At 42.6% G+C, this 72089-nt stretch overlaps 1 protein-coding gene across 2 annotated transcripts; it reads right to left on the bottom strand.

Moving 5' to 3' along the window:
* Positions 1 to 5556: 5556 nt before the first annotated feature.
* GDA (guanine deaminase) lies at positions 5557 to 52147 on the bottom strand. 2 transcript variants are annotated; one of them, XM_064176473.1, is made up of 16 exons: positions 51901 to 52147; positions 47935 to 48023; positions 45680 to 45851; positions 42239 to 42326; positions 41643 to 41748; positions 37583 to 37610; positions 36119 to 36226; positions 34984 to 35091; positions 32922 to 33019; positions 32127 to 32194; positions 31530 to 31676; positions 28054 to 28172; positions 27181 to 27208; positions 23611 to 26126; positions 13839 to 16648; positions 5557 to 6959 (listed from the first exon to the last, which is right to left on the bottom strand). In XM_064176473.1, the coding sequence occupies exons 1-14, from the start codon at positions 52021 to 52023 to the stop codon at positions 26056 to 26058; spliced, it is 1353 nt and encodes a 450-aa protein (XP_064032543.1). In that variant the 5' UTR covers positions 52024 to 52147; the 3' UTR covers positions 5557 to 6959; positions 13839 to 16648; positions 23611 to 26055. The 2 variants fall into 2 exon arrangements, with proteins under 2 accessions (XP_064032543.1, XP_064032544.1); XM_064176474.1 differs by lacking the exon at positions 36119 to 36226.
* Between the last annotated feature and the right edge of the window lie 19942 nt (positions 52148 to 72089).

Raw genomic sequence — 72089 nt, forward strand, 5'->3', positions numbered from 1 at the left:
TCCTGGGATGCCTGCCAACCCTGACGTGTTATCATTGTTGCTAGGAACATTCTGATTTTGGGTACCTGCCTGTGCTCCTGGGACTCCTGCCAAACTCTGTGGATTGTTATTGTTATCCTTCTTGTTTACATTCCCTCCAGGAATATTGGCAGAATTCCCAGAACCTACAGAGGAGAGTGGAGTGGCTGGCGGGGGGAAAGCAGATAACTGTGTTCCCTTGTTTTGCTGTGAAAGAGACTGTTTCTGAGACACAGATTTTTTCCTAGTTCTTACAGAAGCTGGTTTTGAATTTTTCACAAACAATGCCAAAATTCATATGAATATTAAAATCGTAAGAGCCAGATTAATGCACAGCAATCTCGCTACGATTTGTTTTCTGTAAAAATCCTTGCATGGACTTGGCATTTCAGTTTGGGGCTGGATGACCCTCATGAGAGCAGTAGATAAAGCAGAATTTTGATTGATTGTAACATTATTGATAAATGCTCCTGTAATATTACTTGTAATATTCTCAGTGACATTAAAACCAGCATAACCAAGGATAAAATCACCCCAGCTCCAGAACATGCTTGAAACTTTGGCTTTAGCCTTCTTATAAGCTAAATCAATGAAATAAGCAACAATTTGAGCCTTTATCCAGCTAAATGCCAAGAAAACAAAATCAGACCAGAGTAACGCCCCACACAAGTACAATAGCTGCCTTATTAGCTCCATTTTAATTCCCAGAGTTAATGAATAGTCACTCAAATAAATCTAGCCCCACGTTGGGTGCCAATTTAAAAATGGGACGGTTTGGGCATTAACCCACCCCCCCACACTTTTGAATTTGCCCCAGCTAACTCAGAAGGTCCCTGGGAATATAAATGAAGCTATTTATTTTACAACAGCAAATATACAAGCAGCTATTTACAGTATATACAGTTATATACAGAAATATACAAAGGATAAACAATACAGAAGCACAACTCCACTCCCAGAAACCTGAGTCTCCAGGAGGGGCTCTCAAACCACCCCAACACCTCCCCTTGCCCTCTCAACCTTACCCCAGTTCTCAGGAAGAAGAGAGGTGCAGCCAAGAGGTTAGGGAGCAAGGTTAGTGGGAGCAAGGTTAATGAGATGTGACTAGGTCTAAAGGCAAAGGCAGAATGAAAGACAAAATGGAGAATGTTTTGCTTCTTCCCAGAGTTCTCAGCGTGACCGTGAGAGAAGGAGACCAATTGTTTTTCATTTCACTGCCCATTATCTAGTTATTTTACCAAAACATTCTAGCTTGCTTCAAACTAGCACATACCCAAAGCTCCCAGCTTAACTAGGATGGTCTTCTGCCCTTCCAGCTCAGCTTCCAATGCATAGGGACTGTTTGTTCCTGTGCCTTGAAGATTTCTCCCTTGAGGAATGCTCAGCCTTCCTGGACACCTTGGAAACTTCAAGACTACATTCCAGGGGATGCCATCAACCAGTCTCCTAAACAAGTCAAAGTCTGCCCTCCAGAAGTCCAAGAATGTAGTTCTGTTGACTCCTCCTAACTTCACTAAGAATTGAAAATTCCACCACCTTGCGGTCACTTTGTCCAAGATGGCTACCAACCTTTATACCTCATACTAGTCTTTCTTCATTTACAAGCAGCAAGTCTAGTAGAGAGCCATTTGTCACTGGCTTGTTCACTTCATGTGTTAGCAAGTTATCTTCACAGTATCACAGTATCACAGTATCAACAAGGTCGGAAGAGACCTCACAGATCATCAAGTCCAACCCTTTACCACAATTCTCAAGGCTAGACCATGGCACCAAGTGCCACGTCCAATCTTGCCTTGAACAGCTCCAGGGACAGCGACTCCACCACCTGCCTGGGCAGCCCATTCCAGTAGCCAATCACTCTCTCAGTGAAGAACTTTCTCCTCACCTCCAGCCTAAATTTCCCCTGGCACAGCCTGAGGCTCTGTCCTCTTGTTCTGGAGCTGGCCACCTGAGAGAAGAGAGCAACCTCCTCCTGGCCACAACCACCCCTCAGGTAGTTGTAGACAGCAATAAGGTCACCCCTGAGCCTCCTCTTCTTCAGGCTAAACAATCCCAGCTCCCTCAGCCTCTCCTCGTAGGGCCTGTGCTCAAGGCCTCTCACTAGCCTTGTCGCCCTTCTCTGGACACGCTCAAGCATCTCAATGTCCTTCCTAAACTGGGGGGCCCAGAACTGAACACAGTACTCAAGGTGAAGTCTAACCAGAGCAGAGTACAGGGGCAGAATGACCTCCCTGCTCCTGATGACCACACCATTCCTGATGCAGGCCAGGATGCCACTGGCTCTCTTGGCCACCTGGGCACACTGCTGGCTCATGTTCAGGCGGGTATCAATCAGCACCCCCAGATCCCTCTCTGTTTGGCTGCTCTCCAGCCACTCCGACCCCAGCCTGTATCTCTGCATGGGGTTGTTGTGGCCAAAGTGCAGCACCCTGCACTTGGAGCTATTGAACCCCATCCCATTGGCCTCTGCCCATCTGTCCAGTTGGTCAAGGTCCCGCTGCAGAGCCCTTCTGCCCTCCAACTGGGTCACATCTGCCCCCAGCTTGGTGTCATCTGCAAACTTGCTGATGACTGACTCCATGCCCTTATCCAGATCATCTATGAAGATGTTAAAGAGGATGGGGCCCAGCACTGATCCCTGAGGGACACCACTAGTGACTGGCCGCCAGCTGGATGTGGCACCATTCACCACCACTCTCTGGGTCCAGCCCTCCAGCCAGTTCCTAACCCAGCACAGAGTGTTGCCATCCAAGCCATGGGCTGATAGCTTAGCCAGCAGTTTGCTGTGGGGGACAGTGTCAAAGGCCTTGCTGAAGTCCAGATAGACCACATCCACAGGCCTCCCCACATCCACCAAGCGGGCCACCTGATCATAGAAGGAGATCAAGTTGGAGAGGCAGGATCTGCCCTTCTTAAACCCATGCTGGCTGGACCTGAGCCTTTGGCCATCCCTCAGGTGTGCTCTTATCACTCCCAAGATAACCTGCTCCATCAGTTTCCCTGGCACTGAGGTCAGGCTGACAGGTCTGTAGTTCCCAGGTTCCTCCATCCGACCCTTCTTGTGGATGGGGACCACGTTGGCCATTTTCCAGTCTCCTGGTACCTCTCCAGTGAGCCAGGACTGCTGGAAAATGATGGAGAGTGGCTTGGCCAGCTCATCTGCCAGCTCTCTCAGCACCCTGGGATGGATCCCATCTGGTTCCATGGACTTGTGGATGTCCAGATGGCTCAGCAGGTCCTGAACTATTGCTCATGAATTTCCAGGGGAACACACTGCTCCCCGACCCCATCCCCCAGTTCAAGAGGCCACTTGCCTCCTCCTCCCTCCTTACTGTTGAAAACTGAGGCAAAGAAGGCATTCAGGACCTCAGCCTTTTCTTCGTCGTCAGTTGTAATGTTCCCCTCCTGGTCCAGTAAGGAGTGGAGGCTCTTCTTGCCCTTCTTTTTGAATTTATAAATTTATAAAAGTGCTTTTTATTATCCTTCACAGAGGTGGCAGCCTAAGTTCTAGCTGGGCCTTAGCCTCTCTAATTTTTCTCCTACATAATCTGGCTACATCCTTAAACACATCAGGAGAAGCCTTCCCCTCCTTCCAGAGGTGATACACCCTCTTTTTTTCCCTCAATTCCTTCAGGAGCTGTTTACTCATCCAGGCTGGTCGCCTTCCCTGCCGGCTCATCTTTCGGCACATGGGAACTGCCAGCTCCTGTGCCTTCAAGAGCTCCTGTTTAAAGTAGGTCCAACCGCCCTGGACCCCTTTGTTCTCAAGGACTGCTGCCCAGGGGACTTTGGAAATAAGTTTCTTAAGCAAACTGAAGTTTGCCCTCCGAAAGTCCAAGGTGTGGGTTCTGTTATAGTTCCTCCCTATCTCCCTGCATATTGAAAACTCCACTATCTCGTGATCACTATACCCCAGGCAGTCTCCCACTGTCACATCTTCCACACACTCCAGGCCTGCTTCCTGTCCATTATCTTGTATTTCCAGCAGATACCCAGTAAATTGAAGTCCTCCACAAGAACAAGGAACAGTGATTCTGAGACCTTCCCCACACATGTGTGAAACACTTCATCAACCTCCTCAGCCTGGCTGGGTATTCTATAGCAGACCCCCATCACAGCATCTGCATTGTTGTCCTTTCCCCTGATTCTTACCCATAAACATTCAAACCTATTATCGCAGTCATTGTCTTGCTCAAAATAGTGGAGACCTTCCCTAACACAGAGGGACACTCCACTGCCTTTCCCTCTGGGCCTGTCCTGTTTGAAGCACCTACAGCCATCCAGCATAGCACTCCAGGTATGGGATTCACCCGACCATGTTTCCATCAGGGTAAAAATAGCATGGTTTTCCTGCTGGATGATAGCTTAGAGTTCTTCTTGCTTGTTGCCCATGCTCTGTGCATTGGCAAAGACACAATTCAGCTGGAGTGCCTTTTTGTGGGTTAGGGATCTATTCCTTGCTTGATCACTCCCAGGCAATACCATGAGTTCAGGCTCATCAAGTGCCCTTTCATCTTCCTTATTGCATGGCCCACTGTCCCCTACCTCCTCTGAGATAGCAGTGACAGCACCACACTGTCCCACAAGTGGTCCAGGTTTATCTCTAGTGAGCCTTGTCCTTCCTCTTTCACTCACTATCTAGTTTAAAGCTCTATCAACGAGCCCAGCCAACTCCCATGGTAAAACCTTCTCCCCTTCTCAGAGAAGTGTACTCTATCTGCCACCACCAGATCTGGCATCATGTAAATCAACTCATGATCAAAATTCCTAGAGTCCTGCTGGTGGCACCAGGCTTACAGCCAGGAATTCATCTGGAGGGTTTTCCTCAGTTTATTTGGGCTGGTCCCAGCTACGGAGGGGATGAAGGAGAACACTACTCATGCTTCCACTACTTTGACCAGTTGTTCCAGGGCCCTGAAGTCTCTCTTGACAGCCCTGAGTTTTCTTTTTTCTAGTTCACCACTACTCATCTGGAAGGTCAATAATAGGTAATAATATGTGAGCCACACCAGGGTGGGGAGCTCTCTTGCCACATCCTTAACTTGAGCCTCAGGGAGGTAGCAGACTTCACTGTGGGATGGGTCAGGATGGCAAATCAGTCGCTCTCAGAAGGGAATGAACAACAATAACTCCTCCTCGTTTCTTGGTAGAGGCAGTCTTGATATGTGATGCATACTGACTTACTTTTGGTAGCTTCTTGGGAGCATTTCCATCTTCATCATAGTTTGACTGTCCCTCAAAGTACAGAGCCCTCTACCTATTATGTAGGGCCAACCAGAAATGTGTAGGAGGCCATGGTGGAAGTCACCTGCTATGCTGAGCAGGGACCTGTTTCCACTGACCCTCATTATGAGCTTTAACTGATGGTTTGAGTGTGTTTTGGGGAAATCAGGGCATGACTCTACCAGTCTATCTCTGGATCACACCAGCTGATGCTTCTCAGCCTGTTCACCTGCTCTTGGAGTTCTGTTACCAAGTGAAGGAGCTTGCTGTCTTTCTCTCTCTCCTTCAAAGTCAAACACAGAAACAGATGGGAACTAGTGGAAACACAAGGCCTTTTTATTTTGTTTTGACAGCACATGACTTCCCATTCAGCATTATCAAAACCAAGCAGAACTGCAGTAATTACAGATATAATTTTTCCTCATCCTTTGCCCTTCCTTGAAACTACACAACTCCATCAGGAAAAGATAAATTCAACAACAGTAACTCCAGTTAGATTTTTTTCAAACAAAAGAACCAAAGCCTATGCACAACAGGTGGTGAACAAACAAAACCAAAGATCAGAATCATTAAAGCTTATTCCAATGAGATATGCTCTCCTTTGGGAAAAAAAGGATCATCTTGAAGCAAAGGCTGCCTACTTACCCAGATATGGAGTACACACAGACACATTTAAAAAGCTTCATCAACAAAAGCTGTTGAAGGAACAATTCAGCTTCGAAGGCACAAGGCCAGACAGAATGCAGAGATCAAAGCCTTCAGTTGTCGCTAACATTGACCCCTTTTTCTGAATGCTTCTTTACAGTGAGTTTTGGTACCTAAATGTGCCTTGCCTAGGACCACTTTGCTAAGCAAGGCTTTGGTGACTTTAGTGATAACCAAAACATATTTATGTTTTTTGTCAGCTGCTCACAGCTGTACCAGTTTGAAGCTTCATTCATATTTCCAGAGCCAGCCGAGTCTAGTCTGGGTGATTTCTAAGGTGTGTGTTGGGGGAGGGGGGCGGGACAGGGAACACCCAAACCATCACAACAGCTTACATCCTGATCTTGGACTGGTTTATTTGTTACCAGCTGACTCAAGGTATTAAGCCAAATCACTGAGTCTAAGAGCTGTGCAAACATAACAACATCTAACTAATAGGGCAAGTATTTTGAGTTGAAGTACTAGGAGGGTGGGTGCATATAAGACTGCCTTATCCTTCCCCCAATTCCACTCATTCAGCACAGTAATTTTCAAATTAAACCCAATTCTGTGACAGACCACAACCTAAATCCACAATCAAAGCAAATAAACACTTCCACGACTTGGCTTGGGGAGGAAATGTGAGTCTACGCATGACTACTGCGTTCACTTCTACACAAATGACTGCCTCTGCAGAAGTCATATGGTACCTCACTGATCCAGGACATTTTCCAGGAAAGAATTTCCACTAGAGTTTCAGGAAACTGGCCTCCAAAAACATTGTTTTGCCTTTTCAGAAAAACTACTAGTTCTACTGACTTTACACAATACATCATTATTGATATTGTTGAAGTTTTCTGGCTTCCCAATAACTGTTTTTGTTGCTGTTGTGATTGTTTTGTTTGTTTGTTTGTTTTTTTTTCATTGAGCTTTGCAAATGTAATTTACTTGCTTCTCTGTCAAGAGGAGCACAAGTTGTGGCATGTGTAGTATAAGAGCTTAACATCCCAATTTTAAGCCAAAGTTCCCTGTACCTGTGTGCTAGTTTGAAGCAAGCTGGAGTGTTTTGGTAACAGAACTAGATAACAGGCAGTGAAATGAAAAACAATTGATGTCAACTTCTCTCACAGTCTCGCTGAGAACTCTGGGAAGAAGAAAAAAACATTCTCCATTTTTGTCTCTTACTCTTGCTTTTGCCTTAGACCTGGTCACATCTCATTAACCCTGCTCCTACTAACCTTGCTCCCTAACCTCTTGGCTGCACCTCTTTTCTTCCTGAGAACTGGGGTAAGGTTGAGAGGGGCCGGGGGGAGGTGTTGGGGTGGTTTGAGAGCCCCTCCTGGGGACTTAGGTTTCTGGGAGGGGAGTTGTGCTTTTGTATTGTTTATCCTTTGTATATTTCTGTATATAATTGTATATAACTGTATATATTGTAAATAGCTGCTTGTAAATTCTGCTAGCTGTAAATAAATTGCTTCATCTATATTCCCAGGGTCCATCTGAGTTAGCTGGGGCAAATTCAAAAGTGTGGGGGGGCGGGGTAACCCCCAAACCATCACATTTTTTATTGGCGCCCAACGTGGGGCTAGATATTTCAGTGAGTGGAAATTAGCTCGGGGAATTAAGATGAAGCTAATCAAGCAGCTATTGTACTTGGTGGGGATTGCTGTGTGGCCTGTTTTCTGGTTTTTTGTGTACAACTGGATCAAAGATCAAATTGGTTATTTCTTGCTTCATGTAGTTTTTAAGAAGGCTAAAGTTAAGCTTTCAAACATGTTCTGGAGCTGGGGTGATTTCATTCTTGGTTATGCTGGTTTTAGTGTCACTGAGAATATTACTAGTGATATTACAAGAGTTTTTGTCAATAATGTGACGATCAGTCAAAATGCTGCTTTATCTACTGCTCTCATGAGGGTCATCCAGCCCCAAACTGAAATGCCAAGTCCATGCAAGGATTTTTACAGAAAAGAGATTGTGACGGGTTTGGTCTGCAGTAATCTGGCTCTTATGATTTTAATATTCATATTAATTTTGGCATTATTGGTGAAAAATTCAAAACCAGTTTCTGTAAGAGCTAGGAAAAATTCTGTGTCTCAGAAGCAGTCTCTTTCACAGCAAAACAAGGGAACACAGTCATGGGCTTCCCCCTTGCCAGCCTCTGCCCCTCCTTCTCCAAGTGCTGGGAACACGGCCAATGTTCCCGCCACTAACGTAAACAAAGATAACAAAAACAAAAACAATAACGGGCAGAGCTCAGCAGGAGCCCTAGGAGGACAGGCAGGTACCCAAAATCAGAATGTTCCTAGCAACAATCAAAACACGTCAGGGTTGGCAGGCATCCCAGCAGGACAGGCAAATAATCCCACTAATGCTAATGCTAGTAATGCTAGCCCAGTCAGTCCAAATCCTAATGACACCAGCTCAGCCAATTCGAACCCCCAGCCAGCAGACCAGAACCAAAATCCTCCTGTTAAAAGCAAGGCAGATTTGAACTCACAAGCTCCAAGTCAGACCTCCAATAATTCAAATGCTCCAAGTCAGACTCCTAAAGATTCAAATCCTCCAGCAGACACATCCAAGTCTGTTGCTGCTCAGGCCCTTCTGGCACCTGCTAAGGCAAAAGCTAAGACAAAGAGTGGTTCGCAGGAGGATGTAAGAGAGGGGACCTCTGGTGATCAGCAGCAAGAGGAGGAAGAGGAGGCAGTTAGTCTGCGAGACCTTGTAGATGTGCTGAGACAACAATACTCAAGTGAGAGGAGTGCTGTGAGGTTAGCTGCCAAGAGAGAGGATGGTTCCCATGAGTTTAGGAATGCTATGAGGAAGGTTCTGTTAGGCCAGGCACCACCAGAAGAACAGGAAGAGGAGGAGGAAGATGACATCCAAGGCTCCAAGGATCCACTCAGAGAGGTCAGGGAAGTTAGGAAGGAATACACAAGAGAATCAGGTGAGCCAATCCTAAGCTGGCTAGTGAGATGCCGTGGCATTGGTGCTAATGCTCTGCAGGTAGGAGACAAGTCTGCCAAGCAGCTGGGACCACTCACTAAGGAGAGTGGAGTGGACAAACACCTGGCAAGTCCTCTTGGTAGGGTTAGCTTGTGGACATGCCTTCTGTTGGCTGTGGCTATGAGATATCCTTCCCGAGATGATTTGCCATGGGCTGCCAAGAAGTGGAACACTGTTGAGCAGGGAATTAAGCTTCTGAAGGAGTTTGCTGTGAAGGAAGTGCTTTATGGAGATCATGGTACTCATGAGCCTGATGATGTTCCTTTGGGAACAGGTCTCATGAAGAAGCTGATTAAGCTTGCTCCTTCATCCTATGCTAACATCTTGGCCAGTAAGTTCCTATCAAGGAGTGATAATGGAAGATCTTTCACTGTTGGTGAATTCACTGACCAGCTCAGGCAGATTGAGGATAGCTTGTCACATTCTGGTATAATCTGTGCCATAAAGACTATGACTACAGAGATGAAGGATAGCATTGAGAATGGCATTAGAAATGGCATGAAAGAACTGAAGGAGGACCTTACAACCTCAATTTCCAATCTGGTAAAGGATACCATTCCTGCATCATCTGAATGGGTGCATGTTTCTGCAGTCAGGAACAGACGCCCACCTCCTGCAAGGCAATTCCAGCCCAGGAGGAGACAAATTCCACCCAGACATCAGCAATCACGTGCGTCACTGTGGATACTTCTGCGTGACACATACGGTGAGAACATGAACAAATGGGATGGTCAACCTACTTCAGCTCTTTCAAAGAGAGTCAGGGATCTGCAGAGTGGCAGAAACAGAGGCAGCAATGCCAGAAAAGTAGCTGTCATTTCTTCAGCTCCTGAGAGCAACTGCAATTGTTCCAACAGTTGCAGTTCCTCTCGCAACAACACCAATCACTGTGTACACCCCACATGCCATGTTCAGCATTAGGGGTGCCCTGCCTCCAGCCAGGAGGAGGAAAGGGATAGTGGAGAGAACCGAATCTATTGGAATGTGTTCATTAGGTGGCCTGGCAGTTCAAGAGTTCGGAAATACAGGGCTTTAGTTGACACAGGTGCTCAGTGTACTTTATTGCCATCAAATTGTAAAGGGACAGAGTCCATTTCTATCTTTGGAATCACTGGTGGATCTCAAGAGTTAACTAAGGTACAGGCTGAGATCAGTTTAACTGGTAAAGAGTGGAAGACACATACTATTGTAACTGGTCCTGATGCGCCTTGCATTTTGGGAATTGACTTTTTGAGACAAGGTTGTTTCAAAGATCCTAAGGGTCACAAATGGGCTTTTGGAATAGCATCTATAGAGATTGAGGATGATAAATTGAAATTGTCTGTTAGACCTGGACTTTCTGATGAATCTGCAGTTGTGGGACATCATGACATAGAGGACCTGGAAGTGCCAATTGCAACTCAAACTGTTCATCATAGGCAGTACAGAACTAACCGTGACTCTTTGTTGCCCATTCATCAGCTGATTCGTCAATTGGAGAGTCAGGCTGTCATCGAGAAAGCTCATTCACCTTTCAACAGTCCCATCTGGCCTGTGCGTAAACCTACGGGCGACTGGAGACTGACAGTTGACTTTCGTGCCCTCAACGAGGTGACGCCACCCATGAGCGCAGCTGTGCCAGACATGCTGGAGCTCCAGTACGAGCTGGAATCGAAGGAGGCTAAGTGGTATGCAACTATAGACATTGCTAATGCTTTCTTCTCTATTCCCATAGCAAAGGAGTGCAGGCCTCAGTTTGCATTCACCTGGAGAGGAATCCAGTACCAGTTCAATCGTTTGCCTCAGGGGTGGAAACACAGCTCAACCATCTGTCACTCAGTCATCCACAATGCATTGGAGAAAGGTAAAGCTCCAGAGCACATCCAGTACATCGACGACATCATTGTGTGGGGCCAAACTGCTGAGGAAGTCTTCGAGAAAGGTAACAAAATCATTGACATTCTGTTGCAAGCAGGTTTTGCCATTAAGAGAGACAAGGTCAAAGGACCTGCCAAAGAAATTCAGTTTCTGGGAGTGCGGTGGCAGGATGGTCGCCGTTACATTCCTCAGGATGTGATTAACAAAGTCCCTGCCATGGCAGTTCCCACCAGTAAGAAGGACACACTTTCTTTTCTTGGTGTGGTGGGATTTTGGAGACTACACATTCCTGGTTTCAGTCAGATTGTCAAACCTCTGCATGATGTGACTCGTAAGAGAAACAATTTCGAGTGGGGACCTGAACAACAAGCAGCCTTTGATCAGATCAAACGAGAAGTAGTCCATGCAGTGGGCCTGGGACCTGTGAGATCTGGCCCGGACAATAAAAACATTCTGTACACGGCTGCCAGTGACAATGGTCCAACTTGGAGTCTTTGGCAGAGAGCTCCAAATGAGACACGTGGTCGTCCTCTTGGATTCTGGGGACGTTGTTACAGAGGTTCAGAGACAAATTACACTGCAACAGAGAAAGAGATACTAGCAGCCTATGAGGGAGTGAAAGCAGCTTCTGAAGTGATTGGAACTGAGTCACAATTGCTTTTAGCTCCTAGACTGCCAGTTCTTAACTGGATGTTCAAGGGCAAAGATTCATCACCACATCATGCCACAGATGCAACCTGGTCTAAATGGATGGCTTTGATAACCCAACGAGCACGAATGGGTAATCTTGACCGACCTGGTCTGGTGGAGGTGATCACCAACTGGCCGGAAGGCACAGACTGTTCCAAACCTCCAGAGGAGAAAATAACTCGTGCTGAGGAAGCTCCTCCCTATGGTGATCTCTCTGATCAGGAAAAGAACTATGCTTTGTTCACAGATGGTTCCTGTCGTCTTGTTGGGAACAAGCGAATATGGAAGTCAGCAGTTTGGAGTCCAACCAGGAGAGTTACCGAAACGAAAGATGGAGAAGGAGAATCCAGTCAGTTCGCTGAGGTAAAAGCTGTTCAACTTGCTCTTGATGTGGCTGAACATGAGAATTGGCCTATCCTTTACCTCTACACTGACTCGTGGATGGTAGCCAATGCTCTATGGGGTTGGCTAAAGGACTGGAAGAAGAATGGTTGGCAGAGGAAAGGAAAGCCTATTTGGTGTGCTGATCTATGGCAGGACATTGATGCACGGCTGGAGAAAACTCCAGTGAAGGTGCGGCACGTAGACGCACACATGCCTAAGAGCAGAGCCACTGAGGAACATCAACATAACCAGAAGGCAGATCAAGCTGCTAAGATTGCTCAAGTTGATACCAACTCTGCACTTGACATTGACCTTGATTGGAAACACCGAGGTGAGCTGTTCTTAGCTCGGTGGGCCCATGACTCATCTGAACACCAAGGCAGAGATGGAACATACCGATGGGCTCGTGATAGGTCAATTGACTTGTCCATGGACGCTATCACCCAAGTCATCTATGACTGTGACATTTGTGTTGCTATTAAGCAGGCTAAGCGAATCAAGCCCTTATGGTATGGTGATAGATGGTCAAAGTACAAGTATGGTGAAGCCTGGCAGATTGACTACATCACTTTACCTCGATCTCGTTCTGGCAAGCAGTATGTGCTAACGATGGTAGAAGCCAGCACCGGATGGTTGGAAACCTATCCAGTTCCACATGCAACTGCACGTAACACCATTGTTGGTTTGGAGAGACAGATCTTGTGGAGACATGGAACTCCAGAGAGAATCGTGTCAGACAATGGTACTCATTTCAAGAACAATCTTGTGAAAAATTGGGCCAAAGAGCATGGTATTGAATGGATCTATCACATACCCTACTATGCACCAGCTTCAGGGAAGATTGAGCGCTACAATGGTTTGCTGAAAACCACCCTAAAAGCCATGGAGGGGTGGAACTCTGAAAAACTGGGACAAACATTTAGCACAAGCTACCTGGTTGGTAAATAGTAGAGGTTCAGTAAACAGAGCAGGACCTGCGCAATCAGATTTGGTCCAAACAGTAGACGGTGATAAAGTTCCTGTTGTACATGAGAAGAATCTGTTAGGGAAAACTGTTTGGGTATTTTCTCCTTCGGGTGAAGGGAAACCTGTCCGAGGGGTGGTTTCTGCTGAAGGTCCTGGTCATACATACTGGGTAATGCAGGAGAATGGTGAAATCCAGTGTATTCCACAGAGAAATCTAACCTTAGCTGAGAGAGTTTAAATTCAAACTGTTAGGAGTTTTCTGTTCCAGGTAACATCGGCGCCCAACACTGAGAGAATCTACAATAGAATCTACAGTACGTGAGCACGAACCCAACATCACCTGGGAGTCCCTGTTCTGAGCTTTTGAATCACCTACATCTGATTGAAGTGTGAACTGAACTTGTATATATTGTTTTAGTGTAAATATTGGTTTAGATTAGATTGGATAATTCTCAGCGATACTCTGAGCGAAGTAGACAGGGGTGGATTGTGCTAGTTTGAAGCAAGCTGGAGTGTTTTGGTAACAGAACTAGATAACAGGCAGTGAAATGAAAAACAATTGATGTCAACTTCTCTCACAGTCTCGCTGAGAACTCTGGGAAGAAGAAAAAAACATTCTCCATTTTTGTCTCTTACTCTTGCTTTTGCCTTAGACCTGGTCACATCTCATTAACCCTGCTCCTACTAACCTTGCTCCCTAACCTCTTGGCTGCACCTCTTTTCTTCCTGAGAACTGGGGTAAGGTTGAGAGGGGCCGGGGGGAGGTGTTGGGGTGGTTTGAGAGCCCCTCCTGGGGACTTAGGTTTCTGGGAGGGGAGTTGTGCTTTTGTATTGTTTATCCTTTGTATATTTCTGTATATAATTGTATATAACTGTATATATTGTAAATAGCTGCTTGTAAATTCTGCTAGCTGTAAATAAATTGCTTCATCTATATTCCCAGGGTCCGTCTGAGTTAGCTGGGGCAAATTCAAAAGTGTGGGGGGGCGGGGTAACCCCCAAACCATCACAACCTGGAAGTTAACTATTAGGTATAGGCTTACATAATTTAAAGCGTGCTGTGCTCTCTGCAGTGGGTGTAACTTCTAAACCATTTGATTTTTAAACTGGCTTGTTTTCAGTTACTCTAGTCACACCAGATACTGTCAGACTCAGCCATTACCACAGCACTAGGAGGATGACAGCAAATGGTGCTTGGAGAATGCAGGAGCAGAGATTTCTTGCTGGCACAGGCCTAGTCAATGCCAAATGTTCCACAGGACCCATAGAGACAAAGTAAAAGGTACTCCTGTGTTAGGTTTCTTCTGAAACTGTTACAGGTGGTTTTTATTTAAGTCTTGAAGTTGAGAGGTTGAAAAGTGTTATGCAATTATGCTATGATTAGATGCAATTATTTGGGCTTTCAGTGTTAAGCATGTAAGTAGCTGCTTTGGTACCTGCTTTCAGAAGGAAAGAGGCCCTTTACTCAATGCAACATTGCTGGAAACGTGTCTTCTTTTCTCAGAATTTCCCTATTAAAATTTCTCTGACATGTCGTGGGGTTTTTTAACTCATTCTTCTGATCTAGCGTCTTTCTACACCATGTTCTGCTACTACCTTTTTCAAATCTCTTTTTTTTTCCACAGTCCTTTCTCAGATTTTCAAAATCTCTTGATTCTTAGAATCAGAAACAAACATTCTATTTGTACACTATCATTTTAGAAATTGCTTGATCTCTGTGCTACACACAGGGCTGCAGAGAAGGCAGGACCATTTATTCATACAAATACAGTATTTTAAAATCTGCCAATTATTATGTGTTTGTTTATCATTTGAGGTGTTTTGGGTTTTTTTCAATGGAAATGTTTTTAAAATATTTGAAAATAACTTGTCTGAGCATTGTTGTTAATATCTTTTCCTTTTTAAACTGGGATGCTCTTTGAAAAATTTGGCCTTTTAAGACTTATATATTGTTTTTAAATGTACAAACAATAATAGTGACAATTTTATTTGCTCAGTATAACAGCAATATAAGAGGTATAACAAATATGTAGCAATAATTATTTTTGCTAATCTGTATTGCATGATCATAATTAAAGTTTTAAAAGATTTATTTGCAAATATTTCAAAATTAAAACACTACTATTCATAAGAGTTTTCACAAAGACATTTTAATTTTTTTTCATTCATGAATGCATAATCAGGCACAGACTTATATAGGGTCATTTGGACATTCTCCTTAACAAGAAGTCACAGAATAACAGAATGTTAGGGCTTGGAAAGGACCTCTAGAGAACATTGAGTCCAACCTTCTTGCTGAAGTCCACTCAACTGAACATTTTCAGTGCAGTTAACAAATATACATTTTTTTCCCTCTACAAAGATTTCTGATTGAATGAAACCCACAGAATAAATATAAACGTTAGGCCACGGCAATATTTTAAGGTGCAGAACTATACTTACAAATATGAATCACTGAAATAACACTGCATAATGCACAGGCAATACTTGCTAGGATTTCATTAGTAATCAAAATCTAAAGTGGCACAGACATCAACACATAACAGTAATTCAAATATATTATAATAAATAAGTGCTCATCTGAACACAGACTACATGAAGCATATTGTTCCAACCAGCAAGCTTTCCACAAAACAATTTTTCTTATCTTTGTCAGAATGGTGTGCTAACATTGAACACAAAGGCACATTAAGCAGCAAATATCCCATCCCCAATCTGGCAAGAGAACTAATGTGGAGTGATGTCAGGGAACAGTTGTGTGTACATTTTTCCAGAGGTTTTATGTTAATGTTTGTTTATCTGATTTTTATTTCTTTTTCTTTTTTTTCCTTTCTTTCCTTTCTTTCCCCAGAAGAGCGAGGAAAAGCAAAAAAGGTTGCCTGTTGCTTTAGTTTGTCTTTAGATACTAAATTTTATGACAGTAAGGATGGAGTGGGAATACTACAAATCCTACTCTCCACTGACATTTTGGTTTGCGACTGTCTATTACCCTTCCTTATTGAACCTTCATTCAGTTTGCAAAGTGGTTTTTGATATGCAAGGACTACACTTATTTTAGAGGAAACTGCACTGGAGGCTCAACTACAGGCCACACACACTCTAGATTCTTAAAGAGACATTAAGAGTCTGAATCAATTATTTGGCCTGCTTCAAACTGCATTTTTCCATTTGACATTTATCCAAAGAAACGGATTATATACAGTCTTAAGCTGCAAATAGTGAAGTACAAGTCTCAGCAACAACTCCTTTCATCTACTGATCCTCGCCTACTGCACCAAGTATCTTGGCAATCTCCACACAGAGTTCAAAGGACTAAAACTTCACAGTGGAATCGTCCATGACTTTACAAAAAAAGCTTCAGAGAAGTTTGGCTTCTACATTCTTTGTTGTTTTCTAAAACCTTAAAACTACCATCTTCCACTGAACAAGATTTAGGACTAACTCAGAGGACTTCAGATCTTTTTTCCTAACATTAGTCTTTCTCCTTTCAATTCTGTTTAAGATGTTGCTGTTGAAAGTACTTCTCAGTGTAGTTGTTATACCAATTCCTCCACTAGCTTACTCTCACATCAAATTCAGGTTTCTTTCCTTTACCCCTAAGGAAAGAATTTACTTTATACCTTAGCAGTTTGGTTAATGCATTTTAGCCCTTCCTCCTTACAGTCTTAGGCATGGCAGGCAGCTCACAGCGCTACCTGAAAGCCAAGCTTTTCCTCCAGCTGATATCCTTAAAAAGCTAATTCGCCATTTCTATGTCTGGATAGCATCTAGGTACTAGACACTAGTAAAGCTACAATCAAAGAGTTGAATTCCTACTTTGTGCCTGTCCTGGAGTCCTGTACCCCTAAATTCCTCTCCTGCCCGGACTTCGGGGGGAAAGGGGAAAAGCCGCCTGGTTTCCCCCCCCCTCTCGCCTGCCCTGCAGCCGTGAAGGGGGCGGGGACTGCCCCGTGAGTTCCCGCGCTGGAGCCAGGCTGGGATTGGCCGTGCGCTTTCGCGCCTAAAGTGTGGTAACTCTGCCCTTTGTCTAGCGAAGGGTATAAATATTGGGGGTCTTCCCGCCTTTGGGGTTCCCGCTTTTGGATTTTGCGTGTGCCTGGACGAGTTCGCTCACTCTCCTGTGCCTGGACTGCAGAGAGACTTAAGGACTTGCTTTGGTGTTAGGCACACCTTTGTCTGCCTAACGACCCTTAACGACCCTTAACGACTCCTGTAGCCGCTGGAGGAGGAAGACCGACCGCACGAGCCAGCCTGAGTGAGTTATTTGGCTTAGCTTAATTTAGTAAGAAAACCGCTATTAATTAATAGCTAAAGCCTTTTCCAAAAACTGACTTCCAAATATATATAGTCAGATTATTAATGGTATCCTCGTAGAATTCTCATGCAACTTAACCTGTTTATCAAACGAAATTAATCTTTGTATATATAGTTGTGGGGGCGGGTTTGTAAAAATAAAAAATATCTATTTTTGATAAAATTTTCTTCTCGGCCACGAATTATTACTGCCCTCCGCAACATTATGGCGCAGTGTATGCAGGGTAGTTCAATCATAGAATTTCTACAAGAAAAGGGATGCCTAATCACAGGTCTTGATTTAATTTGGGCTCAGAAAAATTGTAAAAATCCGGAGAAAATCCTGGAGAAATTAGCTGAGCGCTCAGACCCTGTGATTTCTGAGTCTCCAACGGAGCATTTCTCTGTTGTTCTGGGGTCAGTCGTGACCCAGACTCTGGCCGAATTTGAAAATTATGAAAAAAGAATTCAGGCCTTGGAAAAGGATTTATTAGCCGAAAAAGCTAAATGCCAAAGTATCTGGGAAAGCATGCTGGCGCAGACAAAGAGCCTGACCGCGGCACTGACTGCCCGGATGAAAGAAAGGCTTGTAACGCCTGCAGACACCACCTCTTCGGTCTCCGTGTCTGAATTTGAATGGAGCGATTCGCGGGAATCGGGGAGAAAGGCAGAGAATGCCCCGAGGGGCTCTTCGGGGGAGAGGAGTTCCCCGAAACCAGGCACAAAAGACTCTGCCAGAGACTCAGAGAATTCCTCTGCACATGCCTCTGCGCGGCAGAAAGCCTCAAAGCCACGCAGAAAGCGCAGGTCCCGACCGGACTCTCCCGTAGCTAGCGGAGAAGAGAGCTCCGGTGAGGAGGGCGCCGCGGTGCACGTGTTGCCTGTTATAAGGACTGAGTCCGTGAAGGGCAGAAAAGGCGGTGCAGGGACCACCGTGATCAAAAAACAGTTCACAGACGCACAGCTCAGTGACTTACAAGTCAAATATGCGAGAGATCCTGGGGACTCAGTCGCTGACTATGTGTATCGAGTGTCCCGAGCCGGTGGGGACCGGGTCCTTCTAGACTCGCAGGAAGCTGCTGGAGACTGGGGGGACGATGTGTTCCTGACACGTGAACCCGAGGGGACACACAGCCTCACCGCCCAGATAGCCTACTGGGCAAGCAGTGTCCGTCCAGCCTACCGGGGGGAGCCGACGGAACTAAAGGTCACCAGCTCCTCTGAGCTCATCACTGCTCTCCGCAGACTTGCCTGTGTCCAGGCTATCTATGATAAGGGACATTACGATTGCCCGTTTTATGCCCCTGTGGACCCGGAGAGACTGCACCCTATTATGAAGGGTTTGCCAGCAACTCTGCAAATCCAACTAATGAAGAATGTTGAGAAAATTGAACGTGTGATTGCAAAGAATGCAGAGGGTGATGCTACAGAGCACGTAATGACTTGGGCTGAACTGTTAACTGACTTGAATGCCCACGGGCTGCAGTTTGGGTTTGGGTCTCCTGAAGGAAAAGGGGCTGGGGAGAGACAGTCTCGTGCTTCTCCCCCAGAAAATCCCAGGACTCTGCGCAGGCAGGTCCGGCCAGTGCAGGACTGCCCCCCCAGGGGGACGGGTCCTTCAGGCTTCTCCCCGAGGGGAAGGGGCAGAGACCAACAGAGTGACTGGAGACCCAGAGAAAAGAACAGCTGGTATAGACAAGCCCTGACTTTAGGGGTACCAAAGACTGTTTTAAGGCAGCTGGCAGACTGGCAGCTGAAGGATCTAGTGCGGTGCCTTCAGAAATCGGCTGCAAAACCCAGAGGCAGCCGCGAGAAGCCCAGCGGTGGCTCCCAGAGCGGCTCGCCTAGAAGCGGCAGCCCCCCCGCTGGGAACTGCAGCTCGTCCCCAGACAGAAAGGTTAACCCTTTCTCGTCTCCCACACGGGAGGCAAAACACTGAATTAGTGTAATGGTGGCTCGGCAGCTTTTAATGGTCAGCAGTCACGGGGAGAGCTACAGAAGCCCCCAGAATAAAGACCTGCTGCCTAGGTGAGCCACGTGGTCACTGACCACCTGCCCCAGTACAAAAGGCCAACCTATAGGGGTAGTGCCAATGGCATGGGGTAAACCCAGAGGCTTATATGCCTGGGAAGCCCTAGATGCAAATGGAAAAGGCCACCGGATCAGTGCACGGTGGATCGTCCCCAATTATTAATTGTCAAGCCTGGCCCTTATAGGCCGAGGCAGGTTTTGTCTCCTTACAGGTTAAGGTCGAGGCAGAGGACCAGTTCCTGACTACCTGACCAGCACCTGGGAAAAGGAGAACCAGCTACACGAGAGATGGAGTCATATCACCGGGGTGGCCAGTGGATGATGGCATCAGGACCCACGGACTGTGACCTCCAGCCATGGACTCGGAGCATCCAAGGCTCTGCCATGAACTTGGTTGCTCTACCAGGAACAGAGCAATCTTCAAATGGACTGTGTAGCTTTATTAATACTGTTTGGGCTATTGTTAAGCCTTGTTAAGTATTGTTAAATATTGTTGGGGCGATTAATGTATTACCTATTGTTAATGTTGGAAAAGGCTAAGCCATATATATATATTAATAGGTTCCTAAATTGAAGGGGGATCACTTCTCACTCAAGTTCTAGACAAAGATGCTCATTACCACCGGGGTGGGATGTCCTGGAGTCCTGTACCCCTAAATTCCTCTCCTGCCCGGACTTCGGGGGGAAAGGGGAAAAGCCGCCTGGTTTCCCCCCCCCCTCGCCTGCCCTGCAGCCGTGAAGGGGGCGGGGACTGCCCCGTGAGTTCCCGCGCTGGAGCCAGGCTGGGATTGGCCGTGCGCTTTCGCGCCTAAAGTGTGGTAACTCTGCCCTTTGTCTAGCGAAGGGTATAAATATTGGGGGTCTTCCCGCCTTTGGGGTTCCCGCTTTTGGATTTTGCGTGTGCCTGGACGAGTTCGCTCACTCTCCTGTGCCTGGACTGCAGAGAGACTTAAGGACTTGCTTTGGTGTTAGGCACACCTTTGTCTGCCTAACGACCCTTAACGACCCTTAACGACTCCTGTAGCCGCTGGAGGAGGAAGACCGACCGCACGAGCCAGCCTGAGTGAGTTATTTGGCTTAGCTTAATTTAGTAAGAAAACCGCTATTAATTAATAGCTAAAGCCTTTTCCAAAAACTGACTTCCAAATATATATAGTCAGATTATTAATGGTATCCTCGTAGAATTCTCATGCAACTTAACCTGTTTATCAAACGAAATTAATCTTTGTATATATAGTTGTGGGGGCGGGTTTGTAAAAATAAAAAATATCTATTTTTGATAAAATTTTCTTCTCGGCCACGAATTATTACTGCCCTCCGCAACATTATGGCGCAGTGTATGCAGGGTAGTTCAATCATAGAATTTCTACAAGAAAAGGGATGCCTAATCACAGGTCTTGATTTAATTTGGGCTCAGAAAAATTGTAAAAATCCGGAGAAAATCCTGGAGAAATTAGCTGAGCGCTCAGACCCTGTGATTTCTGAGTCTCCAACGGAGCATTTCTCTGTTGTTCTGGGGTCAGTCGTGACCCAGACTCTGGCCGAATTTGAAAATTATGAAAAAAGAATTCAGGCCTTGGAAAAGGATTTATTAGCCGAAAAAGCTAAATGCCAAAGTATCTGGGAAAGCATGCTGGCGCAGACAAAGAGCCTGACCGCGGCACTGACTGCCCGGATGAAAGAAAGGCTTGTAACGCCTGCAGACACCACCTCTTCGGTCTCCGTGTCTGAATTTGAATGGAGCGATTCGCGGGAATCGGGGAGAAAGGCAGAGAATGCCCCGAGGGGCTCTTCGGGGGAGAGGAGTTCCCCGAAACCAGGCACAAAAGACTCTGCCAGAGACTCAGAGAATTCCTCTGCACATGCCTCTGCGCGGCAGAAAGCCTCAAAGCCACGCAGAAAGCGCAGGTCCCGACCGGACTCTCCCGTAGCTAGCGGAGAAGAGAGCTCCGGTGAGGAGGGCGCCGCGGTGCACGTGTTGCCTGTTATAAGGACTGAGTCCGTGAAGGGCAGAAAAGGCGGTGCAGGGACCACCGTGATCAAAAAACAGTTCACAGACGCACAGCTCAGTGACTTACAAGTCAAATATGCGAGAGATCCTGGGGACTCAGTCGCTGACTATGTGTATCGAGTGTCCCGAGCCGGTGGGGACCGGGTCCTTCTAGACTCGCAGGAAGCTGCTGGAGACTGGGGGGACGATGTGTTCCTGACACGTGAACCCGAGGGGACACACAGCCTCACCGCCCGGATAGCCTACTGGGCAAGCAGTGTCCGTCCAGCCTACCGGGGGGAGCCGACGGAACTAAAGGTCACCAGCTCCTCTGAGCTCATCACTGCTCTCCGCAGACTTGCCTGTGTCCAGGCTATCTATGATAAGGGACATTACGATTGCCCGTTTTATGCCCCTGTGGACCCGGAGAGACTGCACCCTATTATGAAGGGTTTGCCAGCAACTCTGCAAATCCAACTAATGAAGAATGTTGAGAAAATTGAACGTGTGATTGCAAAGAATGCAGAGGGTGATGCTACAGAGCACGTAATGACTTGGGCTGAACTGTTAACTGACTTGAATGCCCACGGGCTGCAGTTTGGGTTTGGGTCTCCTGAAGGAAAAGGGGCTGGGGAGAGACAGTCTCGTGCTTCTCCCCCAGAAAATCCCAGGACTCTGCGCAGGCAGGTCCGGCCAGTGCAGGACTGCCCCCCCAGGGGGACGGGTCCTTCAGGCTTCTCCCCGAGGGGAAGGGGCAGAGACCAACAGAGTGACTGGAGACCCAGAGAAAAGAACAGCTGGTATAGACAAGCCCTGACTTTAGGGGTACCAAAGACTGTTTTAAGGCAGCTGGCAGACTGGCAGCTGAAGGATCTAGTGCGGTGCCTTCAGAAATCGGCTGCAAAACCCAGAGGCAGCCGCGAGAAGCCCAGCGGTGGCTCCCAGAGCGGCTCGCCTAGAAGCGGCAGCCCCCCCGCTGGGAACTGCAGCTCGTCCCCAGACAGAAAGGTTAACCCTTTCTCGTCTCCCACACGGGAGGCAAAACACTGAATTAGTGTAATGGTGGCTCGGCAGCTTTTAATGGTCAGCAGTCACGGGGAGAGCTACAGAAGCCCCCAGAATAAAGACCTGCTGCCTAGGTGAGCCACGTGGTCACTGACCACCTGCCCCAGTACAAAAGGCCAACCTATAGGGGTAGTGCCAATGGCATGGGGTAAACCCAGAGGCTTATATGCCTGGGAAGCCCTAGATGCAAATGGAAAAGGCCACCGGATCAGTGCACGGTGGATCGTCCCCAATTATTAATTGTCAAGCCTGGCCCTTATAGGCCGAGGCAGGTTTTGTCTCCTTACAGGTTAAGGTCGAGGCAGAGGACCAGTTCCTGACTACCTGACCAGCACCTGGGAAAAGGAGAACCAGCTACACGAGAGATGGAGTCATATCACCGGGGTGGCCAGTGGATGATGGCATCAGGACCCACGGACTGTGACCTCCAGCCATGGACTCGGAGCATCCAAGGCTCTGCCATGAACTTGGTTGCTCTACCAGGAACAGAGCAATCTTCAAATGGACTGTGTAGCTTTATTAATACTGTTTGGGCTATTGTTAAGCCTTGTTAAGTATTGTTAAATATTGTTGGGGCGATTAATGTATTACCTATTGTTAATGTTGGAAAAGGCTAAGCCATATATATATATTAATAGGTTCCTAAATTGAAGGGGGATCACTTCTCACTCAAGTTCTAGACAAAGATGCTCATTACCACCGGGGTGGGATGTCCTGGAGTCCTGTACCCCTAAATTCCTCTCCTGCCCGGACTTCGGGGGGAAAGGGGAAAAGCCGCCTGGTTTCCCCCCCCCCTCGCCTGCCCTGCAGCCGTGAAGGGGGCGGGGACTGCCCCGTGAGTTCCCGCGCTGGAGCCAGGCTGGGATTGGCCGTGCGCTTTCGCGCCTAAAGTGTGGTAACTCTGCCCTTTGTCTAGCGAAGGGTATAAATATTGGGGGTCTTCCCGCCTTTGGGGTTCCCGCTTTTGGATTTTGCGTGTGCCTGGACGAGTTCGCTCACTCTCCTGTGCCTGGACTGCAGAGAGACTTAAGGACTTGCTTTGGTGTTAGGCACACCTTTGTCTGCCTAACGACCCTTAACGACCCTTAACGACTCCTGTAGCCGCTGGAGGAGGAAGACCGACCGCACGAGCCAGCCTGAGTGAGTTATTTGGCTTAGCTTAATTTAGTAAGAAAACCGCTATTAATTAATAGCTAAAGCCTTTTCCAAAAACTGACTTCCAAATATATATAGTCAGATTATTAATGGTATCCTCGTAGAATTCTCATGCAACTTAACCTGTTTATCAAACGAAATTAATCTTTGTATATATAGTTGTGGGGGCGGGTTTGTAAAAATAAAAAATATCTATTTTTGATAAAATTTTCTTCTCGGCCACGAATTATTACTGCCCTCCGCAACAGTGCCTGAATACAACAAGAAATCAACTCCCTGTGTTGCAGCCAATACTCAGATACAAAGCTCTGTGGGAGCAGTTATCATAGAGAGTCCCTTTGTAGTACAGTGTTGAGCTTTTTGTCTTTATTTGCAGTTTGCAAATAAGCAACCCTTGCCCAGTACAAATCTTTTAAGAAGAAATGTTGAATCTCATTTTTTACAATACTACAAAATCATGGGAAAAGAATGAAGTAAGAAGGAGTTCAGATTTCCACTAAATTAAAAGTGTTGATTTCTTTCATAGCTTTGGAAGTGATGAAGTAGGGCACAAACACACTGTACACAAGGTGGTGTGATCTTTCTCCACCCAACAAATACTCTTGCAGGAAAGCTAAAGCTGAAAACCATGCAACACTTTTTAAATAGTTTCAAATAGTAACTGAGAGGATTAAAACATGTGTCTCACAGATCTTTGGTTTTAGAATGCAAAATTTGAACAACTAAATTCATGTTAAAACTCATGATGAAAAACACTACCTTAATCAGGAAGCCAAGCTAAAGAGCTGAGGACTGTATTTGCCGAGCAATGGTGTTGCTGTACAGGTGGCTGGAACACATGCTAAACAAAATTGTTATATTCCACACTGATGGAATGTAGAAATCTTAATCTTTAAATCTTGATTCCTAAAGTCTAAGGAATATAACAGATATGAAAGCTGTACCTTGACAAGTACATGGCACAGTGCAGTGCCCTGTGAAGACACCTGAGTCAGCTCTCAACGAGCAATCCACGTAGCTGCACTTGGGTGGTGTCTGCATGCCAATATCCCCTGCTGTTCAATTTTTTAAGGAAAAATGAACAACAACAGCAACAAAACAAACACACACACACAAAACCCCTAAAAGACTGTACTGCTTTAAGCATTGGAGCTTATACATTTCTGCTTGACAACATACTGTCTCACATGCATGTAACTTTAAAAAGACATAAGCTCTGAAAATGCTTAATTTAAAATCAGACAGTTGAACAAAGCACTGTTTTGGAAGCAGACACAAAGTGAGACTTTGGTGCAGTGACCTCCCTTGTTTTGTGAATAGATGGAAGTCCCGTGTCTTCATATCACCAGGCAATTAGATAAAAGTGTGGAAAGAAAGCTCAGTGTAATCAAAGAAGTTTGAGGCAGATCTTAAAACCATACTTAATACATTTGTACTAACAGCACAAAATTGTTTCTAATGACACTGAAATTGGAGCTTACATTCTTCTTACATGCTTTATGTTGCAAAACATAATAAAATAACACTAAGAAATCCCCTCTTCAAACTATAATATAAATAAAAGAAAGAAAAAAAAAAGAGGCAGAAATCTCTGACAAAAAAGCAATATGCATTTTAAGAAAGGAAGGGAGCCACACAGACTTCCAAAACAAAAAGGGCAAAGTTTTTTACCTGCAGTTGTATAGGGCTGTAATTAGGGTTGCCACGTTGAAAGGCACAAAAGACCACATTGCATTTGAGCTGCTTTTTCCAGCGATAATTTTTACCTCAGGCCAAGGGTGGTAATGTCCAGAAATAGCCCGTTTGTCTTGGATTTTCTTTTAAGCCCACTTGTTTCCCTCTCAGAAAGGAGAATAGACATCATATCATCCTGTCTAAATAGCTGGGAGCAAATGAGCTTGGGAAGGTTCTGTACTCCCTCTACTCCAGAAAAACTTCTTCCTTTTTTCGCCACTGAGTAGCATGCTCAGATGGTAGATTGGGCTAACCATTTCTAAACCTAGGAAAAAATTCTCTGAAAATACAGTTCAGTTGACAGAATCACAGAACAATGCAGCAATTCTGCTCTCCTAGTCCATCATGCTCTGACTACTACCAGTGTCTCTTATTTGGTTCTTCCATCAGTTCTTTACTGACTAGGAATGACAAATCTGAATTTAAATTATTACTTACTTTTCTTTTTTTTTAAATAAAGCTCCCAAAGGAAACTGAAAAATAATGTTCTAAATGCCTCAAAGGGTCACTGATTTTTCCACACTTGATGAGAGTATTACAGAAATTTCTTTCTTCCATGATATTCATTATCTGGAAAATCCATTTACCAGCACTGGCTCTGTTAAAAGTTAGATGCATTAAAGACAATGAGAGTCTTGTTGCTTCTGTTAATGCTTCCCATGCTGTTATTATAAGGAACAGTGGGTGTCCTCTTTAATAAAGGAATTAAAAAAAAAAACCTTTATCAATGCACACACATTATTTTCACAGAAGAATTTAAGGATCCATTTCATCTAGAACTGTGACAATTCTGGTAAAGTAATTCTTGAAAGGTATGACAAAACTTTCCATGTTTGCAAGTTTTAAAACGTTAAACAAAAATGAGGTGTCATTCCTGATGATCAGGCACTGCATTTAATCAATCTTTTTCAAATCAGATGCCAAACAATCAGCAGAATATTTTGCAAAAAAAGGAAACAGACTTATACTGAACTTGAAAAAGGAACCACTTGCTTTCCGGCCACATACACTTCAGAAATATTCCGATCATCACCTGAAATAACATGGCCAAAACAGAGATTTGCAGGTAAGTCTATGCACTGATTTAACTGATAAAAAATTATGCAATCTACAAAATCATGATTGGAATATATAATTATAGGTGACCATTTCCTAGGAGTAAAAAAAGTTTATTTAGAGACAAATGGTCAGGCTATCAGAAAGATCACTCAATGATTACACTATTCATTCTTTTCTCAATAAATAAACATGGCACTCAGGTGCTGAAGTGATGTTGTGGGTTTTCTACATATTTTGTGAATTCAAACCCTGAAAATTTTATATATTTGTACAGAAAACACACTGTTAAATGGTATCTGAACTAAGTCAGGCACCAGGCAGCAGTAAAGCTGGCTTGCCACAATTGGCTTCTCAAAAACGCAAAAGCCTAATTAAAAGGTAGCACAAATGTGGCTAGAGCTAACAGTAGCAGCCTCTACAAAACCACAAAATAGGCAGCACAGTTCTTGGTCCAGACGATGCCCTGAAAAGAATACCTATTCTGTTAGGGGACTGGGATTGTTTGGGTTGGGTTTTGTTTGTTTTAAAGGCCATCATTTTTGCCTGGGAGAAAAAAAACTCCCAAAAGGCAACTGTTCTGCAGAAGTCCTCTGAGCCGAATGGCTTCTGAGCTGATGATCACCACGTCAATGTCACTTTACCATAAAACATGATTTAGATCGTAGGGTAGATAAAGGCAGATATGGTAACATATGTGACAACCTTATTGCATCTGACCATGTCAAACCAGCTATTCAACAAAATTTAAACTACTTAATTCTTACCCAGTGTTTATAGGCAAGTGTTAATAAATACAAGTAAATGTACATTTCAATAATGTAAATAAAAATTAATATTAATAAAGTGTCATCTTCATGTTTACATATGTTAAAATACATTGAAACAAATATACTCTAAAAAAATAATTACTTTCAACCAATATTTATCTAATCATGTATAAAGAAATTTGTTATTAACCCCCACGTCATGCAATTTTTGATGTATGACACAACAAGAATATTTTATGTGGGTTGAGAATCAGAACATACCTAGATATAGGAACTTTTGGAGAATGTCCTATAAAAAATGAGAGGAAAACAAATTCAGAAAGCAGTATGTGCTATCTCAGATCATAATTATTTGAAACTTGAAATAACTGATAAAAATAACTTTCTCAAATATTCCTGCTAATGATAAAAGCAAATTTTCATTTGTATGTCTCAGGAAGTCTAACAGTATAAATAACCATATGCCTAAAACACAACACTTCCTCATATTTTTTAGAGTTATCAGATTAATTTACATATTGAAAAACAGGACAAAAATATAAGCAATTACAGTCTGAAGAACTGTTAACCTAGCTAAAAAGGTTTACACTTCATCTGGAAACATTTTCTTCCAGAATAATTTGAATTAGGAAGAAGATTTTTAACATAAAGAACTTGATCTAATTCAGACCATCATGTCTGAAATAGATTAAGGAACAGCTGCTTCACCACTTTATGTCTGTATTTCTAAGTGAACGGTAACATTTAAAATAGATATGGCAATAGACATTCTGTCCCAACAGTAAATTCAACTGTGTTCATTACCTCTTTTAATCATAACACATTTTTGGATGAGAAGGGGTGCCCACTGCATAATGCCAATAGTGTGTGTATGTTTGCATTAAAACTGTGCTTTCTATTCAGATCAGTCATCTTGAGCTCTTGCTTAAATTTTAAACAGCAGTCCAGTTAAGGCAACCTAGCCTTTGTCTGCAAACAGGTTACCACTTTTGAGACTGAACCCGAAGTGTTAATTAAAACTCAACTTCTTTTTCTTGGCTGCCATTTGTCACTACAAATAGCTAACATGTAAGCAAGCATTTTTGCCCGTGAGGATGCAGAATGTCTTAAGATCATGAATCATATTCTGATTACCTCAAAATTATCAGCAGAAAACAAGTCAAAAGCGCTGTCTGAAGCTTTTGTATTGATTAGCAGTGCATCAAATTCTTTGCCAACCTCAAAGTTTCCAATCACATCGTCCAGTCCTAAAGCTGAGGAAGAAAACAAGGTCATAAACTCATCTTCAATGCAAACCTCTTTCCATCATATGGAAGCACCTGACAACTTACTTGAGAATCTCATAAGAAAAGATATAATAATTTAGATGATTGAAAGGAAAAACACAAAAGTAAATTCAACAGTATTTCAGCATTTAAGTTTGAAAGCAACTTCTCCATAAAGACATGTATACTTTGGTGAATTCTGAAAGGCATCTCTTAAGAGTGAAAGATATCTGAAAAACCATTTGAACTCTTCTTTAGATTTTTATTCTTTAAATTATTTCCATTGGTTTTGTATCATTGCAGATGTGATGTGTAGGCCATGAACTGTTTAAAGGGGCAATGAAATTAAGTCAGAGAAGCAGTAAAGTATATAATAATCCTCTCCCTGCTAAGACAGTACTACATTTAATTGTTTAAACAGATTAAGCAATTTTGACACTTTGAATAAACTTACTACAAGAGTAACATACAATAATATGATTTAAAAAAAGAGATGCTCAGAGAGGATAACTAAGGGTAATTAACAGAAACAGTTGTGGTAGGCCTGATAGGCACAAAATAGGCTTATACATGTCCTGCCTTGCCTAGGCATGTTTTTCTGCTCCACCAGAGAAGCAAGTACAGGAAACAGACACAAAAGAACCTGGACCTGCTGAGTCTGGCCTGCCCAGGGTCCTGCGATGTAAGGTACACACTTAGCTTGTGACTGCCTAGTGCAAGGCCTGTGCTTTTCCCAAATTAGGGAAAAGCGAGCCTGTGGCTTTGCCTAATAAGGTATGGTTTGGCTAATTGCCATCCTGATTGGCTGTTCTGGTGTCCAAAGGGCAATTAATCTTGGCTCACATTGATAAAAGGAGATACACAGGTAAACAATGTGAACAATGTGCTTTTGCTTTCCTGCTTTGCTCCCCTGCTCTCTGCTATGTCCAGCCATACTGCTATTGCACACTGCCTTATTGCTTGCCTGGTAAACTCCACTGCCACGAGTTACCAGGAGCAGACCCTGGATGCCTGCATTCAATCGGCCTGTGTGGTCAGTGTGACATCATGCTGAGACTACATGACATCCTGCCTTCTGCACCTGAAGGTCCTGCTTAGAATTCCTGGACATATATACAGATCATCCAGAAGAAGCCAAGAGACAAGGTCAGAGATTGTCTGCATCCTTTCCCCAGAAGCTGGGAAGATTCCGGCCTCAATGTCCAACAAGACAGAGTCGCCTGAAAGCATTTGGGCTCTGTCTGGACTGTGGCTAGCCCCCACAAGGGTAATAATAATAAACTGTCAGGAAATGCTTAAATGCCTCTTTGTAATTCTCTACTGCCTTCTGCCATAGAGCAGAAAGAGCTTGAGTCCGTCTACTGGGCAAGCAGCATCCTGGCTGCAAGTGGCATTTGATCACAGAACCTTCTCTTCCAGTTCAATAAATGTTTATATATTTTGCTGGTTATTACTAGATCTAGATATTATCCATAGAATGTTTCCATGACCGTGTAAGAACCAAAGTATTACTAAAATTAGTGGTTGGGGGTGGCGAGAGTTCTGAGTACCAAAATTAATAAGCAATATTAATTTTAAAAAGATATCGTCTCGCATCAATTCATTTTCCCTCCGCAACAGGAACAAAGAACAATACGGTAATAAAGAACAATCATAGCTGGATCTGAAGGCTTTCCCACCTTTAAGGTTTATCTCGTAGTCTATTTTTCGACTTCTATTATTTCAAAACTTGATTACAACCTCCAGTAATCAGATCTGCAAACACCAAAAATCTAGTTTGATCTTCAGTGACTGATGTTTGCAAGCATACCAAAAAAGAGGCCTTTGTGCTTCCTTGGAAGTGATTTAGAGCAGTCTTTGGTTGTATCAATGCATTAAATCAACACCTGTGAGTAAAAACTAAGTTATTTAAGCTATCTGCAAATAGTTCTCACCTGCTCGATAAAGGAACTTCAGGCTTCAGTGAAGCAGCAGGTAAGCACCAGCGAAACACCTGTGTATCAGGTATTTCACAATACCTTAGAGGTGTTTAAGCTTCTTCAAATGGTGAAATATTTTTACTACCTACAAATTTCAGCAGAAAATGAGCTTGTATTCCCTCGAGTTTGAGAGCAGAATGCAATTTTAATGTTAAACACAAGAGGGTGACAAGTGCTTAGGAGTCTCGTCAAAGCAGAAAATGAAATTTTGGCAAACAATACTTGTCCAGGCTACTGGAAGGCTGTATGAAAAAAATTACACTTGATCCATGAAAGTGATTCAATGAGGATAAAACAGCTCAGCTAAAACAAGCATGAGTTAGCTGGAAAGAGAAATCCCATATGAGATCAGAATTTTTATAAGTTCTCTTGTCTATATGTTAGTTAATTTATTCTCATCTTTTACAAGAACGATATATAATGTGGGGAAAAAAAAAATCTCCCCTTTTTTCTCATGCCCATTTTCTGTTTTATCTGTTTCCCCATTACACCACCCAGAAATTCAAGTACAGTCTTGGGAATTCCTGTTCGGTGACATTTTCATCACATCTTTCGAATTTCCATTAGTATTTCCCAATTATGTTTTCTAACAGCTACAAAACACAAAACAAAACTTGGGACCAGCTCTTTGGCAGACAGTAAGCTCATTTCTGATAATCAAAGTTGTTTACTTGGAGTTTTATCTTATACGTGGATTTCCTCTCTGCTAAATCATGCAAGTTCTACTAAAGCTGTACTAGTTGTATAAATCAGTACATGCATACTGACCATAACAAAACATGCAAGTGGACCAGAAAAATCAACACATTATTTGACTCTATCCTATAGATGCAATGATGTCTTAACCATGGTGCATATCCTGTTTAATTTTCATGTTTTTCTCTGACAGAGGAGTGATTTGCATGATGTCTTGATTGCATGATGTTTTGAATGGTTGGAAAGACAGTGACAAAATACCTCACTGAGATCTCAACAAGCAGAATCAAAATTAGAAACTGATAACAAACAGGATTATGCTTTTCCTTAAAGTGCTGGTTGCTGAGAAAATGCAATCTTTCCTGTTGGTTTGATAATCATAAAAGCACTCATGATTAAGAAATCTGAGGGTTTCTGCAAAGAAAATGTACAACTCTGAAAAATAATTAAGATTCTGTTATTGAACTCTCAACATCAATATGAATACTCTTCCATAATGAGCCTAGTATGAATTTGAGAGACTGAAAGATGTCACTGCTTGCCAGGTATCATTTTAGACTTCAGTCTGACACAAGAAATTCTGTGAATTCAGATACTTATTAAAGGCAGGGAGACATAATATGAAAGAGCTGTAGTTCCCTGTGTGTATCCTAAATAAATCTCTTCTTACCTTGGCTTCCTCCTAGAGTGGCTAGTCGAAAAGCTTCTTCAAGAGTTAGTCCTGTTTCGTTCACTTTATTGATCTGAAGGCTATTAGATGCCATCATTGTTTTCCTGATAGCATCAAGCATTGAAGCTGAATATCCACCAGCAACGTCTAGAAAGGATCAGAATCTTAGATGCAAGCTTTGGGAATAATTATTTGTGTTAAAATTCTGAGCTTTAGTTAAATGTTGTGAAGTAGCAGATATGCTAAACAAAAAGTTTTACTGGTAAGCACTGTCTCTGAATGCACAAATCCTAATGAAGGTGCTCTTGCATACAAAGTCACGTGAACAAAACACAGCAATTGACAGAACGCTGAAAAGCTGTTCAAACCCCTGATTACTCTCACAACAGGAGCAAATTTTTCTTTATTCATTTTTTGTTTTCTTTTTAAACACTTTTGGGCCAATTTTCACTGGATTAGACTTCATTACGCAAGGGTTGTAGGAAAAAAAGCAGGCCCAGAAGTTAGATGACATGATGACTTCTAAATATGAAGAAGTAGCCACCAGCATCTCTTGGTGGTTTCCAAAAGAAATTGTGTTTATAGCAAACTACTAACCTGTGCCAAGGCCAAGCTTCACATTGTGTTTCAGGACCTTTTGCACATTTAAGACACCACTGCGCAGTCTGTAATGGAAGGAGAAATACATCCTGTCTGATACATAGAAAAGCATAGGGCTGAAAAGCTGTTTAATGACAAAGGCTATCAGAATGTGTACAATAACTTGGGTGTATTAGACTGGGATGAAGCATTTGCACTCATACACCTGAAAAATGAGGTTTTAATCAGTAAAAATTATTTTAAAAATCCCACAGTTTTATAGGTATCTACTGAAATCAAGCTCTCAGTATACACGTAAAATAATCCAAATATTATGTAAAGTATTTTTCAGGAGGTAGGAAGTCAATTCAAGAGCTCCAGTAAGTCATCATGAAAGGAAGACTTTCACTATATTAAAGGAAATGTTGCTGTTATTAGAGTATGCTGGATGGATATCGTACAGTTTTTCATTTCTGCTTAATAGAAAGAAGAAGATATATCCTGTTCTCGTTTCCCAAAAAGATATGGATCTGTTCTGGGGAAAGGAGATGGTCTGCATCTGACATTGACAGAACAGTCCAAAGAAATAAAGGTTTTTTAAAAAGAAAAGATACATATATAACTATACCAGAAGATCACACGTCAGTCCAGAACTGCATGCTGAAGAGGAGCATAAATGATCATGTTCAATCCAGTAAATCACTTCTAGTGGAATGGGGTATCGCACACATAACTTTGCAAGGGTAGGCAGGACTCAGGGCATTATGGGACCAATATCTTTAACAGTACACTATTCTTTTTCTTTCAACTTACGAGAAATTTGAATTGGGGCAATGTGAAATAGCAGCTCCACGAAGACTAAAAAGTTTCAGCTCTTCCTCAGAAAGATAACAAGCATGAGCCATCACTGTCTAAAGGAAAACAGAATCAGTTTACACAACGTTGCATTCACTTCAGTGTCTTAGTTTTGCTGCACTGCAAAAGGACACCTGTTAACAACAAGGCAAATTATTGTATGTCTTGAATGTAGCTCTTGAAATCTCAAGGGCAGAAATTCTCATTAACTCCAGTATGCCTAGCATGTCACTCTCTCAGCGTTTGTTAGTTTTTGGGGGTTTTTTTGCATTTATTAATGTAGGAAAACAGAGTGCTTCCTCTTGAGTGACTGCTGTGACCGAAGAGCTTCAAGGAACAAAAGCAAGAATTACCTAGTTGCCCTAGCACTCACAGTAACTCTGTAATTTATTTTCTGTAGCTAACACAGGGATTAAGTACTGAGATTAGGAGTACGGAGAATGCATGTACTCGTCACACATTTTGCATTGTCTCTCTAAAACTTTGCACTATGTAGCTATACATGCATCTGGAATATTCTTTAACAGAAATAATCTGATTCATTATGTGTCTTATTAATGATTTTTCCTTCTTGGCCTGCCTAGCTAATTTTGGAAGTTCACAAGCAGTATATAGAAAACACAGATGTATAGCATGCTATCAATTCACAGGATATAAGACAATTATTTCCAGACAAATCTAATTGAAATTACCTCATATGTCAAATATCTACTCAAACATAAGAGCAAGAGCTGTGTTAGGCCTTGCAATCTGCTATTAAAAATGAGAATGGCACAGAGACTGTTTCCACTGGGCATCTCTTCATAGCACTGTACTCTTGCCATTTCTACTTAGATCAAATGTAACTGAGAATAACCATATCTTATAAGGATGTTGGCTGCTAAATCGTATCTCTGCTGATCTCTATCTCTTTTTAAAAAGAAATAAATGTCAGCCACAGTTCTGGAAAACATATTTTTAAAATATTTTAAAGTGCATTAATTTGGTACTTTAGTCTTGGTGGGTCTGGAAGGGGGAATGTCTGCAGTTTTGTAGTTTGTGTTCAGTAGAATGCTTCCTTAAATAACCAGAAGCCTGGTGCCAGAAAGTATTTGAAACACTGATTTTCAAGGACCATTTTCAGTGCTGTGACAGAATTAAGACCTATGATTTTTGCAGCACTAACATTCTGTTTAGTACACTGACACAACAAATCAGCCTGCATAGGACTCTGGAAGAGAATAAAAATTAAAACTGTAGTCCATACTGATGTCTCAAATTAAAAGGACTCTTTAAAAAAACAGGTTTACTTGGGTACATTTTTTAAGACAGAAATGAGCTCAATAGCTAATCCCTCAAAGAGTTCCACTTTGCCCCTTGTGCCACTGAAAATATGTCTCCTAAAATTTAAGTACATTTAACTGATGTTTAAGCACTCTGTCTGCTCATATTCAGTCTTAGGTAGGCTCTCCACTAACTAATAAGGTGCACCCTGAATTTCCTCTTTTTGGGCCATAGCGTCTCTCAGCACTCAGTGAAATCAGCTAATGAGATGAGTCCTTCTGGACAGTCAGAACAGTAAAGCATGTGAGGTTCACACATAGAATGATGCAGGAAATTGCCAGAAAATTAAGTTGGTCCTACCATAACACCATGAAATAAATCTCCAGGCAAAATCAGAACGCAAGAATACTGCAATACAAAGGTAATGCAGTAGCACCCAAGAATTACCAACTCCTATAGTAATAGCTTTACCTAGCCTCTTTCCGAGTCCACTGCTCCAGTTCTTTTTGGAGGCCTTGGAAAATGGATCAGGAAGCATACAAGAATTTTATTGTTCATCTCCGCTAACATGCTTAGGAAAAATGTGGGCTGGTTCCAATAGCTTAACACTCATGCAACAGAGAACATAAAATCAATGCTTTCTCCAAAACGTGATGACCTAGACAGTATAATACAAACTTTTCAGGTAAGTAGTTAACCATCATATTTTCTACATGGATTAATGTAAGCTATGTTGTGGAGTTTTTTATACAGCTACCTTGCTGGTAAGCAGCTTGTTTTTATCATACAACTCAGTGTAGTTCTGGTAGGCAGGAAACATATTCTCCACAAGTTTCAGTTCTTCTTCATTCTCACTTATGTGACTCTACAACAAGAAAATATATAAGAAATGTTGCTTTAAATGCCATTAAACCTGACATTACAATCTTCTGAGAAACCTTCTAGTGATAAACACAGAATGACAGAAATGAATATTTGAAAAGCCTACAATTAGATCTTGTCCTCAGTTTCCTTTTCATCCAAGAGTTCCTTGAGATCCAAAAACGTAGCTCCATTTGTTCCTTTAAAAGTGTTACAAAGTTATATGTCTGGATAGTCCACTCCAGTAGCTTGGTGATATAGTGTCCCACTTCATATTTGGAAAATGTTCAAATAACAAATAAAATAATACATATTACTGTGAGGTAAAAGAGCCACCATACCACACAGTAGACTCTGCGGTCAGGACAACATACAGGTAACTGCTCTATGTATCTTCAGGCAGGCTGATTAATTACTGGTCTCAGATAAAAATCTGATTCTTCTGTGCTCCCACTGGAGCATTCATTTTCAAAATTCTCACTTTATAATGGGAAAAAAACCCCTGACATAGGATAGTTTAAAACCAATATATGCTGAGAACACTGTAACCAAGAAAGAAACATCCCCAAGTTGCAATAGACCTTGAAGATTTAAAATACATCTTTTTCAAACACACTAGAAATCCTGCAGCTATATTAAGTAAGTTGAATAAGATACAAAGATGAGTAGTTCTTGTATCTACTGAAATTTTCTCTGTACAGAAACAGAAGGCAGAGAGACAAACATAACAACCTTGCACTGAGAGCAACCTTTAGCAATGCAAGGATTGTTCTAACCTGTGATATTGGGTGCCAGTCTTCTAATGACTGGGACTTGCAGAGTTGTGCATCCTTCCAGCCTTGAGCTTTCTCATTTCCTGTGCAGGTCACAGTGTTCTTGCTGAGTACCATTTGTAATTTCACAGGAACTTAAAAGACAGGCTCCAAGGTTAGAATATGATCTGAGTGTTTTGCTGAAGTTCTGAAAACCCACTGGTCTGTACGGTAGCTATCCAAACTGTTTAAACTCTGCGCAGAGCTCTCAGAGCTTACCTGCACATGGAGATCACGAGCCTGTGCTAAATCACCAAGTGCACACAGCAAATCCTCCGTGCAGGAAGGGCCAAAGCGGGGAGTTATTACAGGCTGTACCCTTGGATACTGAAAATATTAAAAAGACGTGCTTGGCATTCTGCATCTATATAGCAGTAATGATAATTAAGGCAAGCATTTATACAGCAACCACATTTTGTCTTCATTGATTATTACTTACTGTATCATTGCCAACTTAAAGGGTATAGCAATTTCCTTGTTTTTATTAGAAATTTCACTATAGAAATAGAAAATAGATTTTTTTTTCTGAAAACAGCTTTCTTAGTAAATAAATCTTAGTAAATCTTAGTAAATAAATTATTTTCCTTAGAACTGTTTCATCAATTCACTGAGATTTTATGAGACTTCAGGAAAATATTTTCCATATTTTCTGATGGTGCAGTATACATTATGAGAAATAAGTCAGTTGAATAGCAAGATATTTCTCTGAGTCCTGTTTCTATGAGTATCAAAGATGTAACAATGAAAAACTGCAGTTCTATAAAAACAAATCTTTCTGTTGTTCAATCTTCTTCACTTCTGATTGCAACAAATTGTTTCTGTCCTTCCTAGACAGGAAGATTAATGGTAGCATCAGATACGGTATACAGCAGGACACACTGGAGAAGACATCAGGGGTACAGATGTTCACACATCTGTATTAGCATTTTCGTTAAAAACAAACAACGGCATTTCAACTCTGCTATCAGTCACAGGCCATAACTGTGCATGTGACACCAACATGAGACCATACACACTACCCTGATTTGCCATTTCTTACACATACAAGTTGCTCAGGACTTCTACAGATTAGCCGTTTGGCTCTACTGGTATATATGACTTAAACTCTTGACATCTCAAATAATTTGAGATATAAATGTCAACAAATTAAGTAATTGAAAACAAGAGGCTGAGAAGGGATACTAAGTATCCCAACTCGTAACATTATCTTTACCTCAGGAGTGAAAATTTGAATTTCTTTAGAACCACACTTAAAGGTATATGCTGATCCAAAATACTAATTTCATAATACATTAGTAACAGTAAATTCCTGCTTTCTGCTAATGAAGGCTTCTTTTACTTGCCTATTTATGAACCACAGAGTAATTAACTGACTCACCTTTTTTAACAGAGAGTTGTCCTTTCTAGGAAGATGCAAAATATGTTAAAGTCACTAGAGGATACACAGTGAATGTTACTCTGCTGTGCTCTGATCACACATAGCTAAATTAACACTGGTACAAGTCAATTTCTCAGCAGCATAGCAGAACATTTTTCATATTGATGGTATCTTTCTACCACAAAGATGTTTAAATTTGTGGATTTTTCACTAAACCATCAGTTTGTTGGTGGGATTAACTATTTCATAGATTCCCATTGCATTTTCTGAATATGGAATTGAATGCAGCAGAGAGCTCTACTTACTTTCCTTTCCAGTAGTTCTTTAACAAACCTGGAAAAAATTTAAAGAAAATCTGTGATAAAACTGTCACCTGTGTTATAAAATATATTAAAAAAACCCCACATATTTACTTAGATTCCATACTAAGCACTTCAGACATAGATCAAATTTTTACACAAAGTTAGGCCAAATTCTCAAATGAAATAAAAAGAAGCAAAGCAATGAAATCACAGAAGTTACAGCAAATTATCTCGCCTCTGAATCTGGATACATAGATTTTTTTTATTTGCAACATCTAACATCAGATATGCCATACTTATTCTCAGTTCTCATTGAAAACCATATTAATGGACAACAAAAATATAAAATGCAGCTCCAACACAGTTAAATTTGTCCATCTATGAATTTGCATTACAGCACAAAATACCTATTATTATTCAAAATCTTATTTTTAAAAGATGCAGCATTTCATACCTCACAGCAGTTGCATATGTCCTCATTCATTTAATGGACTCCTAACTTTCTCGAAATGCTTATAGTAATGTTAGCATATACACAATCTACCTTATGGAAATAACAGCATAGATCTACTTTGTTAAATTGAAGAAGTTACCTCAGGGTCTTTTACAAAAAAAAAAAAAAAAAATCTAAGCAGTCAATACGGATAATGTAGATGTGGTGGAGGGGCAGCAGCCCCAAAACTGAGGCTTTTCTATGCCTCTACATGCCCAGACATGCTTTTCTGCCAGGACCCACGAAGCAGCAAACAAGTTGCATAACACACACACGCCCAGACTGTGTACCCCTGAGGTCCAGGCAGGTAATCCCCTGTTGGGAGGGCCCAGGCATATCTCTATTGCCTATTGGGGCAAGGTTTGGCTTACGGCCGACCTGATTGGTCATGTTAGATGTCCAATGAGCCACGAATCTCAGCCCAGAGCCTATAAAGAGGTGTGCAAAGCAGCACCACGTGGTCAGTCAGTCAATCCAGTTCAGTCCGATCAGACAATCCAGACTGTTTATCAGTTCAGAGGTTCAAACTGCTCATTAGTTTAGAGCACATAGACTCAGCTCTGATCCACAGCAGCACCCTGCTGTCCTGACCCGCTTGCATTGGCCTAGACACAGGATCAGGCCTCACTCACTTGCAAGCATTACAGAGGCTTAGACCTCGTTCGTTGATCTCAAGGCACAGCCAAGCTATCTGCAAGCCCTCTGAGAAGCAGAGCACATTCATGCCTGCACCATACATAAATGGGGAGCCAAGAACCCCCTGCCTAGCCTAGAGCTATCTTGATTCAGCTACGGAGTTAAATCTCCCTGCAGCACGGCATAGATATTGCTTGCCAGCTATTCTGTAACTCTGGAAAGACCCAGAGCCAGCAGACCCCTCTCCAGATGGTCTGAAAACCTGCAAACACAGCCTGCTAGCTGCCCAAACCGTGTCAGAAGCTACACAGACCGAATCCTTCTCCTGCATCGGGAAAAAACCTGCCAGCTGATCATCCCTGGACACGCACGGCTTCCAGAAGAAAGGCAGCACCGAGGCAGAGACTACTTTCACCCCAGGAGAGAAGGTTAGAGAAATACTGTTACCCCAGAGACTGGGAAAACCCTTATCAATTCCCCTTGCAAGCCGGGACAAATCTCCAGCTCCGTCAAGTCCCCACAGACTGGGGCACATGCGGAGGCAGATTCCCGGAAGGGTGATTTAATGATTAATACTCAAGAGCATCACACCTAAGTAAGCTTTAATACCTTTGTAATATAAGTTGTCTCTATCTAAAGAGCACACACAGTTTCAGCCCTTGCTGGGCAAACACTAGAGTTGCTAAGAGGCATTAAGCCTAAGAAATATTTCTCTGTGTCAATAATTGTTAATAATTTGATATTTCCACTTAATAATCAATCCCTGTAAATATAAATAACCCAAGCTATTTTCATAAACTTGCAAACGAACCCTGGATTTCATAGTGGTTGGGGTGGTGTAAATTTGTAAATATTAATTTTAATAAATAATTTTATAAAAATTTGAAACTACCTCAAATTAATTTCTCACCTCCCCCTAACAGGGAAGGAATAGAGAAATCCCCTCCACGACAGTAGATGAGCAAATAAAACTTCCTCTGATTTTGCAGGGGAAAAAAAAAGTCTTTGAAAACTTCATATCCACAATGCATGCAAATAATTTCCAAAAGCCAGTTTGAGATGGGTTCTCTGTGAATTTTTATGTTATAGTTTGTATTCTAAAAAACTTCTAATTTGTAGCAAACATTGAATCAAATGTGTCAAATAGCCTCAGAAAGAAAAGAAAATAACAATGCAGGTTAGATTCACAACACTGAGGCTGGTGCTAGATCGTTTGCTGGAATTAAGAGGCTAAGGTCAACTTTCAAGATGCCCAAATAAATTTCAGCCCACTGTTGCCTCCAGACAGCTATTTCATTCATCTTCACATTCCTTGAAGAGTGCCAGCATTGTTTTTTTTCAAACTGAAATATCTTCCCCAAAATGCCCTGTGGTTTGTTAGTTTATGTACTTCTCTATGAGGAAAGAAGCTCAGGTTTAAACAGCTGCTTTCTGTAGAAGAACTGATTTGAACATGAGTCTTCCTCTTTCCAGATGACAACTACCAGTAACATACAATGTACCCTAGATTTCAGTTCCCCAAATTTTGATTCAAACATCTTTTCAGAAGGAGAGATTCAATTTATTGACTTTAATCTAGATTTAACACAAGAAACACTTGGAATTGTACATTACTCCCACACATACAATATAAATATTTCTTGAGGTTAACTGCAATGAATGGAAGTCAGTGTAATACTTTCTCTAACAGTGTGACAGACCACATTTCTTAGATTCTTAACAAAAAAAGAAGCTGCCATCCTCAAGAAACTGCATTTTCATCCTTCTTCAATTGTATTGCTGCAACTCATGCCTGATGGCAAGTACTCCTGATCCATTCTAACAAGAACAGAGCCCTCTTCTTGAAACACTTGTGGCATGCTCTCATCCAAAGCTGACATGTTTATTAATAACACAAGCACATGAGAAAGGAGTTGGAGGCATGAGACAGGTACTTAAAATGTATCTATTTAGAACATTGTGAAGCTTTAGAAAATATCAGAACCAGAAATTCTGCCACTTTCAGGCCTGCTCATCAGGGACTTTCTTACACTTTATTACAAAAAATCAGAAATTTGTATGAAGGAAAACAAACATTAGTAGAATGCCAGTAACTAATACTAACATGTTTTTAAAATGTCTTTACTATATGTAAACACTATTAGAAATCGACAACCATTTCCAACTTGTACTGGTGTTTTTCTAGTATCACTTGCAAAAATAATGTGACAACTTCACACAATTGTCATAAGATGTTTATATTACTGTTAGTTATTTTCTCCAGCATCGTGATTATTGAGAATTTTATACATGTAAATTAACAGACCTGAGAGAAAAGTCACATCTGCTTAAGCATTTTCTGAGCATGGCTGTGAAAGATAACAGAAACCTGAGAGAGCAGGCCACCATAATTCAGTCTCAGGTCCCCTCCCATTGCCTTAATTTGATTCTCCTTCATTCTCTCCCCTGCAAGTGAGCACTTTCATAAGAGGAGAGAAGAATCATAGCATATTTAAAATTAGGTATATGAAAGCTAACTCCTACAACCTGAACACAGTTTTATTCTAAATGGAAGAAAGAAATAGCTCTGTAGTTAATGGCAGCAAAGGAACTGACTGTCATCCCACGAGACCATGTCAGGTCACATAATCTCCACACATAGAGCTGTAAAGGGAAAAGAAGAGGAAGAATCAAGACAATAACATACATTTTTTTATTTTCCAAACTGTAACTTCTCTCTTTCTCTGGAAGAGCTAGAGAGAAACAGACTTGGGGTGGGGAGCAACTGTCTATGCAGGAATTGCAGGAACTGCATGAAACAATACTGTCAAAAGAAAGAAAAGCTGCTTCTGATAAATTTATGCCTGCAAGTTCTTGCCCAATCTCATGTTCACTTTTCAAGTGTATCAAAAAGTCTTATTTTTAAAGACAAAGCCATCAGTTTAATCATCTTACCTCTCTGTCTCTTGAATAGCATCAGCAGTAATCTCTTTGTACTCTGGCACGCTGTCATTCATATCCATGCAGACTTTTCCAACAAATGCTCGTTGACCAAATTTATCTGTTGAGAGGCACAAAAATATAAAACTCATAATCAACAGTTTCTCAAAAACTGCTATTGAAGCCTGTGCTGAAATCTAAATGGCAAAATCTACCACAGCCACTTCCATTTAAATGAAGGGAACTGAGGCTCTTCTCTCTAAGTTCGGACCATTCATGTGACCTTCAAGGGAAGATAGGGGGAAAAAAATTAAATAGAGGAGTTCTCTTCCTTGACAGTAGTATCCAACTTTATAAATGTTATAACTGAGGACTAGGTTACTGTAGTTTAACCACGACCTGAATTCATAATAGTACTACGTGAAGAAGACTACTGTGAAGCAGAGGGTGAGAAATAAAAGCATCAAAACAGAATAATTGTAGTAGATGATTACCCTGTGCTGAGAAAACACAAAAACATCTCAGTGAATCATCTCTCCTTAAGCGAAAGTTTTGAGGTTCCCTCCACTAATACCATCTGCAGAGGTATCTTGCAGAACTGTTAGTCTTACCTATAATGTCAGCAAGAAGAAGAGAAGTATCTGTGTAAAGTGTTGCAAAGTAGCAAGCTGTAGTCGTGCCATTCTTTAGAGTGCGTCTCTATAAAAAGAAAACTGTTTCAACTGTTTGGGAAAAAAAATAGCCAAGATGCCAAAACACAGAACAGGCAGCCTGATTTTAATCTGCAAGAACATTTAGTTATTGTGAAATTATGCAATAAAATGAGAAGGTAAAATATAGATTTTTCATTTCATAATAACTTTTTTTTTTTAATATGAATAAATAAAAAAATTCCTCTTCCAAATCCATATAGGATTTCAGCAATGGCTAAATACATTGAAAACATTCCATATTTCCTACACTCAGACTGGAAATAAATTCTGGCTTCTATTTAGAAATACAATCAATCAGTCATTTATGCTGTTCCCTGTTTCTGAAAGCTTTCCAATTTTTGCAGTAAAGCACTGTTTACCTAAGGTTAAGAAAGCAAGGCTTTTGGGAAAAAAAACTAGAGGCTTTTATCTGGCCACCTGATGTGACTGGGGAAAATACCCATGCCTTCATATAATAATTCTCTGATATCCCTGAATACAAACTAACAAAAGATAAATGTAAACTGAGAACAAATTCTAAAAGCGTCTTTTAATTATTTATTTAATTACAGTACTTCAAAGGGTAAGAAGGCTGGTGTCCGTTCATATTACATTTGGAGGACCTAACAGTGAATGAAATTACATTTAAAGTTACATTAAGTCATGATGAAATGTATAGCTTCACTTGATCTTCAGACTAATTGTGTATTATGTATGGGCAGATGCCAATGCAATGAGATCTAATGAGGCCAAGTGCAGGGTTCTACACTTTGGCCACAACAACCCCAGGCAGCGCTACAGGCTGGGGACAGAGAGGCTGGAAGAAAAGAGGCAGGCAGAAAGAGACCTGGGGTAGTGGTAGACAGCAGGCTGAACATGAGCCAGCAGTGGGCCCAGGTGGCCAGGACAGCCAATGGCATCCTGGCCTGCATCAGGAACAGTGTGGCCAGTAGGACGAGGGAGGTTATTCTTGCCCTGTACTCAGCACTGGTCAGGCCACACCTTGAGTACTGTGTCCAGTTCTGGGCCCCTCAATTCAAGAAGCGATGTTGGAACATGCTGGAACGTGCTGGAATGTGTCCAGAGAAGGGCGACAAAGCTGGTGAAAGGCCTGGAACACAAACCCTATGAGGAGAGGCTGAGGGAGCTGGGGTTGTTTAGCCTGGATAGAGGAGGCTCAGGGGTGACCTCATTGCTGCCTACAACTACCTGAAGGGAGGCTGTAGCCAGGTGGGGGTTGATCTCTTCTCCCAGGCAACCAGCAACAGAACAAGGGGACACAGTCTCAAGTTGTGTTGGGGGAGGTATAGGCTGAATGTTAGGAGGAAGTTCTTGACAGAGAGAGTGATTTGCCGTTGGAATGGGCTGCCCAGGGAGGTGGTGGAGGCACCATCCCTGGAGGTGTTCAAGAAAAGACTGGATGAGGCACTTAGTGCCATGCTCTAGTTGATTGGTTAGGGCTGGGTGATAGGTTGGACTGGATGATCTTGGAGGTCTCTTCCAACCTGGTTGATTCTATGATTCTATGATTATATGATTCTATGGTCTAGTGACTGGATAGGGCTTGGTGATAGGTTGGACTGGATGATCTTGGAGGTCTCTTCTAACCTATTTGATTCTATAATTCTAGGATTCTAGGATTCTATTCATCAAAAAAACATTTATAAGTTACATTTTTGGTCTCTGGCTATAATGTAATTTGAGAATTTTATTTTTCAATGACATCAAAGGCAGGACATGCAACACTGCTTTAGAGAGTGGCTAGATCTAATTATTTAACAATAATGAAGCTAATGCCTGTCTTTTACATACAATATTGAAATTAAGGCTAACATTTAATAATTATTTAAATGTTCCTAAAATGTGTCTCATAAATAACAATGCCATTTCACTATATTAGCTTTTAAAATGTAGTATTCCTTACTACTACTAGATTCCTAAAAACCTTCTGCTTTAAAAACATCAACATGAAGAATTTGCCTTTCTGAAACTCAATCAATCAGTGGAGGTTCCAGCTAAAATCTGAAAAATTTCAAGTGATTTGTTTCATTTGTCAAATATGCAAAGTGTTTATTTGAAATATTTTTTTTAATTTTAAAATAATTCACTGTTTTCATTACAACTCCAGAAGTACAACTCTCTGCAGTTTTAGCCCTAACAGTTAAAGGTTATTATCAGCCCCAACATACAGCGCAAAGCAACTCTTACTCTGCAGAATCTGGAGGTGAGGACATTTTCCTGTTCTTGTCCCATTCGATACACATGGGGAGACCCTAACCTTTGTGTTGAAGCTCCTACAAACACCTTCCATCTCTCACTGGCAGTTCTTCTCCAGGTGATGTTAAACATCTTGCACAGTGAGCACTTCAGCTGTGCTTATGCCACCCAGTCTAAACTGATGGAGAGAGTAATAGTATATTGAGGCACATAGCTGGAAGGTGAGATCAGTTTTACATTTTAATTAGCTAAAGGCATGTGTGCTCGTCACTGGTGTCTATGCCAAGGTGCTGCTATATTTTTTCATTAAGCAGATGTCATAAAGTTGTTGGGTTTTTTTAATTTATTTTTAATTTGTGTGGCAAGGATAGCATCTGATATTTATATCAGATTTACTCTGCTGTTATTTTGACAACACGCTGTCAGTTTTAGACAAATGCAAGGCAACCTATGCTAGCCAAACTCTTTAATCTGTTACAGATATTTCAGTCCACATATTAGAGGATATATTTCAGTTATAAGACAGCATCAGTACTCTGCAATGTGACCTACCTGCTTACTGTTCAATAAGTGCCCTTTATGTTACTCAGAACCAGTCTAGTTTGAATAGAGTCTTGCTCTTTGTGCCACAATACCACTAACAGACTTCATCTAAAGCCCCTCATAGTAAAAGATATTAGTGATACAATGACTTCACCTATAGAAATATCTTCATGAAGTAGTCAAAAACACCCTGGATTTTTTATCTTTTTTTGCAGTAAAGGAAATATATTCTGGGGTTGCTTTTTCTTTCTTTCATCATGCTTCATTATTTCTGCATGAAGGCTGTCAGCACCTGATTTCTATCCCAGCTCTGAGAGTGCTCTTAGGTGTTGGTCATTGTGTTCAGGTATCAGAAAAGATGATAAACAAGTTTGTGGTTAACCATATGACCAAATGTACTGTTTTAGCAGCAGCAACACATCAAGACTAGAACTTATATGGAACAATTTGGCTGACAAATAAAACATTGGCTATATAGTGGTTACCTGGTTTTCATGACATTAAAACACACTCTACTATTTCTACTGGTCTTCTAAAATCACATGTTATTTCATAAACACGAATGTTATCATGTAGTTAAATGATATTTGCAATACTTACAACAACTCTGGTATACACCTCTTCTGCAAAATCACTGTCTTTGTATTTGGCTTCTGTTGGGAATGTATAGGTAGTTAGCCACTGCAAAAGAGGTAGATCTACTCTGGTACCAGCAAATGAATACTGAGGAGCATGAATGTGTGTATCAACCATTCCTGGCATGAAGAATTCACTAAGGGAGTGGGAGGGGGAAAAAAGGAAAATTATAAGAATAAAAACAGTCACAAAATATTCAGCAGTAAGTAGCTTTGTATATTTGTGCAAGATTCACCGGAATAAATAGCAAGTACAGATTAACCTTCCTCCTTCAGCATCAGTTTGTCAACTCCGATTGTGCCTATAACCATATTCCTTTTATATAAAGCAGCTGAATGGTAAATTTTACCTAGATTTCTATGTAGCTGACAGAAATGCAGTTTAAAAGCAAGATTAATCTATTTATCTTTAATATGTAACCAGACTAAATACCAACAAATAAAGTCAAACTAACTCCATAATAACTAAAATTACTCCACCACAGAGTCCATCTGAAAAAGAGAGGAACCAGGCAGAGTCTTGCTTCCAGACCATTGTATTTACAGGATTGTAACTTTCTATATCCCACATTTTCTCCTGTTCTGTTCAGGAACTCCATACAATATAAAACTACTCTCACTCCTTTGCCTTTCTCCCTGAGTACTGGATGAAAAGGGAATTTGTATTTCTGTAGTTCCCCTTCTTCCCATTTTCCTGCATGTTAGACACTCTGACAGATCCTTCTCAATCTGATCCATATTTCCATCACCTTCCATTTTCCTCAAGCTGTTTCAAGTGAAGAAAACATCTGATGACTCATATTCTGCACAATTAGCTTCCAACAAATCACAGAGATTTTTTTAAAGCTGAACACTGAAACAATGCTGCAGCTTGAGACTGTGAGACAGGAGTTGTTTACTGCTGTGCTACTACATGGAGAGCAACAGTAGGTGCAATCCAAAACTGTTTTACTTCACCAGAAAGTGGTTACTAGCCAAGGAAAGGAAAAAGAAAGAAACACTCTGGCTGCAGCACATTTATAAATCTAAGACTGTGTTTTGAAGATTTGAATCTCATAATTTTGTTAGGTTTTTCTATCAGGGAGTGTATCTGTCCTGGTTTGAGCCAGAATGGAAGGAATTCTGTTCAGTGATTTTACGCTTTTCAGCTCAGTCTCTTCAAAGTGACTGCACTTTCTGAACTTAACAAATTTTCACAGACAGTGTCTGCTTCTGGTAATGGTAAAGCCTGATGTTTCTAATTAGTACCAAGGTTTGGTGGTATGCAGACCAAGCTGACTTCTAAATCTTAAGTACTACATTGAGCATGCAGAGTAAAAGATTGCACCTGCAGAGAGGACAGGACAGGTGACCTTAAACTGACCAACAAGGTAATCCATTCTATGTACATCATATTCAGTATAAAGCTGAGGGATGACAATGGTGGAGCTCTCTTGCTCAATGGCCAGCCTTCAAGCAGGACTCTGTACACCCTGCCTTCAAATCCAGTCTGTAGGTTCTCGAATCCAGTTACAGAATCCATCTCCCTGAATTTGGTTTCCACCTGCCACTGAACACAGTATAGGGCATCTCCAACACCTATCCCACAGCATCAGTGTTGATGTAATTGTTACCAGGAGAGTTGGATTCAGTATAGGTTTTGTATATATTTCAGATTATTGTTATTATTTTAATTATAGTTATACTTCTACTTTGTCTCTTCTCCTTATTCCCTTTCTCTTCCCTTTGAGAAGGGAGAGGGATCGATAGAGTGCATCTGTCACTCATTTAGTGTCCGGCACAGCCTCTTACATTTGCAACATTGATATTACTTACAGTTACTAAGGTTAGAGTTAGGCACAGCAAAATGGATACACAATGCAATCTCACAACAAAGAAACAAACCCCACCAACCAGAACAAACCAACCAGTTACTTCTGTAAGCTCGAAGGAGGTCACATACAGAAACAAATACTGTGCAGTGTATACCAGTGACCACAACTCAGCCATAGCTGCAGCCCCAAAGGAAAGGAAAGAGCACACAGACCATCCACCCTACAAGTCCTGTCCAGGACACAGGTAGCTCTTGGATTACGAGCTCTCACTGAGCTCAAAGGGAGTTCAACATATGAGAGACTGGGTTTAATGTACTCCCTGCCACAAGGTATTCACAGAGACTTGCATTACTTAACTCAGAGAATAAACTGCATTTATTGAAATCAATCCAAGCAAAACACGTACTGGTTACTCAGTTCTCTTATGTCAGATGTTTTGAAACCCCATTTCTTAGATAGTTCCTCTTGTTGATCAGTTTGTTCCAAAAACACAATCTAAAGGAAAGAAAAAAAAGTTAGGCACTTTAAACATGTATTCCTTCACATGAAGGCAAGCTGAGTCATACCTTAAAGCAGATTTTACTCATATACTAGAAAGGCAACAGATTTGCCTTAAATATTTGTTCTTCCTGACTACGAAGTATGACTTTGAAAGACGTACTTGGAATCCAATTAATAACCACACCCACTTTGCAACTTGTAAGAAAACAACTTGTTCTCAAGTAATACACAAGTAGAACCTCGCAGATATGAGAATCCACCGACATTCCTGACAGACTGCATGCCCCCTGGCAGTACAGTTGTTCATTGTGGAGGTGTGCAACAGGCTTACAGGAATGCAATTACAGTATTCAAAACAAAAGGGGACATATTTATTGCTTTGGCTAGGACTGACTGGCACCAAGATAAGTATTTTCTAATCCTCTGCTTGTGTCATTAATGTTGGGGGCTTTTTTTAAGTGCCTGATAAAATACATTGAGGGAGAAAATGCAGATTATCTTTTCATTTTCCAAAAGAGACTGAAAGCATGCCGAGGATCTTTGTTTATTCCAAATACTTCAAATTAGCTACAATCTGGAGACTTACTCAGTCCTGTTTAACTCTTAAGAAGACACTGACTCTACCCCTCCTGAATTCCTTTGACAAGCCAGAGTTTTATCACCTTTTTTTATTTTTAAATTCCGTATTTTATTCTACAGTTTTGCTCCTGGTGGATAAATTCTCTTAATTTTCTGATCCGACAATTTCAGGCCCAGTAACTCAGCAAGAAATAGCGTGGAGAATCAGCAACTGAGATGCCTGACACAGGTCCCAGATGGTATCCAGGTTTCTGCAACACATGACAGAGTAGAGGACACTGCTGCCTCCTTAGGCCAAGGACTGTCTATCTTGGGCTTTCAGGAGTTCAGGACTCCTTTACGAGCCACTGTTGCTGTCAAAAGCCAGGTCATGGTCTTCTAATTTCCTTGGTATAAGAGCTCATTCCTCTAAGTTCAAGGAAATAATTTTACTGCTCTCAGCATCCTTCTACTTATGTGAAGATTCCCACATTGAGGGCCTGTATTCACCCTCAAGACAGCTGTTTCTAGAGGAGAAATTTTAAATTATATAAAGGCAGGATCAGACTTGAAAAAAGCAATAGGAGGTAAGTTATAGGGAAGACCAGGAGGACCAAAAGAGCACTGTATAGCAATTATCTACACACCCTTTTTTGTTTTTCGTGTGTATGACACTACCTTTGGCATTTTCTAGTTTTCATACAGAGAAAAATAAGCAAAGGCAGCTAAACTGTAGACAAGAAGTTTTTGGCTGCCTATCCTTTCAAATGTAGACATGGTTTATGTGATCTACCTTGTCTAGAGAGTAGATGTTTAAAAATTAGAGTCAGGGAAAAGCCTATTAAAATTATCCCATATAAATAAAAAACAAACTAGCAAAAACTGCAAGAATATTCAAGTCTAGTAATACTTCACATGAAGAAGTGTCTCTCTCTTTTTAAAGAGAAATATAGCCAGCCTAATTAACTATATATCTGCAGAGGACATAGAACACAAAACTACTGAAAGTTCTCATGAACGATAAACAAAATGTCTCTCAAATGCTTAAGTCAAAATGGATGCAGAATGAGTAATGTTAGAACTGCTAGGGAAAAAAAAAAAAAAAAAAAAAAAAAAAAAAAGAGACAGGGAGACACACACACACAGAGAGAGAGAGAGAGAGAGAGAGAGAAACATCATGTAATACCAGATGGTAAATTCTGGAAACAGGCGTTGCCATGGAAAAGAAGTGGCTATTATATACTCTTAGGGTACAGACAAATAAAACACTTCTAACACAGAAGAATTAAGAAAGTAAGTTTCAGGAACTTGGAGACAGGAAATCAACCCTTAGATAAATCTGGTCTATTATTGTCAAATGCAGCTGTAGATGAATCAAGAAGACACCTATACCCTTTTCAAACAGAATTCTCAACAGAACTCCTTGGTCATCCAAGAGGTGTACCCCATTGCTTTAGGATATATTTGCTTTGTCCATCTTTCTAATGCTGAATGCTTTAAGGTCTTTATGATGTCAGGGTCGAACATTTGCTTGAGTATTTGCTTGGACATTCAAAGTAACCAATCTGGTGTACTATTTGGGTCTTCACACCTGCCAGCAGGTGTTTTCCTTGCTAAAGCTTCCTTTTCATCTACAGGCAAAGAACATTCCGTCGGTGGTCTTTACCAGACAAGTACTGCAGAGTTCAGTGGGGCTCTGGGGAGGGGTTTTACAAAGCTGACTGCATGCTCATCCTATCCATCGGAGAACAGAACCTAGGTATTCACAAAAGCTGATCTGTTCACCTTGTCAGACACCAAGAAAGATTCTTCCATTACGGAGTCATCAATATTAGGCAAGAGAAACACACTTATTTACCCAAACTTAATTCTTTAGGAGTAATACTGAAACAGCTCTGGTATAAATTTGGACAATTAAGGTGAGCAGTTTTCTAATGTCCATGTCCTTCTTGAAAAGTCAAGTCTTCCATGACTCCAGTGGAAGTTCTGCAGGAAGTTAAATTGCAAGCAATAAGCTAAAGGGTACCAAAAATCACTGCATCAAACCCTAGAATATAAAAATGTTAGGAATTTGTATCAAAAAGAGAAGAAAATAAAAGTCCTTTTTACCATATTCTGGTGGATTTTTTATGTTTTGACTACAGTATTATACTGGCAAATACATTTTTTTTAAAAACAAACGAGTTGGTGGGGTTGTGCCAGTAAGTGCAAGGAAAACAATATCCAGTGAATCGTTGCCACCAGCAGGAGAGTGACTGAAAGCACACATCCCGACAAAGAGTTTACTAAGATACCTCTTTTTTTCAATGAAGACCTTGATTTCCTAATGATGCTGATGATCCAGAATCTGCCACCAGAGAAGCAGGCCCTCGTGGACCTATAGCAACAGAGGAAATGAACACTGCAAGCAGTTCAGAGTGTGCTTTGCAGGTTTCAAATGCTACTGAAGCTTGCTAGATTGAAGCCTGTTACCCAGCAGCAAGAAAGATAATTACATTTTGTAATTATTATGTATAGGGTATCTATGTATGTTATTGAGGCTATAAAAAAATTGCCAGTCTACCTACATGACATGCACTGTAAAACAGAGTTTCAGCTATTATATTCAGGGAATGATTCAGCTTCCTTGCCAGAACTGATCCTGCACTACTGTTAAGTGCCATGTTTGTTTTGAGCTTGACTTGTACAGCTAACGTGTCCAACGCCATCACCTTCTTATGGATATATGCCATGCTTTCTCTTGCGACACGAGATAAAGATGCCGCACTCGGAAGACTGTGCTTCAGTACACGGAGAACACTGCAATTACTCACAATCATTATTTTGATACTTAAGAGAATTAAAACCCGGCTTGTGAAACTGAAATGAAACTGAAAGCAAGACTAGTCCAAGAGCGCTGTTTGGAAATATGAAACACACTTCAAGCACAGACTGAGGGTCCCTGTCCACTCGTGCCGAGGATTATCTCCAGTGCCATCCCACCTATCGCCAGCATCCTGCGAGCATGAAATCCCTTTCTCCGCGGCTACCTCCTCTTGTCGACAGACACCGAGTACTTCGAGTGAGAAAATTTTCCGCTTTCTTCCTTGGAGACTCCCAGGGATGGCTCTGCCCCTCGCCACCCCCGGTCGGAGCTAGGAACCAAAGTGGGTAGTTTTCGCCCTAAGCAAGCGAACGGGACACCTGGAGACCACCGCGCCGGTGGCAAGAGCGGAGTGGCTCGGGACAGTAGCTCGGGCACTCCCCCGCGCCTTCCCCACACATCTCCCCAGCCTCCCCTACAAATGACCCTTCCCTCGCCCCCGACGCTCACCACCCCGCTGTCGTCCACCCCCAGCAGGTGTCCGTGGAGGACCTCCATGGGCGAGGAGAGACTGGAATGTACGAAGGTCCCCCTGAAGACGTGGGCGAGCGGCGGGCGCTGCGGGGAGCCCATGGCGGCGGCAGGAGGGCTGGCGGCCGCCAACGGTGCTCGCTCTGCCGCGACGGAGGCGGCTAAGCGCTGTCACCCTACGAGCTGCCGCCCCTCGGTGTCTCCCCGTGCCGGAGGCGGCTTCCTGGAGCTGTCACCATTTCTCCACCCCCTGGTGACTTTCTCTTCGAGGAGTGGTTTCTACCATGGCCGGGGCCACCCCTTTCCCCGACGCCACTGTGTGTAGTAGGTGTCCACGACGGCCCGGGCGTGAGTGTGGTTCGCGAGGTGCCCCTGTGTCCGAAACCCTCAGCCTCCCCTGCAGCCTGAACCGTCCCTACCCGCGCAGGCATGGGTCCTCCGCTGTCAGAGAGGCGTAAAAGCCTGCACCTAAGGGTTTTGAGGACCCAGTTAACTGTCTGGGAAGCGATGAGTGATCTGGCATTACTTGGCCAAGATCTGAAATTACTTGGCCAGGATCTGGCAAATAGCTTTCGCAACCAGCTTGCAGGTTGTAACGACTTCTGAAGTTTAATTTGTAGGTCGAGTTTGTGAGTATTGCGTCTGGAGCAGCAGGAAACTGACTAGACGTTTTCAGAAGAACAGACCTGATTTTTAAATATTAGAAGCTTTAATTTTGAGATGGCAGTTGCTCTTTCGTTCCCCCTCTTCTGTGGTACTCATTGCGCCAAGATGAATCGTTTGTACTGTCTCCTTAATTCTCAGCCTGTGTACTGCAAGTTAACAGCCTATGGGAAGAGAAAACAGATGCCAGCCAAGACAGTAGATATACCAGAAGAAAGCAGCCAAATTCCTCATTCAGTGCAGATGTAAAAAGTGAAAACAGTCTCAGAAAATGAAAGGTAGAGAAAAATTAATGTTGCTGACCCAGACAACTGCACTTCCAGTACTATATTCTCCTCCAATAACCTAAGTCAAACTGCATCATGAACACATACTAAGAGAATTACTAGTGAGAATACTGGGATAGGGCTTCATGTGGCCAGAATGATGTCCATCAAGGATAACACCATGAGTGTCTCCTGAATTTCCAACTGAAGACACCTTTCTCTATCAAGTTGCCACAGGATGAATGAACTTGGCACCAAGGGCATCGACACAATCATTCTTTAAGCTGGATTGCAAAGTTTATCTTTAAAAGACCTTTGTACTTCACACTGTGCTGATACTATACAAATGCATAGCAGATTATTTTACCAGCAAGCACTCCAGATGGGTGTTGAGGGGAAAGCACAGAATTAGTTTAATTTTAGTTTGATATGGGCGGTCATCAGCCTTTATCTTGCCTGTTTTGCTTAAGAATGCTTCAGCTTCCTTTGAAGAAGTTTTAAAAGCAGTAGACTTACTGCTGCCAACTGTACTATCTTAACTGGACTTTGCTCTTAGCTTAGGTCATAGTGTCCAAAATAAAATCAATGTGTGACAGTAACTTTTAAATGCTGATATTTGCAGTTTCTTGTGAGAGGTTTTTGTAGTTTAAGAAAACATTAAATGAGATAAAATGGCTCTTTTTAAGACACTTTGAAGGTTTTTATTGTATTTCTAACCTCTTTGACATGAGAGGCTAACCAAAAAAAAAAAAAAACGTAAACTGGTCTTGCAAGTTACTGAAGTTTGGAGAAGAAATTGGCATGAAAATCTTTCATGCAATTCAGTTTGTTTATAACTTCCAACTTCTTGAACTGGAGTACTTAAATTATTTTAAAATAGTGTTGAAAGTCTTTTAGATTAGTACTTGCAAGCGTCCTCTTGCAAGAGCGTTTCTCAGGTTGATACTGACTGCTGTGCTTACTAGGGCTGCAGTTGAAATGAGCTGTATTCCAGGCTGTGACCTCAGCTCAGGAAATCTCTTTTTTGCTGTATGAAGGTTAAGGAAAGAGGGTGTAGAATTGAGAATCAGCGTGAGCAGAGACCAAGCCCCGCAGAGGTAAGCTCACTTCCTCCTTCTGTGAACAGAGGAGTGAAAACTAACTTCCTCCAGTAATAGCTACAGCTCTTGTCCTCTTGGCAAAATCTACCTGAATTTTCCATTGTATGTTTCCTTCACCAGTATGCTGGCCTAGGTATCTGTGGCTTCATTTAAATCAGGCTACACACAGCTTTTGACCTCAAATTCTGAGCTTTTGTACTGGCTGCTACCCAGACAGATGAACGCTGCTGCCCCAAATAATACTTAGCAGAGCTGAACAGTGGTTTCTCAGAAATCCTTTGGTTGCATTTTGCAGGGATGTGGGCATCTACATCTGCAACCCTGGTTATCAATTAAACATCTCAGGGATTTTCTCCAGTTACCTTACTATAAGAGATAATAATTAATCCAGACAGTATACTTCACAAGAAAACCAAAACCACTGAGTTTCTCCCTTTAGCACATTTAGGAAGCAATGTCAGTAACAAACAGCCTTAATGCTAAAGAACATAAGTAAAATAAATTGCCGTAAATGAGTTTCAAACACCCTGAGGTTGTATCATTTCCCTGTTAAAAGAACTAGACTACATTTCTGTTTTTTCCACTTGTCCTATAGAAAAACATGGAAGAGCATAGGAGACCCAGAAGAGGGCTTTGATTGACACCCATTCCCTCCTCCCAGATTTTTTTTATTATTTACAATGGTTGCACATACATGACAAGGCTCAAGATGAGGCCTTGACCAACTGTGAGAAAATGAGCCATTCTTCCAAAGTAGTGCAGGAGCATTACATCAAAATGTGTTTAGTTTCACTAGGACACACTGGGCTTGGCGATTCACCCCCTTGGTTAGAAATACAGTGCTCTGTTGTGACAGTTGCACGTTAATTAGCTTAAAGAGTGAATAAAACTAATAACCTTGGTTTGGTTTGGTTTCCAAAATGACTGAGGATCTGTAGAGAGACTTCCTGCAAATTACAAAATGCTTTGAATAACATTTTAAAATAAATCTGAATGTGAAAAACTCTTTGAAGTCATCATACCTGGATTAACAACTTTACGTTGAATTACATAATCACTGTACTTTGGTTTACTGATGCTAAAATGGAAATTCTGTCTCAGCATTCTGTAACTCTTCAAACTCTCTTTGTGTTCTAAATCATTGTGTTCTAGTCAGTTATAGGAGTAAGCATTCAGGTTTACTGAGACTAATCACTCAGTGTACTTCAGTGAGCACAGGAACAGATTTTATCATGGAGTGTCTTCATTGTCATTACTTTGACTTTATGAACTTTTTTCCACTTGGTATACTGTATAAATCAAGAATTCAATGCGTTCTTTCAAAGTTTTAGAGCACTTAAGCTTGTCCTGCACGTTCTGAGAAACACAGGGGAAATATAACTTGTTTCTCTCTCTGCACTTTGAAAATGTGGCAGATGTGGCACATGACACCAAACAGAAGTTCCTACCATCAAGAGTCTGCTGATGTAAATGAACATTCTTGCTAGATTTTATGTTACAATTATACCTTATATTTTAATTGTATCATTGCAACTAAGTAAATGGAAAGAAGAATGTAACTGATTTATCTCTGCCATTGAGTGATTTTTGCCTGTAAAAGAAAACTCAGAGTATGCAGCAAATATTTGGGATTCTTTAGAACAAAAGTTAAGAGACCAAAACAGAGCAGAACTTGGATGTCTGCTGTTTTTAAGAGAATCACAGAATCAGCCATGTTGGGAGAGACCTCCAAGATCATCCAGTCCAACCTGTTATCCAGCCCTGTCCAATCAACTGGGCCATGGAACTAAGTGCCTCATCCAGTCTTTTTTTGAACACCTCCAGGGGTGGTGACTCTACCGTCTCCCTGGGCAGCCCATTCCAATGGCAAATCACTCTCTCTGGCAAGAATTTCCTCCTAACATCCAGCCTATACTTCCCCCGGCACAGCTTGAGTCTATGTCCCCTTGTTCTGTTGCTGGTTGCCTGGGAGAAGAGGCCAACCCCCACCTGGCTACAGCCTCCCTTCAAGTAGTTGTAGACAGCAATGAGGTCACCCCTGAGCCTCCTCTATCCAGGCTAAACAATCCCACCTCTTCCAGCCTCTCCTCATAGGGTTTGTGATCCAGGCCTTTCACCAGCTTTGTCACCCTTCCCTGGACACGCTCCAGCACCTCAACATCTCTCTTGAATTGAGGGGCCCAAAACTGGACACAGTACTCAAAGTGTGGCCTGACCAGCGCTGAGTACAGGGCAAGAATAACCTTCCTCATCCTATTGGCCACACTGTTCCTGATCCAGGGAACACTGCTGGCTCATCTTCAGCCTACTATCTACCAGTACAAATTGAGATTTGGTTCACTGCAAAAACTATTTCTCATGAATGCAAAGAATCAGATAGTTGCAACAGAATAGAATCAGATAAGTTGATTCCTAGTCTCATCTTCATGATTGAACCCCATAAAAATTTTATTTCAACATATTATAAGTGACTAGACCACAGAACTATTGAGGGTGGAAGAGATTATGAAGTCCAACCTCTAACCTAGCACTTGAATGCCACCATTACTGCTAAGCTATTACCACTAAACCATGTCCCTAAGCATGACATCTACATCTTTTAAATACCTGCAGTGTGGGTGACTCCACACCTTCTGTGGACAGCCTGCTTTATGATTATTTCTCTGAAGAAATTTTTCCTAATATACAACCTGAACCTCCTCTGGCACAGCTTGAGGCTGGTTCTTCTTTTCTTGTCATTTGTTGTATGTGAGAAGAGAGTGACTTCCACCTCTCTACAATCTCCTTTGAGGTAGCTATCCAGGATGATGAGGTTTCTCTTCAGCCTCCTCTTCTGAGGACTAAACAACTTCAGTTCCCTCAGCCATTCCTTGTAAGACTTGTACTCAAGGCCTTTTGCCAGCTTAGTTGCTCTTTGTTGGACACACTGCATCATCTCAATGCCCTTATAGTGAGGGGCCCAAAACTGAACACAGTACTTGAGATGTGATCTTGGACACCTGGGCACATTGCTGGTTCATACTCAGATGTCTGTCAACCAGCACCTCTAGGTTATCCCTGCCTGTAACATTGCATGGGGTTGTTATGGCCCAAGTGCAGCACTCAGCACTTGATCTTCCTGGATCTCATAGCATCGTCCTCAACCCATACATCCAGCTTGTCCAAATCTCTCTGTAAAGCCTTTCTGCCCTCCAGCAGATTGACACAAACCCTATGAGGAGAGGTTGAGGGAGCTGGGGTTTTTTAGCCTGGAGAACAGGAGGCTCAGGGAGGACCTCATTGCTGTAGCCAGGTGGGGGTTGGTCTCTTCTGCCACGCAAACAGCAACAGAACAAGAGGACACAGCCTCAAGTTGTGCCAGGGAAGTATAGGCTGGATGTTAGGAGGAAGTTCTTTACAGAGAGATTTGCCAATGGAATGGGCTGCCCAGGGAGATGGTCACAATCCCTGGAGATGTTCAAGAAAAGACTGGATGAGGCACTTAGTTCCATGGTCTAGTTGACTGGCTAGGGCTGGGTGATAGGTTGGACTGGATGATCTTGGAGGTCTCTTCCAACCGGGTTGATTCTATGATTCTATCATTCTATGACATGCCCACCCAACTTGATGTTGTCTACAAACTAGCTGAGTGTGTTCTTGATCCCCGCATGAATTAATAAAAGATGTTAAACAGAACTGGACATAGTACTGAGCCCTGAAGAACACCACTTATAACCGTCTGCCAAGTGGATATAACTGTTTTGGTCTGACCATTCATCCAGTTTTTCAAACAACATGTTAGATGTTTATCTAATTAGCAGAAGATAAAACCCTGAAGATACATAAAAAATGAATTGTCATAAGGAATTGACATGTACCGTTATTACTGATTTTTTTCTTTAATGCTGTCCTAGAAGGCTAACAGGCCTATTAGATGTCTTGGCTTACCTCACCCTTCTGCTGATGGGGGAAGTGAGGACAGGAGGAAATCAAAGGCTCAAGCTATTATATCCTCTCCCAGAGTGATAAACAGGTACCCACAGGTGTTTAGGTACTTGTTGGTGTCTTGCCCAAATAAGGGTGAGCAAGCCCTGATTTCATCTAATATCGTCAGTTTTGCAAAGGCCATTTTGATTGGTGAATCTCTGTGGCCAAAGGAGCCATTACATTCAGGCAAGTAATACAAATTGAGCTAAGTTGCAAGCATTTGAGCTGCTTCTGCCTTGCTGTCTCTGCCTTATAGCTCTTGGACATGTTCTGCTCTGCCTCATGCTTCAGACCAGATTAGCCCTGATGTTTTAGGCTTGAACTACCTGGAAAATTTAGTGTCTCAAGTTTCCCAGGAGAAGGCATTTAAGTGCCTCACGACATGGCAAAAAGTGCCACTGACATTGTGCTCTTTGCACATCTGCAAGAGATCCTGCCTGCACTTCTGCAAACCTCCATGGTAAGAGGAACTAGGATCAGGTCAGAGATCATCTGCCTCTTTCCCAGAACCCTGGGAAGATCTAGAAGCCTTTCAATGGATGAGCATGTCCAAAACTGCCACAAAGGTGCCATGGACTATCTTGAAATTTCCACTCCACCACAGTGAGCAGACCAGACTTTCTCTAGGGCTCCAGGCTACCTATTTGTAAGTGGAGCAAAGTTAGCATTTTGTGGCTAAATGTTTCCAATTTTCTAATTCTCTTAAATGAATTAATTGCCCATGAGTATCCTTGTGAAGATTTCCCCGACTGAATTAGAATAAAATTTAATCAATTTGTATATAGTTGTTTTGGGGCTTTTCAGAAATTAAACCAACTATGTATTTTGTCATTCCTGCCTCATTAATTGCCCCTACTACATCAAACGCTTGCTGTGGTTTAATTGTTAACAAGTGGGCAAATGGAACCCAATCCCAGTGGGGTCACCAGGTGCAATGGGTTAGAAGTGCTCCTTCCTCACGGTTTGAAATTACCCAGACTAACTCATTCAGTTTGGAAGTAAGATGAAGATATATTTACAGCATGGCAAAAATTAGAAGAATATATGCACAATATATACAAGTATTTACAATTATATAAAAGTTAGAAATAATACAGAACTCCCAGTTCCCCTTCAGACAAAACAAACTGACCAGAACTGCTCAAAGATCCCCCCTCTCTGCTCTTTTCCCCTGACCCTTAACTCAAAAATGCACACGTATAAACAAAGGACAACTTATATGTTAATTGTCAAAATTGGAGGTGAGGTGTCAAAGCAGATAGAGGTTAAAAAAGAAACAATTATATCAAATGACACAGACCAGACAAAGAACAGGGCAATGTCCCAAGAAAAAAAGTGAGAGTATGTTGTTTACATTTTTTTACTTTTTACCCCTCACAGCAAACCAGTGAATGATATAGACGTCACCATTAGTTTCTCTTCGTAACCAATGATCTAATTTCTCTCATTCAAATATTCTGGTTAGTCTTAAACCACCAAAATTATTTCTTCCCCTTTCCTGCCTGTCCTCTATTTAAGGGGACAGGAAGTTATGGCAAACACTCCCTTTTCACCTTCCTGCCTGGTGGGGATCTGTTGCTGGCTGTTTGAAATCTCAGCATGGTCAGGCATGTATCCATGTGTTTCAGGCCTTCATCCATGTGTTGTGGGGAAATCCATTGCCATCTGATAGCAGATTTTGTATATATCTCTGTATATCCCTGATATGATTTGGAATAATTTGATGAGGCAGGAATTATAAAAATATAGTTATTTTTATTTTTCTGAATACCTCAGCCCCAAAACTATGTACAATACTAGTTACATTTTACTTACAGATTCTAATTTGGCCGTGAATTTTCACAAAGATACTTATGGACAATTTTGATAACTTAGGGAAATCATAAAATAGAAAAGGCTAAGCCACAGAATAGCTTTACTTAGAAGCCAGAGGCAGAGCAGAGCCCTAGGGAAAAGCTGAGAGTGCCAGACTCTACTCATGTGGTAGAGTAGGAATCTGGAGATAGTCTCTGAATCTCCTTTGTGGCAGCCTCTGGAAACTACAAGTTATAATCCAATTGTGGAACCACATGGCATAAATCCAATGCAAATGGAAACTGCCAAAGTCAAAGTGTCTCCAGACACAGCTTCCATAAGGCAAATCTCCTGGAGTGACACTGCCTTAGCAGCACAGGCAAAGTGGCACTGCTGGTGTGTTCCTGCCAACAGCAGCAGTTTATGGCAGAGGCAGGGTCATTCCAGCTCAGGGATAGGGAGTACAATGCCAGGATAAGCCTGTCCAAGGAGGAGCTGTGACCAGGTGCCACAAACAAACCCCTCCAAATGTGTTTGAATGGAACTGCATGGACCTGTGCATGCTTTCTGGTCACTCTATTTAAGATCTTCCCTAGACAATATGTCCAGTGCCATATATACTGAGTGCGAAGAACCTAGCCAGTCACAATCCTAGATTCCAGCTCAAGCTTTTCAATGACTGAGTACATGTGTGGGACTTGAGCTACCATAGGAAAGGCCTTTTACCTTTCCCCATTCTAGTCCACAGAAGGAGGGGAGAACAATTTCACACATTCATCTTCTTCCATTCAAAATTCTGCAGATGGAGGGGGCAAGGGGAGTTTGGAGTGCCCTATGACAATCCTTTCCCTCAACCTTTTTGTACATACCCTTTTCCTTAATGCCTATTTTTAACTGTTAAAATTACTTTATAAAGTTCTATTCCCCTTTGTCTACCCCTTACCTCCTCTGCCCATCTTTTCCCTGAGGGGAGAAAGGGAGGGAGAGAGTGGGATAAGCCAAATTCTGTCCTGCAGGGCTTTTGTCCTGAAACCTTAAAGGGTAGCTGAAAATTTAGTACCCAATGTGGGCCTCAAAGAAAAAATAGTATTTTATTGTTCAGGAAAAAAAATAATTAGAAGTTAAAATGTAAACCCAGTTTCTGCACGCCCTGGTGTTTCATGCCTTCAGTTGTTTCTTTTATAACTGGCTAGTTCACTTTGTGTCTCACTGTGTGTTTTGGATGGTTGTTAATGTGGGAATGAGATGGGTTAAGGCTTTGCCTGCACACCCTGGGGAACTATCATTAATGGGGAACTACTCTGATGATGTTTGTTACCAGTTTGACAACCTGGAATCAGGTGCTCCTGGGAAGGGATCATATTATGTATTGCTCCTGTTTGAGTGTCATTTCAATATTGCTGGTCACCATTTGGGTTGTCACAGCCTGACTTGAGGGGGGTGCTGGCCCTTGAGGAGCCCCTTACCCCCCCAGCAGTGGTGACAGCAGTGGTGGCACACCACTATGGCCACAGCTTGCCTTGCAGCAACCACAACCCACAGAAAATGGGTGCAGAACTCAAATTGACACATTATAGACAATGGATCAGACAATGAGGCCAGGGAAAATGCATTTGGGGGCAGAGAATGTCTGAAAAACAGCAGAAGGGAGGAAGGACCCTGCTCATGAGCTGGCTGGGCTTGTTGAGAGGGCTTTAAACTAGAGTGGTTAAACATGATAGCACTAGAGATTAACCAAAAGAACTTGAGGATGTTAGGCTAGAGATAGGAGTAAAAGCAGCAGCCCAGCTGAAGTGCATGTACATTAATGCACAAAGTATGGGTAACAAACAAGAGGAGCTGGAAGCCTTGGTGCTGGAGGAAAACTAGGATGTTGTTGCCGTCACAGAAATGTGGTCGGATGCCTCGCATGATTGGAGTGCTGTAATCAATGGCTACAGACTCTGCAGGAGAGAAAGGCAAGGGAGAAGAGGTGGAGGAGTAGCTCTGTATATTAGGGATGCTCTGGATGTCATGGGGGTAGAAATCAAGGATGGTCAAGTTGAGTCTTTATGGGTGAGAATTAAGGGGAAAGCCAACAAGACTGATATCCTGTTTGGAGTCTGTTACAGACCACCCAACCAGGAAGAAGAGGTTGATTTATTACTCTTTAAACAACTGGAGGCTGCCTCAAGATCACCTGCCCTTGTTCTGGTGGGAGACTTTAACTTACCAGACATCTGCTGGGACTTAAACACTGCAGAGAAGAAGCAGTCTAGAAGGTTTCTAGAGTGTATGGAAGACAACTTCTTATCCCAGCTGTTACGTGAGCCTACCAGGGGGGCAGCCCTGCTTGACCTGCTGCTCACAAATAGAGAGGGGCTGGTTGGGGATGTGGTGGTTGCAGGCTGCCTGGGGGCCAGTGACCATGAAATTATAGAGTTTTCAAAATATGGAGAAACCAGGAGAGGCATCAACAGAACCTCCATGCTGGACTTCCGAAGGGCAGACTTCAGCCTATTTAAGGAACTAACTCAGAAAGTTCCTTGGGAAAAAGCCCTTAGAAACAAAGGGGTCCAGGCAGGTTGGACCTGTTTCAAGAAAGAATTTCTAAAGGCACAGGAGCAGCTGTGCCATTGAGCTGGAAGATGAGCTGACGAGGGAGGCAGCCAGAGTGGATGGGCAGGGACCTGCTAAAGGAATTAAAGATAAAAAAGAGAATGTATCAGCTTTGGAAAAGAGGGGAGGTGTCCCAGGAAAAGTTCAAGGAAGTTTCTAGGTCTTGTAGAAAAAAAAACAGAGAGGCAAAAGGCCATTTAGAATTTAGGCTGGCCATGGCTGTCAAGGAAAATAAAAAATGTTTCTATAAATATATGAATGGCAAGAGAAGGGCCAAGGGCAACCTCCAGTGCTTATTAGAGAGGGGAATATAGTGACAAAGGATGAGGATAAGGCAGAGGTGCTTAACACCTTCTTTGCCTCAATCTTCAATAGTGGACAGGATGACTGGACTCCTGGAGTGGCAAATGGAGTCAGGGCCCAGTATAGTCTCCTGTAATCCATGAGGAAGCAGTAAGGGACCTGCTGAGCCACTTGGATTCTCACAAGTCCATGGGACCAGATGGGATCCATCCTAGTGTGCTGAGAGAGCTGGCAGATGAGCTGGCCAAGCCACTCTCCATCATCTACTAACAGTCCTGGCTCACTGGAGAGGTCCCCGAAGACTGGAAGCTGCCAATGTGATACCCATCCACAAGAAGGGTTGGATGGAGGAACCTGGGAACTACAGACCTGTCAGCCTGACCTCAGTGCCAGGCAAGGTCATGGAACAGGTCATCTTGAGTGCCATCACAAAGCACCTACAGGATGGCCAAGGGCCAGGCCCAGCCAGCATGGGTTTAGGAAGGGTAGGTCCTGTCTCACCAACCTGATCTCCTTTTATGATTAGGTTACCTGCCTGGTGAATGTGGGGCAGGCTGTGGATGTAGTCTACCTGGACTTCAGCAAAGCCTTTGACACTGTCTGCCACAAGAAGCTCCTAGCCAAGCTGGCAGCTCATGGCTTGGACAGATTCACTCTGTGCTGGGTCAGGAACTGGCTAGATGGCAGAGCTCAGAGAGTGGTGGTGAATGGTGCCACATCCAGTTGGCAGCTGTCACTAGTGGTGTTCCTCAGGGGTCAGTGCAGTGTTCAGCATCTTTATTGATGATCTGGATGAGGGAATTGAGTCCAGCATCAGTAAGATTGCAGATGACACCAAGCTGTTGTGAAGGGGTTTTGTTTGAGTTTAGGGGTAAGACAGGAGGCCGAATTTTTGAAAGGTTTTAAAATAAGTTAATATTATATACAGAGATAATCCCTCCCCCCCCCCCCCCGACTTATATACAGTTAACCCACACAAGTTCTTTGTATGCGGTTGTGAAATTATTTTACAGAATGCCTATTTACAGTAGGATTAAGGAATTTGGTAGAGGTTTGGAAAGGTTTGGATAGAGAGGCTTGTGCATAAAAGTGCCACTGGTAAAGTCACTGAAATTTCTAAGCTGTTCAAATCAAGATTGTTCAGTTACTCACTAGTTGGAGTCACAGTCTCTGTGGTCCCAAATATGTGTAGCGAAAGCCACGCTGTTGATCCTTGTGGACCTGAATAGTTCAGTTCAGATATTGGGGCGCACTGTCTAAGAACACTCCATGGGCACAATCAGGCTGGGAACAGCGAGCTGGAGCGGCGGCCAGCTGGGAGCGCCTTGGTCGGTCGTTGCTCTGGATCGGTGCAAAGTACTGTGGGCTGGAAACCATACAGCGGTAGTGGCCCCAGGCGATGAAGAGGGTAGTAGAGGTGAGTGGAGGAGGATGGCAGGAACACTGAATTGCCGTATTTATGAGATGTAGGCCGAGAGTGGTGGTCCTTTGGCCACAATACTGTCCAATAAGTGTCTGGCAGCAGGCCAAAACATGCCAAATAAGGTAGAGTCCACAGGTCTGGTACCCCCAGGTACCTGTAACACAGGTGGGCTACACGGTAAGCGTGTGACCTTATGCAACCTGTTTACATCAACCTTATAGGACAGGGCAGGCCAGACTTGAAGGCGCCAGGCTTGTTGTGCACCTTTGTCTGCTTAATTTGTTTTCCCCTGGTTTGGACAGAAAAACACCTTTCGGAGGGAAAACATGTCCAGGCAAGCATAGACTTGTAAACAAGGCTATTTGGGCCTATGTGGCCCTCCGCCACAAAGCTAGGAGCAGGTATTGATCTGTTGGAAGGTAGGAGAGCCCTGCAGAGGGACCTGGACAGGCTGGATGGGTGGGCAGAGGCCAATGGGATGAGATTGAACAAGGCCAAGTGCAGGGTTCTGCACTTTGGCCACAACAACCCCAAGCAACACTACAGGCTGGAGACAGAGTGTCTGGAGAGTAGCCAGGAAAAAAGGGACATGGGGGCACTGGTAGATAGTAGGCTGAAGATGAGCCAGCAGTGTGCCCAGGTGGCTAAGAGAGCCAATGGCATCCTGGCCTGCATCAGGAACAGTGTGGCCAGTAGGACGAGGGAGGTTATTCTTGCCCTGTACTCAGCACTGGTCAGGCCACACCTTGAGTCCTGTGTCCAGTTGTGGGCCCCTCAATTCAAGAGAGATGTTGAGGTGCTGGAATGTGTCCAGAGAAGGGCAACAAGGCTGGTGATGGGCCTGGATCACAAACCCTATGAGGAGAGGCTGAGGGAGCTGGGGTTGTTTAGCCTGGAGAAGAGGAGGCTCAGGGGTGAACTCATTGCTGCCTACAACTGCCTGAAAGGAGGTTGTAGCCAGGTGGGGGTTGGTCTCTTCTCCCAGGCAACGAGGAACAGAACAAGGGGACACAGTCTCAAGTTGTGCCGACGGAAGTATAGGCTGGATGTTAGGAGGAATTTCTTGCTGGAGAGAGTGATTGGCATTGGAATGGGCTGCCCAGGGAGACAGTAGAGTCACCACCCCTGGAGGTGTTCAAGAAAAGACTGGATGAGGCACTTGGTGCCGTGGTCTAGTTGACTGGATAGGGCTGGGTGCTAGGTTGGACTGGATGATCTTGGAGGTCTCTTCCACCCTGGTTGATTCTATGATTCTATGAAGTAGACAGCAGTGATTCAGATGCTGAGGTGGTTATCAGCTCCATGCCCAGAAAAGAACTAAAGCATGTCAGACAGGACTATACACGGGGTGATGGTGAACACTTAATGATGTAGTTGTTGTCATGCTGGGACACAGGGGCAGAGACCTTAGAGCTTGAGGACACAGAGGCCAAGCATCCAGAGATGAGGGTATTGATAAGCATCTAGGGAGACTGGATGGCACCCACACCCTCTGAGGTTCTCCGCTTACTGCTGAGAAACACCATTATCTTTCCAAAGACTATATGGTGTGGCACTCTTCAAAGTAGAACACCATAGAGCAGGATATCAAATGTTTAACGGACATGGTCATTTCAGAAATAATTTATGGGAATGTCCAGACCCCATTGGACCCTGGTAAATTGTCATGCCAGAAGTCTCTTTTAAAGGAGCTTATTCAGTGTCCTACTCCTACGTATGCCCACACTTTGGCAGGCAGGATCTTGGGATGAGACAGTGCATACCACTCAACTGTCAGCAAATCTGCCAAGCAACTAAGACAATTCAAAGACAGCATTTCACAGTTCAGCTTGGGTCTCAGACATAGAGACTGGCTGAGGACCTGAAAAAAGTTAAGGCATTGGTGTCTAGATTGGAAAAGGGGAATAACACCTCCCTTTCTGAATAGACCTATGTCTCAGCCATTAGAAATAGATGTCTTTCTAGGAGACCAGGTCAAGCTAGATAGGGGTAACATGAGGGTCACTGTGGCAAATCTTGTGTGACTAGAGAGAGAACACGGACAGGTGGCATGGCAAACCGACCTCTGCTTTCTGGGCAAGAATACAGAAACTGCAAGGTGGCAACAATGGAGAACTTTTTCAGGAGACTGACTGCCTCAGTTTCCCAAGAAGGTTCCATTCGCCCATGTAGATGGTCCTCAGAGATGAACGTAAAGAGAAGAGATGGCCCTGACAGCAATACAAGTCCGTGTGTTACTTGTGGACACCACAATCAGCATTAGAAGGGCCTTGTCTCCAGTCAGGCAGAGGAGAGGGATAATCAAGTGTACTGGTATGTATGAGTTCAATGGCCTAGCACACTAGAAGTAAGGAAGTACCAAGCCTTTGTGGACATGGGTGCACAATGCACAATTATACTTTCAAGTTATAGAGGGGCAGAACCCATAACTATCTCAGGAGGTGCAAGAGAGTTACAAGACTTGACTGTATTGCAGGCTGAAAATGAGCCTGACTGGGAATGATTGGGAGAAACGCTTCATAGTGACTGGCCCAGCTGTCCCTTGCATCCTTGGAATCGACTTTCTGTGGAAGGGGCTCTTTAAGAACCCTAAAAGGAATCATAAGTGTGCTTTTGAGGTAGCAGCTGTGGAGACCAAAAGTGGAGACCAGCTGTCTACTAGGCTTGACTTTTCAGATGACCCTTCCTTAGTAGACCTGCTGATGGTACAGGATCTGAAGGTACCTATTGCTTTTTGTATGGTACATCACAGGCAATACTGAACCAACAGAGTCTGTCTGATTCCCGTACGTCAGCTGATCCATCCACTAGTGAGTCAGGGTGTCATCAGCAAAACTCACTCACCTTTTAACAGTGCTATATGGCCAATGCTGAAGCCAGCCGGGGAATGGAGATCAATGATAGACTACTGGGGCCTGAATGAAGTTACACCACTGATTAGTATATCTGTGCCAGGCATGCTGGAACTCCAGTATAAACTGGTGTCCAGGGACATCAAATGGTATGCCATGATAGATATTGCTAATGCTTTCTTCCCTTTTCCCATCACAGCAGAATGTAGGCCACAGTTTGCTTTCACCTAGAGGGGTGTTCAGCACACCTGGAATTGAATGCCTCAGGGGTGGAAGCACAGCCTATCTGCCACAGACTGATCCAGACTGCACTGGAGAAGGATAGAGCTCCAGAATGTCTGCAGTACATTGATGATATTATTGTATGGGGTAACACAGCAGATTAAGTCTCTGAGAAGAGTAAGAAGATAACTGATACTCTGTTGGGAGTGGTTTTGCCATAAAGAGAAGCAACATAAAGGGGCCTGCCAGAAAAAAAACAGTTTCTGTAAGTTAATGGCAGGATAAGCATTGCCACATTCCTCTGGATGTGGTGAATAAGATAGCCACTGTGGTGCAACCCACCAATAAGAAGAAAACACAAAAGTTCTTGACAGTAGAGGGATTTTGGAGAATGAACACGTCTGGATATAGTCTAATTGTAAGTCCCCTCTATGATGTTACTTGAAAGAAGAATAGTTTTGAATAGAAACCTGAACAACAAGCAGCATTTAACCAGATAAAATGAGAGGTAGTCCTTATTGCGGCACTGGCACATCTCCAAACTGGACCAGAGATTAAGAATGTACTGCAGCTGCAGACGATGGCCCTACCTGGAGCCTATGGCAGAAAGCACTAAGAGAAACATCAGGTCACCCACTTGGGTTCTGGAGTCAGGGAAACAATGGCTCAGAGGCTGGCGTAGTGGAATTGATAACAGACTGGCCAAAGAGTACAGGCTTTGGAATGCCACCAGATGAGACCGTGACCCATGCTGAGGAAGCCCCACCATAATAAGCTCTCCAAGTATGAAAAGAAATATGCTTTTTTTCACAGATGGATCTTGTCATCTTGTAGGAAGTCAGTGGAGATAGAAAGCTGCCATTTGGAGTCCTGCGTGAAGAGTTGCAGAGGCAAGGGATGAAGAAGGTGAATCAAGCCAATTTGCAAAGGTAAAAGCCACCCATCTGGCCCTGGATATAGCTGAATGGGAGAAGTGGCAAGGACTTTACCTCTACACTAATTCATAGATAGTAGTAACTGTCTTATGGGGCGGCTGAAGGAATGGAAACAGGATAATTGTCAGCAAAATGGAAGCCTATTTGGGCTGCTGACATGTGATGAGACATTACTGCCCATCAGAGCACATGAACAGTAAAGGTACAGCACATACCTAAAAGCCAAGCCACTGAAGTACACCGTCGCAAACATCAGGCAGATTTGGCACCTAAATTCTCCCAGATTTGAATTTGAAAGAGAGGTGAACTGTTATTAGCTTGGTGGACTCATGACTCTTGGTCACCGAGGAAGAGATGCCACCTACCAATGAGCTCATGACCAGTGGATATACCTATGGGCACTGTTGCACAGGTTGTCCATGACTGTGACATATGTGATGCTACAAAGCAAGCTGAACAGATGAAACCTTTGTTGTATGGGGAACGATGGTTGAAATATAAGTGTGAAGAGGCACAGCAGATTGATTATATCACCCTTCCTTGACTTGTGGTGGTAGAGGCAAGCACTGTATGGTTGGAGACACATCCTGTGCTGCATGTTACTGCCTGTAACACCATTCTGGGCCTGAAGAGACAAGCCCTGTGGTGATATGGTACCTCAGAGACAATCAAATCAGATAATGGGACCCATTTCTGGAATAACCTTATAAGTAACTGGGCTAAAGAACATGGAATTGAGTGGATATATCATCTCCCATACCATGCACCACCTTCAGGAAAGGTTGAGCACTACAGTGGCTTGCTGAAGACTACTTTGAAAGCAATGAGGGGTTAACTTTCAAAAATTGGGACAAACATCTAGCACAAGCCACTAGGTTGGTAAATAGTGGTGGATCTGTCAACTGATCTGGTCCTGCTCAATCAGACCTGTTGCATATAGTAGAAGGAGATGGAGTTCCTGTTGTTAGTGACATGAATCTACTGGCGAAAACTGTATTTCTCCTGGTTTAGGTTGGGGCAAGCCTATTCAAGGGGTGGTCTCTGCTGAAGGTACTGGGCACATTTGGTGGGTGATGCAAAAAAATGGTGAGATCCAGTGTGTCGCACAAAGGAATTTTACTCTGCCTGAGAGAGTTTAATTTCAGAGTGTATAAAATTAGTTAATGTACAATAGTTATAAGTTGTTAAAAGTCTTTTCTAGGTGGTAATGTGGTATCCAGGATGAGCCACAGTACACAAGCATGAACCCTGAGGAACCCCGTAACATCTCACCTGCTAAGAGAAGGACTCTTTCCTGATTTCCTCCATATTCCTGCCCTGCTTGAACACAACTTGCACCGACCTGCAGCTAAGAGACAGACTGCAGCTGGGATGAAGAATGACCTGCAACCTGGACTCAACTGATCATTATACAGAGACAGTTACTAATTTGATGAAATAGTGTGGCAGGAAATGGAATGGAATGGAATGGAATAAGGGGTGGAATGGTGTGGTTTAAGGGTTAACAGGCAGGCAAGTGGAACCTGATCCCGATGGGGGTCACAGGCTTGTGTTATTCCCTCCCCTTTCTTGGCTATTTAAGGGGACAGGAAGTTCTGGATAGCTGTCTCCTTTTTCAACTTCCTGCCTGCTGGGGAGCTGTTGCTGGCTGTTTGAAACTTCAGCATGGTCAGGCTTGCATCCACGTGTTTTGGGTCTTCATCCACATGCAGTGGGCATATCCACTGCCACTGGAGATTGGGTTTTGTATATATCTGCATAATATCACTTCCCTCAATCTCTCTGTACATCACTTTTTCCTTGATATCTTTTATTATTTATTAAAATTACATTCTTAACTTCCAATTCCATGCAAGCTCTTTTGTTTGCCCCTTATCTCCTCTGCTTATCTTTTCCCTGATGGTGGAGAGGAAGGAGGAGAGGCAAGTAATCCAAATTCTGTCCTATGGGTTTTTTGCCCTGAAACCTTAAATGGTGGCAGTGCTGTCCACATATGAACACTTCTGCTTTAAAGAGGAGCAAATGACTGCTCCTTCTTTCCCTGATAAACTCATCTGTTCAATGTGCTTTCATGTACACTGGAATTAATTTTCTTCTTGAGTGATTTATGGACTCTGACCCATGGTGAGTGATCTAACTTACAAACATAATAAGGCATACATCCAAACCTAGTTCTGCACAAAAGCTTCACAATTGAAATGTATTAATCAGCAGAAATTTAAAAATAATAACAGAGTATTATTATTACTCCAGAAGATAGTAAAACATAAATATATATATGTTGTGAAAGTTTAAATGTAGGAATTGTGTGACCACTAAAAAAAAATGAACTTTAAACTTTCCTGTATCCATTTCCTTAGTCCCAGTATTTGTCTGCATTTTGCTTGTGTCTTCAATAGTGTGAATCTCACTCACGAAATTACTGTTTTATCTTGCTTTCTGACTCTCAAACACTCAGCGGTATAATTTTGAAGTACTATATATGTACACCATATTGGCAACAAATAAATGTATTTATGTTAACCATTTACTGAGCTGGACATTCAGATTTCCTAGGATGAATTTATTAAATTTTTGGGGGAGTCAACTTGTCCAGTGTCTATATTTAGAGTCTTGCAGTGTCCATTTGTTTGTCCCATTTTTGTGCTTAGCATGGTTTCTGTCCTGTCAGAAGAAATATGTAGGTGTGGTGGTTTGGCTGTAACCCACCCCCCCACACACTTTAGAAATTGCCCCAGCTAACTCAGCCAGCTCTGGGAATATAAATGAAGCTATTTATTTACAGCAGCACAATATACAAGCAGATATTTACAATATATACAGTTATAGACAGAAATATACAAAGGATAAACAATACAGAAGCACAACTCCCCTCCCAGAAACCTGAGGCTCCAGGAGGGGTTCTCAACCACCCCTGTGCCTCCCCCTGCCCCTCTCAACCTTACCCCAAATCCTGAGAAAGAATAGAGGTGCAGCCAAGAGGTTAAGAAGGAAGGTTAGTGGCAGCGAGGTTAATGAGATGTTGCTCAGTCTGAAGGCAAAAGCAGAGTGAAGATAAAATGGAGAATGTTATCTAATGTTTACTTCTTGTTCCCATACTTCTCAGCGTGACTGTGAGAGAAGAGACACAACCATGTTTTCCTTACATAGCCAATTATCTACTTTCTCTCACCAAAACATTCTAGCCTGCTTCAAACTAGCACAGTAGGGACACTGCATGCAAGAAGCCAAGTCATCACCTGCAATATGTCTGCAAGGCCCTTCAGTACTTTGCTCTTCAGACATGTACAGGTTTCTCATAGCAAAGATTAGGCAGTTTGGGATGTTTTTGCAGAAAATTTGCTTTTACTTGTGAGCTATTAGACATAATCGTCTGGGGATCACTTACTAGGTGTGGACACATGGTTTGTACCAAATTTTGGCAGTCAGCATGAATTCTCTTGTTGGTAAACCCAATTTGGATATACAATCCTAGAAAGAGAGCAGATAGCATCCAGTCAAACCTCTACCCCTTTGAATGACATCACTAAATAAGATGGGAATCATTAATCTGTTAGGGGCACAGTCCCACATAACATCCTTGACATTAAATCAGAGTAATAATACATTTGATAGATGGAATATTAGAGGGTTCAGGAACTGGTTGAATGATTATCTAGAGCTGCAATCAATATCTCAATGTCCAAATAGAGATCAGTACCAAATGGCTTCCCTCAAAGGTTACTGCTGAGACTAGTACTGCTGAATGTCTTTATTGATGACATGAACAGTGGGATGGAGTGCATCCTGCACAAGTTTGAAGAGAACACCAGGCTTAGTGGTGTGGTTGATATGCCAGAGGGAAAAAGATGTCATCCAGTATGAATCTCATGAAGTGCAACAAAACTAGGTGCAAGGTCCTGCATTTGGATTGGGGCAATTACCTTCATCAGTAAAGGCTAGATGATAAATGAATTGAAAACAGCTCTGGTGAGAATGATTTGGGAGTACTGACTGACAAAAAATTGAATCAGCACAAGAAAGACATGGACATATTTGAGCACATC

This window comes from Pogoniulus pusillus, chromosome Z (assembly GCF_015220805.1).
Source record: "Pogoniulus pusillus isolate bPogPus1 chromosome Z, bPogPus1.pri, whole genome shotgun sequence".
Classification (NCBI taxonomy): Eukaryota; Metazoa; Chordata; class Aves; order Piciformes; family Lybiidae; genus Pogoniulus; species Pogoniulus pusillus.

What these genes read in the sequence shown, in the direction of transcription:
- GDA (XM_064176473.1), bottom strand. Translation starts at nt 52,023, where the DNA reads ATGGGCTCCCCGCAGCGCCCGCCGCTCGCCCACGTCTTCAGGGGGACC. An exon ending in GCTATTCAAGAGACAGAGAG is followed by an intron (nt 37,611 to 41,642) that starts GTAAGATGATTA and finishes AATTTTTTCCAG; the next exon opens with GTTTGTTAAAGAACTACTGG. An exon ending in CTCGTGATCTCCATGTGCAG is followed by an intron (nt 35,092 to 36,118) that starts GTAAGCTCTGAG and finishes TTCTTGTTGTAG; the next exon opens with AGTCACATAAGTGAGAATGA.